The sequence below is a fragment of the Hyaloscypha bicolor genome (genome assembly GCF_002865645.1).
Source record: "Hyaloscypha bicolor E unplaced genomic scaffold K444scaffold_86, whole genome shotgun sequence".
Taxonomy (NCBI): Eukaryota; Fungi; Ascomycota; class Leotiomycetes; order Helotiales; family Hyaloscyphaceae; genus Hyaloscypha; species Hyaloscypha bicolor.
The window spans coordinates 1,094,653-1,160,528 of NW_020194588.1; the positions used below are offsets into that span (position 1 = coordinate 1,094,653).

Below are 65,876 nucleotides of genomic sequence, written 5' to 3' on the forward strand. Positions count from 1 at the left end.
ATAACTTAAGATAATATAGAAGTTTTCTAGAAATAACTTAATTTACTTTTTTTTAAGATTTAAGAAGTTTATAATTTAGTCTAGTTTTATTCTAATTTCTTTTCTATTTAGTAAAGCTTTCTAATAGGCTACTAGATAAAATTATATACTATAGTATTCTTATAATAGCCTATAATATTATAAATAGTAAATATTATAATTTCCTTATTAGTACTTTAGTTATAAGCTTAATATTTATATATACTAGAATTAAGCTATATCCTATAATACTAATATAATTTCTAAGATATTATAGCTATTAGTAAATAGAATATTAGCTTATAGTTTAGTAATAGTAATTAGAAATTAGAAACTTATTAATAATAAATAATATTTCAGAACTAGATTTAAACTTATAAATATAAAATAGAAAACTAGTAAAGCTTAAGTAAATAAAAGCAGAACTAAAAAGACTTAAGGAAACTTAAAGATTAGAATTCTGAATTTTAAATCTTTGAAATAAACTTTATTATCTTTATATTAGTTTTTATTTCTTTTATAAAACTATAAGTAATTCCTTAATTAGTTTTCTAGTATTTTCTTTCTTATTAAATTCTATTATCTGAGCTATTTCGACTTTATAGTATTCCTTAATAAATTATAATATAAGCCATTTATTTACTTGCCTATTAGATTAATTAGTTTTAAATATTTTTAAAAAATATTTAATATAAGCAAACTAATATCCCATATATATATTATATAATATTCGGCTATAATTAGCCTAATAAAATATAGCTTATTATTATTCCGTATTATAGAAATATATATTAGGAAATTAGATTATTATATTTATAATAAAACTTTTATATTTATTTTTAAATTTTATATAATATTTCTAATATATATTAGAGTTATATAGTTATATAGATTTAATTAATAGTTCTTTCCTTTTCTATTAGAGTTAGTAAGATAATTTAAACTAGTAGAATTAATAGATTATCTTTTAGTATAAATATTAATAAATTAAATAAGTATTATATATTATTATATTCGGAAGTTAATATTAGTAACTTATATTATATTTACTATATCTAAAAGAAGCTATAGTAAAAATAGGGTTTTAATAGTATAAAAAAGGCTTAAGAAATTAATTAGACTTTCTTTTTAGCCTTTTAAATAAGTCTACTTATAATACTATTTTTATAGCCAAACTTATTTCTATAATTAATTCTGTTTTATAGCTAATCTCTTATAATAATATAGTAATACGAACTTGGTCTAATAAAGATCTATTAATAACTAATATAAAAAGTTATCTTTTCTAAAGAATTCTATATTAGAACTTATTTATTTCCAGATAATCTCTATATATATTCCTATATATTATTATTATAATTTTCTTATTATTAATAGCTCTTTCTTACTAGCTTATATATTATTTATATAATTAAGGCTATAATAAATATATATTTATTTATAGTAAAAGAATAAGCTCTATTTAGTATATTATCTAGTTTCTTTACTATTACTTTAGAAAATATTCTAGTAAGAAATATCCTTAAATAGTACCTTATAACTAGTATAATTCTATAGGCTATTTCCTTTTCTTTGGCTTTTTAAATACTCTCTATTTAATATTTTAAGATAAGGAAATATCTGGAATAATATTTTATAAGGAAATATAATTTAATTAATTTAATTAATTAGAGAAATAATAGCTTTCTAGCTTTTATAAAAGTCCGGATTTCCCTAGTTTAGAAACTTTAAAGTTAATATTAGGAAGTAATTTATTAATTACTAAATAGATTCTTTTAAAATAAATTAGTATTTATATATTATAAATATTCTTAATAAACTTATATATTGTCTATTTCTTTTTATTATCTAATACTATAAAGCTAAACTTATAAATTAGGTAATAATAGAAAGTAGTTTTAATTCTATTAATTATAGAATAATAATTATAGATTCTTATTATTTAGTAGTTATATAAGACTAAAAAGGCAAGAATTTCCTAATAGAGCTCTTTTTTATACTTTACTAGCCTAAAGAGTTTTATAATACTTCTTATAATAAGAGTTATACTATAAGTATTCTATTAGTTTATAATATTAAATACTATAATATTATATTTTGCTTTATAGATTAAGAATAGAAAGTATATAAAGTATATAGCTATAAAAAAGGAAGTATTTATAAGCTTGTCTATAAAAGATTTAATTCTTTTAAGCTAATTTTTTATAAATGCCTTTTACCTAAATATAATAGAATAATTGAATTATAAATAGGTTTTAGTAATAGAAATAGAATTATTCTAGCTTTTATTAATACTTTTAATTAGAATCTTAAGATATTTAGTATTATATATAACTAGAATTTCTATAAAAGAAACTATTAATAATAAAATATTATAGATAATTCTAGCTTTATTTTTATTCTATATTATTTTATAAGTTTCTTTAAATAAATTATTATAAAATAAGGAATTATTAGAAGATATTTACTCGGTTTCTAGAAAAGTTTAGTATAAGCTCTTACTCGAAACTATAATATCTAATTCGGATTTGCCTATAAAGCTACCTTTAGTTATAAGTAAAGTTTTATAATATATATTTTAATATAAGGCACTTTTAATATCTCTTGGCTTCTAATTACTAGAGCTAGTAAAACTAACTTCTAATTATTTACTATAATTAGAGAATAATAATTTCTTTCTTATAAGAAAGTAATTTATATTACTTTCTAGCTTCTAATATTTCTTAAGCTAGCTATTCTTTTTCAAATTTCTTTTAGTCTAAATATCTTATTTAAAGTATTTTATAGGCTATTTTTTGTTTTAAATCTAATATATAATTGGATTAATACTATTATTAGTAATACTATTTATTACTAGCTAGCTAAATATATTTTTAAAAGCCGAGTATATAATAAATATTTATAGTTACTTTTAATAGTACTTGACTAGTATATAAACGAATAGTTCTTTAGATTCTTATATTTGTTTTCGTTTTTAATTCTTATCTTATAAAGAGGCTAATAGATTTTATAGAAACTTGACTTAAATTAGATTTATAGTATAGTAAAATAAAAGTAATATATCTCTTTACTAGAAGTATTACTAGTTAAAGAAAAAAGTAAATATTTGGGTTTAGTATTTGAATTCTTAGATAGAATTCGTTTTTTATAGTATTATAAATATATGCTTTTATAAAAAGAAGATTATAGTTACTTTTTCTTAATATCTTATAGCTATATTTCTATTAATAATTAGTTAAAGTAAATAATAGTATAAATAGCTTCTTTATTTTTGTTTTTTTAATATAAAGTATTATTATCTAACTTTTTAAATATTTTAGTTTACTTAATATAGAGCTATATTAACTAGAAAAAAAAGAAATAATAAATAAACTTACATTATTACTAGAATTAATAAATAGAAATAGACGGAAGAATTAGAGAGTATAAGTAAAGAATAATAGGTAATAAATATACTAGAGTTTTAGGATATAATAATAATTATTACTATTTTTATTATTTTATAAACTAGTATTTCCTTTCCCGGAATTACTTATACCTAAAACTAGTTTATTAAGAATATAGGAATTAAGCTAAATTAGCTCAATATTAGTACTAGAAATACTAATTATAAATAGAAGAAAAAGTTGGAATTATAATAAAGACTAACTAGCTTTAAATATTATTTAGTAACTATTTTTAATAAAGATTAGTTAGAGAATTAGTAATATCTTTACTTGCTTTATTTCCTGAATTAAAACTTAAAGTAAGCTTGGGAAATCTTTTAGTACTATATTATATAAAGATTTATACTAATCTAAAAGTATTTTATTTATTAGTATATAGAATAGCCTATTTTATAGCCTAATTTATAAGGCTTAGTAAGGCTAGTAATAATTTGAGTTACTAATTTTAATATAGAATTATATCTATATTATATTTCTTTATCTAGTAAAATATAGTTTATATTAGTAGAGAAATCTAGCTTAATATAAAAAAGTAATAGATAACTAATAAGTTTTTAAGTAAAGATATAACTTTCTAGTTTAGGCCAGGCCTTCTTACTAGTATAAACTATATTTTACTAGATAAAGAAATAATATTTCCTAGTTCTAGCTCTTTATATATTAGCTACTTTTCTTTACTAAATTAAAGTAGCTATTATTATATTAATATAAATAGAAGTATTCTTATTACTTTTTAATAATAGAATATAAAATATAAAGATCTTTTATTACTTTTATAAAGTAGTAATTTTAACTATAATCTAGCTTTTAGCTTTATTAGTAATAAAATCGAATTTTAAGCCTATCTATTTTCTAATAAGTTCTTAAATAATCTCAATTCTCTATTTACTAAACTAGTTCTAAATATAGCCTAATCTAATATTACTAAACTAAAGAATAAGAAGTATTATACTAATAAAGATTATATATATAATAATAATATAAGTATATTTAAATATAAGAACTATAAAATACTAATAAAATAAATTTTACTTTAATTATTACTAGTATTAACTCTTTTATTACTATTTCTAATTAAAAAACTAAAGTTTTAAAGAATATAGCTCGGAGTAAAAGTAATAGTAATACTAAATATCTAATATTTAATTAATTTCATTTAAATTAAGCCTTATTATTTATATTTATTTTATAGAAAAGATAAATAAAGCTTTCTATTTTAATAATTAATTCTAAATAGTTTTATTACTTAAATAAGAGATTTATATATAGTTATATTTCTATAAGGAAATATATTAAAGTTTTTCTTAGCTATAAATTACTATTATTAAAGAATATAACTATTAGAGTCTTCTAATATTATTTTAATTATAGTATATAGTATCTAGCTATTTATAATTCATTATTTCAAATATTTAGTCTAAGAATTCGTTCTATAATTTCGGCTTAATAATAATATATTTAAACTAAAATATAGAAGTAATAATAGGCTTAATAATTATCCAGAATTATAAGTAATATATTATAAACTTCTAGTCTATAATTCCAGTTATAATATTACTATTCTTTAATATTATAATATTAGTTAGCCCAAAATTAGTATAATATAAAATAAAGAAAGTATTAATATTAGAAGAAAATTTAGCTAATATATTTGTTTTATAGATTATAATATTCTCTAATAAAAATAAATTAAATATTCTGGGTAATTATATTAAATAGAATTATTATATATTTTCTATTAGTTATAGTTTAAAAATACTATATTTAATAATAGTTCCAAAGTAAAATAATATTTTTATAATAAATATAATATAGTATTATATAATATTTTCTATAATTTATATATATTAGCTTAAAAATAATTAAGGCTATATCTTTTCTAATATTTGTCTAGTTACTTGTTTTATTATAAGAAAGATTTAATTAAGGTCTTAATTAATCCAGAAATAAATAACTTCTAGTATAGATATATCTAAGGTATTTTCTATAATAAATCGAATTATATTAGATATATATTTTATAGAATATATTATTTCTAATATATTAAATAATAGCTAAGATTTCTTTTTTTTATATTTAGTTAATTTATATCTTCTCTTCTAATACTAAAAGATTATTTCTATTTTATTTCCTAAAATAGAAAGTATTATCTTTATCTTACTAGCTATTAATAGTATCTAATAGTTTTAATTCTAGATTTATAACTCTTTTATAAATAATTAAGAAGTCTATAGTCTAATAATAGAAATTAATTCGAGTTATAAAGATATTTATTAGAGAGTTTATTTTATTATTCTATATAAGTTATATAAATAGAAATATATATAATACTAGATATATTAGAATATAGCTTTTGAGATATTCTCTAAACTTAATATTAATAATAGATTAGGTTTCTTGAAATAAATTTCTTTATTAATAAATACTTTATAATAATTAATATTACCGGAAATAGTAATTAAAATAAGAAAGGAAATTCTTAATATATTTAATAAATATTACTTAAAAAGAATTATTATATATTATTAGATAAAGAAGAATTAAAGATTTATAAGCTAGATAATATAAATTAAGCTATACTAGTAATATTAGTTAGTACTAGAATAAATAAAGACTAGTTAGTATTTATTAGATAACTTTATTAGCTAATATTACTAGTTTATTTATCTAATATTCTCTCAATTATATTACTAAGTAAATTATATAATATCGAGTTCTATTACTTTATAATATTCCTATATAATAATTTTCTAACTTTTTAAAGTTATAGAATATTAAAATTAAGAATAAGTATTTGCTTTTTAAGAAGTTCTCTATTTATATTAGGCTTCAAATTTTATAATTATATAAAGATTAGAGCCTAAATATATTAGGTCTTTTAATTAGTAATAAATTATTAACCAAATTATATAATACTTAAACTAATACTATTAAATCTAATAAAGTTCTTAAGTAATTCTCTTATTCTATTTTTACTATTAATAATTACTTTTCTTAATTACTATAAGATATCTTTTATTAAGATATTAGATATTCTAGAATATATAAATATTATTAAGGAAATATTAATTATCTCAAGAAAACTATAAGTATATACTTTTATTTATAAACTTCTTACTAATCTAAAATAATTATAATTAATTTCTTTCTAATACTATATTTCCTTAGATAAATATATTATCTAATAGATTTAATAAACTCTATATAATAATTATAAAATATAATATCTAGAGCTATTTCTAGCTATAACTTCTTTATTATTATATAATAATTCCTAAAGAATATATATTATTAGATATAAATATAACGGAACTATTTAAATACTAAATTAAAACTATAGATATTTCTAATATTAATAAATAAATAATTTATTTCTATATTATCTTATTAGATATAGCTAGCTATATAACTAAAAATAATAAAAGAAATGCCCCTCTATCTATTTTTAAGTTTTATAAAGATTTACTAGTTAATATTAGAAATATTAATAGTAACTTCTTTATAAAGTTTACTAATTGCCTCTAGATAAAGAGCTAGAAAAATACTTTAGGGCTTGAAATAATATAAGGTTAGGCTAGGAAAATAATTGAATTTTCTTTTAATATTAGTAGTTTTTTATTTAAAAAAAAAGAAATAAAAATAGAAATAAGAAAAAAGAGAAAAAAGTAATTTAAGCTTTAAGAAATAAAATAGGCTATTATAATTAAAAATAGAACTATTTATAAAATAAGAGAAATATAGTACTAGATCTATTTACCTTTTACTAGCTATATTAAAATTATTAATAATAAAACTAAAGGTATATTAGATATTATAAAAATCTTAAGAAATAAAGATATATTAGTTATATAAGCTATAGTAAATAGTATTCTAGAATAGTAAGTTTCTTACTTTATTATTATATATATATATTTTATTTTAGTAAAGTAATAATATAAATAATATTTAATATTTTTAAATCTAATTCGGAATTATATTTTAAATAAAATCTGCTACTAATTTTTTATCTAGTATTTATATTATTATAAAGACTTCTTTTCTATATTAGTTCCAGAATAATTAATTAAATCTATTTCTTTAAATTATTTATCTAAAATAGCCTATTTTAATTAAGAATATTCTGGTTATTATATTACTAGTATCTAGAAAAGATTTATCTATATAGATCTCCTAACTAGATATCTTAATAAAAGTACCTAATACTTTTAATAGCCTTAGTATAATAAATAGTAATAAATCTTCCGGATAACTAAATTAAATCCCGCCTAGAATATCTATAGTCTACTCGAGAACTATTTATTAAAGAATATATTTCTTAAACTAAATTACTTCTTTAAAATATTAGTTAGTTATAAGTTTTCTATTATAACTATATACTTACTAATAGTAGAAGTATTATTATTATAATTTAAAAAAGTACTAATATAACTAAAACCTGTTTTCTTAGGTCTTAAAATATTAGAAATTAATTCTTCTATTCTCTATTACTAATTCATATTATAGTTTATTATATTTAATAAAATATTACTAAGTAAATTCCTTTCTTAATTATTAATAAATATCTGAAATAATAGCTAATACCTAGAATTATTAGAAGCAGATATCTAATATTATATTAGGGCTTAAAAAAACTAGCTCTAAGAATTTCTTCTATAAGTTTTATACTATATTTCAGACCTATAAGTTTTTAATATATAGTAACTCTAGTAAACTACTAATAAAATACTCTTCTCGAAATAAGATATCTAGTAAGCTATAAGATCTCTAATAAAGCTTTATAGCTATTACCTCCCGAATATAATATTTTTTTTTCGTTTCGTTTTAGTTACCTAATTTATAACTTGCCTTAGTAAAGCTCTGAAATCAAATATTCTACTTAATAACGGATTATTTATATTTATATTTTGAATTTCTTTTATATATTTATAACCGAATATTAATTATTTAGATTTATATATATTAGTATTACTAGCTACTAGTATAAGTAAGGAATTTATAATTCCTCTAATTTGAGATTACTAGCTAGATTAAAATTAAAAAGTAATAAGATATTAAAAAGATTTATAAAGTATTTATAGAATTTTATTATTTAGATTATTTTAGCCTTCTTTTTTATATTTATTAATTATACTAAGGTCTTAAAGAAACTGAATTACCTTACTAAATATATTTCCTTTAATTAGTATATATTTTTTCTAGCTTTTAAAGATTTAGAGACCTTTCTAATAATAGGTAATAGTATTTATATAAGATTACTAGATTTCTTAGGAAATAGAATTAAGTATCTAGTATAAAAAGTATTTATAAATCTATAATATCTTTAATTAACCTTTATTTAGCCTATTACTTTTTTCCGAATAATTTTAGAGCTATATTTCTCTAATTAATAAATTATAGTAATTATAAAATTAAAGCTATTATTTTTAATTATAGAAAATTACTACTTTATAATATTAAATTATAAGATAAAGTTATAGTAGAAAGTTATTAGAAATCTCTATAAAATTCTATTAAGTATATAGCCTATTTCTATAATATATATATATTTATAATAATTTATAGAAAACTAAAAATCTGTATTATTTTTAGATAACTAATATAAAAGATTATAGTAGTTTTATTTAAGTATTTCTATAATATTCTAAAGAATATTAAGGTCTTCGAATTTAATTAACTATAATAGAATAAGTTAGTATATTCGGGAATTTCTTTCCTTATATAGTAAATTAAACTAGAATTCTAAATTACTATTTTTAGATAATATATTTTCCTATAATACTAAAATTTTTATAAGCTTATTTTATAATATCTTAAATAGTTCTGGGAAATACTATTAAAGCTCTACTATAAACTATATATAATTAGCTAATAAAGTTCTTTAAATAAGCTTAAGAAATTACTTTATTATTAGTAAGTAATTCCTCTAAAATATAGTATTCTAACTAAAAGTATATATTTTTAGTAACTTATTAGTCTATTATAAATATAAAGAAATAGATTAGACTAGAGTTTACTTTAGATTTATAGAATAATATTACTAGAAATAATAAATTTACTTTTATTTTTTATATAAGTTATTATAAAGCTATATAGTTTAACTCGAATTAGAAATAAAAAAGGCAAGTATTTTTTCTAAACTTTAGTTTAAACTAGTATAAATACTATACTATATTATATATCCAATTTTAATAAGTTATAGATTAGAACTATATAGGGTTAGCTAGTAAGAAATCTATCTAGAGATTCTTAATAAATTATATATATATTAGTAATAAGTTAGTAATATATTTCTATATATTAATTATAGCTCTAATTATAGCCTATTAGCTAGTTCTATAATCCGTAATTATATTTATATAAGGTATTAGTATCCTGCTTTCTAGGCTATATTTTACTTTCTTATTTCTTAATTTATTAGAAGTTCTTCCTATAGTAGCTTAGAAATAATTCTATATATATAAGAGTAAAGCTATTAATAAGAATTATTATAAATAATACTTCTAGTAATTTTAATTATTTTTTAAAATCTGAATATATTTCTTTATTTTAGTAATTTATTTTATCTTTTATATTATAGCCTATATAACTATCTATAATTATTTAAGATACTAGTATATTATATATTAATTATAGCTTACTAGCTATTATTTAGAGTAATAATATTATATATATATTAGTAATTATAAATATCTAATATTATATTTTTCTAAAGTAATATATATTTTTTATTTAATATTAATAATAAGAATAAAAGCCGGCTTATTATTTAATTATCTTATTTAATTACAGATATTTATCTGGCCTATATTCTAATTAGAATAATTAAAATTACTTTCTTTAAAATAGAAAAACTAAATATTTTTATTATAGTTACTAGCTACTTTCGAGATATAAGCTTTAATATTTTATAATATTATAGTATTATCTTAACTAATTAGAGGTACTAATAATAGAAAAAGTATTATATAGAAATATTTTATTTTAAGAATTATAGAATTAATATATTATAAACTTTTCCTATTTAAGTTTAAATATTATACTTTATATTAATATCTTATTTTTCTTATATTATTATATAAAGAATTAGTAAAGCTATCTTAATTATCCAGATATTAATATATTATATTATAATTATAGGCTATAAGTATATATAAAGGCAGTTCGGTTTCCTTTTATTAAAAGTCTAATTAATATTAGTATTTATAAATATATAAAAATATAATTTCTCTAAAGTTTTTATTATTATTATTTTCTATATTTCTTAATATTTAGTTCTTTAATTATTTTTCTAAACTTTCTATCTAGTATATATCTTATCTATTATATATATAAAGTAATCTATTTTCTATCTAAAAATATCTTATTATTATTTTATAGAAATAAATAATAATAAGATATATTAAGAATAGTTTTCTACTAATTTAGCTATTCTCAAATATTTAAGCCTTAATTCTAGATTTCTTATTTCTAGGCTTTACCTATATATCTATTACTATTTAATAATATTTTAGTATTAACTTAAATATTTATATTTCTCGGTTTTATTTCTTTAGGTTATTTATATTTATTTATAAATATATTTATATATATTTATAGAAGCTACTAGAGATTTATTATAGTAAAAATCTCCTTTTATCTAAATAATAAAAGAATTATTTTCTAATAATTAGTAGCTTTAACTATTTATTTATAATATTATAATAATATATATAATATATTTATTTAGAGTTTTACCTAAAATACTTTCTTTTTTCTTATTATTACTAACTTAGCTATATTATTAAACTATTTGAGAAATTATTATTTAAATAATAGAAATATAAATAAAAAAAACTTTATATTATATACCCTAAAATAAATGCTTTTTTATATAATATAAGGGCTATTAGCTTATATTTCGGTATTAATATTAAGCTAAAAAATTCAGAAATTAAGAAAAAGTTTTTATTTCTTATTTTAGTAACTTTCTATAAATTCTTAAAAAGCTATTTAATAAGTATTATACCGAGTATATTAAGCTAGTTTAGGATAAAACCTATATCTATAAGCCGTATTTTAAAGGCGCCTAAATAAAGTCTATAATATCTAAATTAAGATATATTTTAATTATTATTTTTAATAAAAAAAAATAAAAAAACTACTAGATAATATTAAGAACTTCCTTAATTTAGTATTCTAATAATAGTATTCTAATTATAATACTTTCTATTAATAGGGTTACTTATTATATAAACTTCCTAAAACTAGAAAATCGAGCTTAAGCTTGGCTATTACTAGTTATTTTAACTTAAATATCTATATTCTTAATTTTTTTACTATTAGTAAAGCTATTCTAAAATATCTATTTAATAGCCTTTTAAGTTACTATATTATTCTTTTAGAAGATATTAATACTATTAGCTCGAATTAAGATACTAAAACTAAGGGCTCTTACTAAATTATAACTAGCTTTCTTTTCTAAATAAGTAAATCTATTAGTAGAAAGGTGTTTTTATTTTCTATCTTAAATATTATTAATAATATTAGGTTATAAGAAGGCCAAATCCTAATTATAACTACTAATTATATTATATACCTTAATAAAGTACTTATATAATCTAGCTATATAAATAAAAAGATTAAGCTTAAGCTTATTAATAATATAATAATAGCTAATCTTTTCTATTTTATTTTTAAGCTAATATAAAAGAATATTACTTTTCCTAAAAATATTTAATTAAAAGATAATATAAAGATTTATAAAGCTACTATTATTTAGAAAAAAAAAAGAAAGTTAAATAGTTAATAAAAGAGTTTACTAGTAATATATTAGAACTAAAATTCAGTCTAATAGAAATTTTCTTATTTCTTATAGAATATAGGAAATTACTAGAAGAAGCTATTAATAATATAAAGAAACTTATTTCGAAGTCTATTAAAGTAAAATTAAAGCCGCTAAGAATATCTAAAGATATTAAGCCTAAAAATACTTGGCCTAAAATAGCCCGAGATTTCAAGTTAATATATTTCTAATAAAGTATAAATTAAACTCTACTAATAATTCATTAGATAAGATAAGAAATCTTTAGTAATAGAAGTTCTAATTAAAATAATTTAAAGTTACTTAGTATTAGTATAACTAACTACTTTACTAATTAGCCTAGATCTCTTATAAGCTATTATAGATATATAAATACCTTCTAGTTATATCTCGAAATATATATACTTTTATATATTTCTTAATAATTCTTCTAAGGCTACTTTAACTAATTTCTATTTACTAATTCTATATTATATACTATTATAAATTATAATTACTAAATATATCTAATAGTTCTTAGGTATTCTCAAGTTATTTAGTACTAATTAAAGGCCTTTTCTTTTTCTTATAAAGCTATCTAGTAAATCTAGAGAACTAAAAGCCCGAGCTTTAAGACTAGAGTTTAAAACTATTAATAAAGTATATGTCTTAAATCTAATATAAGTTTATATATACTAATATAATTCTATTATATAGCTAAAATAAAAAAGTATATAAGTATATAATTAAGGAATTACTAAAATTAGTAAATAAAGTAAATAAACTTAATTAATATATATTTATTATTTATATTCGAATTAGTTAATATATTTGCTTGAAACGGGTTTTATATATTTATAAAAATATTCTAGATAAGAAGATATTAACTAATATTATTTATATTAATATTAAATTAGAATAGTTATAAGATATTTTAAAAGTAATTCTAAAAGGCATTTATAAAATTAGTATAAAAGAAAACAAATCTTCTATAAGCTCTTCCTCTTTAATTATATAAAACTAATTACTAATTTAAGCTTAGATTAAATAAAATCTCTTATATTACTATTTCTATAAACTTAAGTTATATTAAAATAGTACTAATTCTTTTAATTTAATATATATAAAGTATTTTAATATTCTTATCTAGTATATTATAATAACTTATATAAATAGAACTTGTATTTTACTACTTTTTATAAATAGTAAGATTATATATAATCTATTCTAGATTCTTTTTAAGTTAAATATATTTATTTATATTATATATTCCGGGATATAAAAACCAAGATATATTAAATATAACTTTAGTAAAAAGAGAACTATATCTAATAGAATAGTATATTTCTATATTAAGGGCCGCTATATTAACTTTAATAAAAAAGTATTTAGTAAAGTTCTAATTAATACAAGTATTTTGAAATTCTATAAATTAAAGCCTATTAATTCTCTTAATATTTTTCTCTTATAATACTATAAAAATTTGGGCTATATTAAAGTAAAGCTAATTAAATATAATTAGAAGTTTAATTCTTTAAAAAGTATTAGATATCTTTAATATAATAGTATAATATTTCAGGTAATAAAAAGAGAAATAGTTATAATATTTATTTCTAGTAGAATTATAATTAATATAATCTATTTCTAAAAGCTTAATTCTAATTATATTAGGCTAAATATAATTAGGGTAGCTAATAGCTAATAGTATAATTCTAATCTTATTAATCTCTAGTTTAATAATAGTAGTTTATTATTATCTTTACTATTATAGACTAATTAAGTTAAAATTAATAATATAGATATTAATATATAAAATAAAGATAATTTAATTATTTATAGTCTAACTATTCTAGATTATAGTCTAAATAATAAATTATAATATAAGAATTTTATCTAGTAATAAGAGGTTTATAAAGCTAATTAAATCTTATATAATAAAGTTTATAATTAATAATATTATTAAGATTAGCTAGAATAATTTACTTTGGAATTATTTTATAATAAAGCCTAAGTAAAAGAAACTTATTTTAACTTATATAATATTTTATTTATAATAAATATCTAATTATTTATTTAATAATATTATTATAGAAAAGAGTTATAATCTAATTATACTTTTCTAGTATAATATCTAGCTTCTATTATATTTTTTTAAGTCTACTAATATATATACTAGTAAATTACCTAAAGTTAGTAAGATACTAATTACTAAAATACTATTAGAATACTTCTAGAAACTACTTTATACTATAGGTATTTTTCTTAGAAATACTACTCTTTATACTAATATTTATAGATATTTACTAGAGATCTGAGTTCTTTTTTATATTATTCTATAATTAAACTATTCTAAATAATTGGCTCTAAAGACTTCCTAAAAAAAAGCTAGTTATATAAGAAATACCAGAATTACTTTATTCTAGGGAATTATATATTAGAATATAATTATATTTAAATCTTTAGTATTAAGTTTAGAATTATAGAAAAGAAACTCAAGTATTTTTCTTTATATTTAAATAATTCTGAAATATAAGAGGCTTTTATTATAATTTTTTAAAGCTTAGGGAAAAATCTAAAGCTAGCGGTTCTATAGAAAGTACTAAGAAAAAAAAACCTAGCTTTATATTACTTTTTTTTCTTTTTCTTTATTTCTATAAACTCTTTTTACTTTTATATTATCTATAAGTAAAACTAGCCTGCTTCTGACTTTATTATAGAGCGAGGCAAGTAATATAAGACCTGTAATTACTATTAAGTTTATATTTCCTTTCTTTTCTAACTTAACTAATTTATTAATAGGCCCGAAATACTATTAATTATATCTAATAGTATTTTATTTTATAAGAACTTAATTCAAATATTCTTTTTATTTTCCGGTAATAATAATAGTTAATTATAGATATTATTATAAATAAGCTAGTTCTATAGTACTAGTAACAGATTTATTAACTATCTATTATAGCCCTAGTTAATATTTTAGAGAACTCTTCTATAGATCTATCTATTATATAGCTTTCTGGCTTTCTTTTATACTTTTGGCTAGCTCTTATATATATAACTAATTTACTTATAAGTTATTATATAACTTATAAAGTCCTCTATTTTAGCTATATAAATAATTACTTTAAGGCCTATTATAAAAAAAGTAATATAGTACTTTCTCTAATTTATAAGTCTTTTTTATATTTCTTTTATTTCTTTATAGGTAATAACTTACTTTACTAGGCCTTTTAAATAAATATCCGGATATATAATTATACTTTTATTTTTATATTAGTTAAATATAAAAAAAATATATAAATTAACTTCTTCTATAGAATTTAGTACTTTTAGATTTATAGCAAGCTCTTCTATTTCTAAAGCCTACTATAGCCTATTTTATATACTAAATCCTTCTTTATATAGCTTTTCTTTTATAACTCGCTTTTTATAACTAATATATAGACTACTAATTTCTTTTACTTAGATTATATAGTTCTTTTATAGCTTATAGATATACTTATAGATTATAACTCGTTTATTATAATTTATAAGATAGTCTATAAGTATTTTATAAGCTAGTAAACCGATTTCCGGATTTTACTTAATTTATAAATATATTTAATTTTCGAGTTAGATATAAATTATTATTATAAGAATTTCCCTATAAGTAACGAGATTATAGCTCTTATTCCGGATAAGTATATAAATATAAGCCGCTATAATCTAGTATTTATAGTTTATAAGGCAGGCTATAAGTATCTATAAATATATATAATTAATATTATATATATAGTATATATATTACTTTATTATATCTTGCTTTTCCTATATAATAATCTGAGCTAGTATTACAAGTTATAGTTATAGAATTATACCGGAACTTATTAATAAATATAACTCGAATAGTAGGTTTTTTACTAGTATTATTTCTATATTTATCTAGACTTCTTTCTATTTTTTTATACTAGCTATCTTTTCTAGTAATATATTACTTATAAGACTACTTTATTTAACTAGCTTTATTTTTACTAGTAGAATATTTATATAAATATTTATATAGAACTTATAGATACTTTAATTTATAAGAATATTTATATAAATAATATTAGTTATTACTTTATTTTCTTATTAAGCTTTATAGGTAGTAATTACTTTATATAGTAGCTCTTTTAAGACTTAATAGCTATTATATAATACTTTAGTAAGCTAAGCTTCTTTATTACCTTTATAGCTAATCTGTATTAGCCTGAGATTATAGATTACCTCTTAAATAAATAATAAGTAATTAATTATTCGAATTTCCTTTATTATATCTTTATACTAAAAATAAAAGAGCTTTTTATAGATTTAAAGAACTATTTTTTCGAATAATATACGGGCTATATTTATATAATTAAGTACTAGAAGTATAGTTTTCTATATATATATCTGCTTTTATTTTTTAGAAAAGATATTATTTTTTTAATTTCTAATTTAATTAATAAAGTTATTTATACCGAGCTTTTAAATCTATTATAGAATTCTATAAGCAAACTTATAGCTATAATAACTAGCCAGATATCTTACGGGTTATATAGTATAAGAGGGAAACTATAATAAGACAAAAACCCATATAAAATATATTAGAGTATAAAATATAACTTAATAGTAAAATAATAAATTAAAAGTATAAATAGTAAAATATAAATAGTATATAGTATATAAAAGCTTAATTAATTAAATACTTATAAGGAATTATTCTCTAAAACTATAGAAAAACCAGTTTTCTTATATAATTTCCGCAAGTTATATATAAAAGGCCGTGGCCTTTATTATATAATCTAAATCTTAAAACCACTAAAATAATATAATTTTTAGAGAATATAGCCTTAATAATAATTCAAAAGCTTTATATATAGTCTATAAGATACCTATAATTCTACTTATATATTAGAAGAGATTTTCTAAAGTATTTATAGCTATAATAATTATTTATAAGAATAAATATCCCGAATACTAGTACCGAAATAATAGCTATATATTTATAGTCTATAAACCAGGCTTTCTAGACTAGAAAGTTATTTATAATAACTACTAAGTTATTTTATATAATTTATATTTTTTTTAGAAGTTTTATTTATATATTTATATAAGTAATTAAATATATTTATAAGTATATTTATAAGAAAATAGATTATATAACTATTACTATTTTAAAAATAGATAATAAAATTATCTAGTATCTCTAGGCTCGGTATATAGATCTTATAGAGGCTTTCTGGTATTTATTTAAGTATCTAATATACTAGAAGTTTCTTTTAATTTAATATCTTATAATCTATTTCCCTAAATAGTATATAGTCTGTTTTATAACTAATTTCTTATTTAAGCAAATTATAAATAGAGCCGCAAATACTTATTTAATCTTAATAGTTTTCTTTAAATATAATATAAGTTACTAAGATCCGGATATAAAAGTACTATAAGTAAAGATATAATATTAGTTATATTTATTATTATAGTTTAGTTTCGGGTAAGCGGTTTTATTTATAGCTCTTACTAATAGTTATATATAATTTATAGTTCTTTAATAAGCTTTATTTAGTTAAGGGTATTTATTATCTCATATATTATACTACCTGTATTATCTATAGCTTAGTAGAAAATAATTAGAAATAGTTCTAGTATTTTAATAAGGTAATTCTATTAATAACTAATTATAATTTATAAATATTCTTTCTTATAAGTATTTACTAGTAACTAATTATAGATATATAAATAATCTAGAACTAATATAAGAAACATTTTTATAATAACTTGGCTTATAAGCTAGCCTATAACTCATTAATTAACTTTCTGCTATCTTTAGTTAATTCTTACTATAATTATAGCTTCTTTTTATTTAGTTTTAGCCTTATAAATCTCTAGTAAATACTTATAGATATTACTTTATCTGAGAATACCTTTAACTAAATTATAAGCTATTATATAGCTAATTTATAAGTTAATTATACTTATAAAATATTACTAGTAATTATAATATAAGTCTAGCTAAATATAAACTAGTATTCTTACTTTTAGATAATTATAATAATTATTATAAATAATATATAGACTATTTACTTCTATTTATAAGGCCCTAATAATACTGGTAAAACATTTCTTTATAAAATTCTCTACTATTATTACTATAGCCAAAATAAGATAGTCTTATATATAATATTAATAGATATTATAGCTTTTCTTTTTCCGGATAAATATATATCTTATTTCTAGTTCCGGATCTTACTTGAACTTAATAAGTTATTTATAAGTATAATTACTAAAATAAATCGGCTTAGGGCTTTCTTATAATCTATAGATCTAATTATCTGAGATAAGATATCTATATAGTACAAGTATTACTTTAAGGTAATATACTAGCTAATAGGTAATTTATAGTCGGTTATAAATAATATTTTCTTTAGAGAAATATCTATAATTCTCGGAAGGAACTTTATTTAAATCTTACTAATAGTTTTATATAGTTTATAAGCTAATATAGTACGGGCCTACTTATAGCAGATATAGATCTAATTATAGCTCTATTAATTATTATTATAAATTAATATATAGGTCTATAATAATTTATCTAAATAGAATTTTATAGACTAGATTAGTAGTTTACTATATAATCTGTTTTTAAATAGCCAGATTATACTTCTGCCTTTTATTCTATATATCTAGTTAGTTATAGATCTAATTAATTATATTTATTTATAAGAATAACTCTTACGAGCCCTATATAATTACTAGGCCTTTAGTAAATAAGTAATTCTATTAATCCTAAATAATATAGTCTATAAGCTTAACTAAATAATTCTAGATATACTTTCTGGCCAGAAATAGATATATTTTATAATAGATTTGGCTAATATAAATAAGGCAGATTCTAAGATTATAGAATTATTTCTAGAGATCTTATAAAGTATCTATTTACTAGATTTATCTCTCTCTAAGCTATAACTTAAGATTAGTATATCCGTAATACTCTTACAAAATCTCTATTTATAGAAAGGGCTTTATAACGGATTGCGGATATTAATTTATAATTTTGGGAGGTTCTTAATTCAGGTATAGCTATTAGATAATAACTTTAATAGCTAGTTATAGATAATTCTACGGATTAAGCTCTAGTCTATAGATTAGTAACTATCTTTTATATTTTCCTATAAGTAATTTCTACTTGCTTTATTCTTTATAATAATTATTAATAAGTTATAAGGCCAGTTATTTAAAATAGTAAAAGTGAATTTACGATTACTAGTTTTTTCTTATAGCTAGTTCTATATAGCGGCCTTATAAGTAACCTTATAGATAGAGCTTTATATTCTTTTATTCCCTAATATAAACTATATAAGTAATATAGTATATCCAGAAATATTATAGGGTCTTACTTAGCTTTTAACTTACTTATAGGTAACTTTATATATTTATAGGTTATTTTTCTCCTTATATTATTTATAAAAAGTTCATATCTAATATATATACTTAACTAAAAGCCAAACCCACTCGGGATAAGTTTAGGGCAAAATTATTAATTAGCGGCCCTATATAAGCTTCGGGGCTAATTAATAATTTTAGTAAAGCGGCCCTAAACTTATAGTAATATAGTAAAGCTCGAAAAGCAGCTTTCGCTTTATTTTAAGCTTATAGATTACTAGAAGGCTCTACTTCTTCTTAATAAGGCTAATGTATTTTTATATAAATATAATACGAATTATATCTATAACTTACTTGTCTTAATATTTCTATATAAGTTAGAATATTATTAAGAAATTATTCTTCTTATTACTAACCGAGTCAGGAATTTTAATAATATAATTTAGAGTAGAATTTACCTTATATTTTAGTATAGTTCTTTAAATATTAATATAAGAAAGAGGATCTGAAATACCTTTCTTTAAAATATAATTATAGCCGGTAGAAAAGCAGACTATAGTAACTAGAACCTTAATAATCTTATAAAGTATAATCTTAATAATTGCCAGATAAATATTTATTTTATTAAAGTTATAAGTTTATATACTAATAGGTTCCTTCTTTAGATTAGAAATACTATCCGGATAATATATACTTTAGTATTTTAGGAAGAGGCTATAATATCCTATTCTTATTTAGAAATTATTATTAACTCGGGCAAGGAATTCGAAACAGATATATAGAGAGATTCTTCTAAAAATATATAATCTTATTTATAGCCATCTGGTATTTGGGCTATATATTTGCTTTTACTCTCGTTTTTAGTAAATTGAGTTAGAGCTATATTGAGATAGGAAGAATATCTATAGATTCGAGAGTTTACTAGTTTGCAAATATAGGTCCTCCTTTATTTCTCTGGATTTCAATTATTTTTGAATAATAGAATATAAGAAATTATAGTATATAATTAATCTAATAATATATTTCTTCTCTTTATACCTATATTATAGTTTTAGTAATTTTCTGAAATCTTTTATATAATAAAATTAGGGAATAAACCTGTCTTATTATTACTAAGTAAGTTAAGGATATAATATAATAATACTATATAATTGAAATAAAATAATATATTTAATAATATATATTAAATAAGGAAAGGATATAAAATATGGCTCTAGCTCTAATAGAGAACCAGAAACGCATATAGAGAAAGAGAAATAATAGATAGGGAATGGTTCCAAGTCTTAATAAAAGTCTCTCCTAAACTAGAGCAGAATTATATAATTATTATATATATAAAAATCCGGCTCTTTACTATTAAAAGCCTTAATTATATAGTCTGAACCTTTAGCCAAATTATATGCTATATATCTATTATTATCCTTTATTATTACTACTAACCCTCTATTAACCAAAAGTTTAGTTACTATTCCGTATCTTAAATAGGCAGAATAGTATAATAGTATCCGGCTAAGCTTATCCGCAAATCTTATTTTAGCTCTATAGTTAATTAGCAAGTTAATTATCTCTTAATAGCCTTAATTAGCCGCCAGATATAATGCCGTTTCTTCTTCTAAGTTCTAAGCAGATACTATAGCTTCTTTATCTAAAAGTACTACTACTATCTTAGTAGACCTGCTTAGTACTATTAAGTATAGAAATATTTATTTCTTTTTATTAATAGGAAATATATCCGTCCTATATAAGAGAAGCTTATTTACTATTTCTATATACTTATCTACTAATATAAAATATAATACCGTTTATTATAACTCGTTTTATTCTAATATAGAGGTACTATATTCTAGTAGTAGATATATAGTCTTCTGCTAGCTATTCTATATAGCTTATAATAGGGGTATTAAATCGAGAAAGCCTTATAGAGAATACTAGATCCTATTATCTAATAGCTATCTAAGCTTCTCTATATCTCTATCTGCTATAGATTATATAAGAACTATCTTATTATTAATTAAGAAGATTAACTTCCTATATATAAGGTAATTACTAGTCTTAAAAACGAACTTGGTCAAATAGGCCTTATATATTCAGAAAAGATACTTATAGTAAAGTATTATTACTTCTACTCTAATCTCCTAACTTTATAGGCAAATATAATATAATTTAGCAAATATATTATTATTAATATTCTTATAATATAGGGCGGTATTAGATAATTAGGTAATACTATTATAATAGTCTTTATATAATATACTAATATTAAAGATAATTTCTTCTATTCTTATAAATTCAATATTAAAGTAAACTAATTAATAAGAATCGGGAAGAAAAGAAAGAAAGCAAAGAATAAAGTTTAAGGTTTCTAGATATTTAATATATAAATATATAATACTTATACTTTATTAATTCGAGTATAAGAGAACTTTTACTATATAGTATTATATTAAGGGTTAAAGTTATACTAAGGGCTCTTATATTAAGGCGAGGCAATTATAATTAGAGGTATTAGATATATAGGCTATAGTAGTTACTATTATTATAGTATTTCATTTATATATAATAGAAATTGCGGCTACTTCTAGCTTATCTACTTTTAAGAAGCCATTTCTTACTCAAGCCGGTTCTGGCTATATCCTTTTAAAAGAAGCTGAGGCACTTTCTAGTATCTAGTTATTAAGCCTATTATAGAAGTTAATTAAGAAGCTATTTCTGGACGTCTAGTAAAGACTTTATATAGTTAGTATATACTTCTAGAAGTAGTAATTCCAGGTATTAAACTAGCTAAAATAATATAGCTAGAATTATATACTTATAATATAAACCAAGTAAAATATATTGAATTAACTACTATTCTATAGTAATAAGTAGCCCGTATATATAGCCCTGAACCCCCCTAAATTACATACTCTAAACCCCTATACTAGCTGAACTAATTCTAGCTATATAGGGTATTCTAGCTATATAGAGTATTCTAGCTAGATAGGGTATTCTAGCTAGATAAGGTATTCTAGCTAGATAGGGTATTAAGTTAGTATATAGCCCTATAGCATTCGGTTCCAGGGCTTACTAAGCCTATTAGGGGCCTCAGGCCCCTAATTTCAATACCAGATAGCTAGTTAACTATATAAACTTCAAACCTGCAAATGTCTATAGAATTAATAATTCCAAATCCCTTAAGTTTAAGAACTCTCTAGAGTAAATACTGCATCTTTTAGATATAAGGTAATCTTCCTCTATATAGTAATATCCCTTGGCGAATAGCTTAGTCCCGTATAAATCCATAATAGCCAATATAGTAGGCTTGGGTTATATAATATCTAGAAAGCCTATATTATATAACTATTACTATTAACTTAATAATAGTTAATTCTAGCTTAATACTATCTATATATATTATAATAAGAGATAGTCGGTTTAATTCTATTTAAAATAAAATATTATCTTATAATATAATTATTAAGAACTCTAGATATATAATAATTTCTTATATCTTGCTTAGCCTAGAATAGAGATAGCTATCTCCGGCTTACCTCTCAAAAACAATTATTTGCGGCAGTTTATATATATATTATATTAATGCTTTAAAGAAAGCAAATATTGAAATGAAGCTTTATTATTGTGTTTTTCTATAAAAGCTCAGCTTCCTTAAAACTCTAGAAATTATAACTCCACTTAAAAGTGGGCTATATAGTATACGGCCCCTGATTTTCAATAGTAAATATAGCCATTCTGCTTATCTTTATATATCCGCAAATGATTCTTTTATACAAGTAATTCTGCTTTACCCTAATAACGTATTATAATATCTTCCGTACAGTTTTCTATTAACCCCGACTCGAGCTCTTATATAACTATTAATGCTATTACTGCTCCTTCGATTGGGCAGGCTGCGACCGGCTTATGTCTTATACGTATAATCCTCGAGTCTTATAACAAAGAGATACTCGAGTCTATAAGCGAGCAGTTTCTTAATCTCGCCGTCGAGGTGCGACTCCAAATAATTAGTATAAGAGAACTAGTAAAGCTACTTGCCAAGGCGAACCGGCTTGGGTATTAAGAGACGGACATCGTCGACGATGAAAATGGTGCCCGTCTTGTCTAAGGAGGCAATGAAAATTCACGATTAAAGCCCGATATAATCGGAACCCCAAAGCCACCGGGTGCGATTACTAGCCAGTATCGCCCTTACTCCACAGCTTCGTCTCAACCGCTTTCCCTCGAAAAATCCCGGACCCCAAGTCGTACGAATGCAGCCCAAGTCCTACGAGACGAGCCTCTCTCGGCAAGTACGCATCTCAATGCCCAAAGGGCTACTCCTTCCGGGAAGGAAGGTGGCAGTATTCAGAGTATATATGGTATTGCGGGTATATAAGATGAGGTATTAATAGCTACTGGGACTACTAGGAAGCAAGGATAAAGGGAGTGCTTAAGGACCGGATCCGGACCGCGGGTCGCAGCTCATGTTACGAGGTCTCGCAATGTCTTAAAGAGAATGCGGGCACAAGATACGGGGGGTAGGGTGCAGAGCCAACGTCCTAGAAAGCTTATTCGAGCCTCGGCTAGAAAGCCATCTCTATTAATTTCTATCCAGCCTCTCGAGCTTATAGTTATCTCTAACTCAGAACCAGAACCTGAAGATAATAACGATTATTAAACCAAGGCGCTTTCTGGTCCCCTATCCAGTGCCCAGGAGATATTATTACCGGTGGTAATAGCTTATTATAATAGTTATTAATTGAGGCTAGAGGAATTCCGCAAAGTGGAAGGGATAAGACGGGGAGAAGAGGGAGGTGGCGGGACGGGAACCACTCAGGATCTGGTTATAGATACGCAGATAAATGGAATTTTAGGATAGGGCTTTTATTTGAGGTACTGAGGCTGCGAACCCTCCTTTAAACCCTCCTTTGAAACCCCCCTCCGAACCCTCCTGCGAAGCATTGAAATTGTAAGCAATTTGAATACACTCGAGGCATTCTTTCTGCGAGATGAATTCCTCTAAGCAAGGATCTCTCCCGTTCAAGTCGGCAAGCAGGATTAATATTGCAGTGAAAATGAAGTGCTTTTGGCAGGCTCAGCTTTTGCTGCCTGCAAGGCTGAGTGAGGGGTTATACTCAAAGGCATAATGCACTTCAAAGAATTATATAGCGACAGGTCTACAAGATCGAGTTTTCCCTTACTAATATTTTCGTCCTTGCGACTTCCTTCCTATTAGGACTTATTAAGGCCTTAATCTAGCTGAAGTTATACTTGTGGCTTTCGGTTTGGCAGTATTTATTCTCTTAGTAGTATCTATTCCCTTCGAAGCCATCTATCCTCAAGTATTATTCTCCTTGAGTAGAATCCGTAAGCCCTGCAGCTACGAGCCGCGGAGGCCGAGAAGCAAGCGCTGAGTACCGCTCTATTATTGGTACTTATAGAGGGCAGAACCACCTGCTTCCTTCCTGCTAACATATAATCTCGAGTCCAGTTGCTATATCTCTCCCGTCCTTCCAAGTACTATTAATCAGGACTGTAGCTGCGGGTCTTTCCCTTCCTCTTTTATTTCTTGCTTTCTCCTCGACTATTTCCGCTGCTTCCGGAATGACTTGCTAGGTTTTTGACTTTTCTCTCTTTCTTAATATATTATATTAGTAGGCTTTATATATATAATACCTAATTTATTATATTATATAGAATTAATATCTTATAGTTAAGTAAGAACTCTATCCAGAAATACAGGAGTATCCTGAGATAATATTATTAATTACTCTCTTAAAGAAAGTAAATAGGGAAAGTAGGTATTAAGGAGTTTATATACTATTAGATATTATTTAGAATTACTAGCAAGTATTAATATAATAGAACGACTAGCTATACGGGTTTGGAAATAGTTATACTATTTCTGCTTTATAAAGTAATCTTCTTTCTTTAGAAATTCTTCTAGATATTTAATAGCTATTATATTAAGCTTATATATATTACTTTTTGGGCTTAGCTAATACTTTAGCTATATATAAAAGTCCGTTCTGCCTATACTATAAGAGCTAGTAATAACTATAGTAATACTAAAGCTACTAAGAATAAAGTTACTATTTTACTATAATATCTTTAAAGGCTTTATATTTTAATAAATAATATTCTATATATATAGGAATTCTAGTATAAGGGTTATATTAAGAACTATTTTCATAGTTGTATTTCGCCTCTATTCTTGAGATTTAAAGTTTTTAATTATTAATTCAAGACTTGATTTATAAATATTATAAAGGGCTATAAAAGTCTATTTATTAGGAGATTTTTAGAGAAACCAGAAAATAAGAATATTTTTCTAATAACTTTATAAATATAGCCTGTAATTAGGGCTAGAAAAGAAATCTTATATAGTTTATTTCTATTTCTAAAGATAGCTAATATTTAATTATTTATTTGAATTATTTCTCTAGTATTAGTTTTTCGAAAACTCTAGTAATAAAATAGTTACTATTATATATATTAATAATCTTATAAACGGTATATTAAGACCCGTTACTATATATCTCTTACTAAGCTTCCTTAACTTTATATATTTAATATTATTACCTGGTTCTGGTTTAAAAGAAGTATTTATTCTTATATTATAGATACTTAATATAATAGATTATATATTAAAACCACGGAACTAGTTAAAAGTCTCTTTATATAGTTCGTATCCCTTAGCAAAAAGAAATAACTATTTCTTTTATATATAAACTTCTGGATTTTATACTTTTTATAGCTTTAAAAGAAATTTAGTATTTTTTCTTTCTTTTATTTAGAAAATCGACTTATAGTCTAATAATATAATATATTACTAAGGTATTTTATTTTATATTTATTTAATTCCGTTATTATAATAAAGTAATATATTATTATATCTAGATATATTATAAAGAAGAACTTTATTAGTTCTTGGCTATAGATTAAAATAGTATTAATTCTACTTTAATTACTTTTTAAATAATAATATATTATTACTAGAATACTAACTAATACTCAGAAAAATATCTTTTATTTATTTTCTTAAAGAGAGATTATAAGTAGCCCTTAAGGCTTATTTCAAGAAATTATTCGGGTTTTATATTATTTACTTCTTATTAAAATTATACTAGATAATCTAGTTAGTATACTAATTATAAAAATAAAAGATAAAGATAGTTCTAGATTTGTCTTAGCTTATAGAGATATTTATATTAAACTTATTAAGTAATTAGTAATACTAAATTTAGAGATATATTTAGTATATTTATTTTTATTATAAAAGAATAGCTTTTCTTATCTAGAGATCTTAATATAGAGCTATTTAAATACTTCCTTCTTTCCTTTATTATAAAGAAGTAATATATAAATGCCGACTATATTTATAAGAGAATATATTTTATTTTCTTTATATTTAGTTTATTATTTCTTTGCCTATAAAATCCGTATAATAATAAAAAAAGAAAATAAGGGTTTTTCTTAGAAAGTATTAGTAGAAATCCCTGTTATTTTACTAACTTATTAATAAAGGAAATTCTTATTACTAAATTATTTATTCTCTCTTTTAAAGAATTTAATCGAGCTTAAAGCAAGAAGTTCTTAAAGAATCTAGCCTTAAGTAAACTATTTATTATTATAAAAAGTAACTTGCCCGATATTATACTCTGAAATATCTATTAAATATATATAGTACTAATTTGCTTTAGAGTACTAGTAAAATATAGAATTAAGGGCCTCCGAGAGTTTAGTAGAATTTAATTTATTAATATAATAAGTATTTATCTAAATATACTAAAAACTATATCTAGTAGCTTATTTCTTATAAAATAAGATCTTTTTATAACTAGCCTTATTCTTACTAATACCTTATATTAAGTCTTTAAAAATAACTTTTTTATTATTTACTTTCTAAATATATAAAAGTATTATATAAAAAGAAGTATTATTAATAAAAATTTTAGTTAGACTAATTTTACTATAATTATAAAGTTATAAAAGTTATATAATTTATATATATATTAGAATCTCGAGTTAAAAAAGAATTATTTAAGAGAATAAAAATATTATAGAAACTATACTTTTCTAATAAGATATAATAGATTTAAGAATTAAAAATAGAAAAGTTATAGTAATAGAATTATAAAGGCCTAGTAATAATAAATCCGAATTATAAGAATTATAAATAGAATTTAAATATATATCTTTATCTAGTATATTAGATATATAAATAAAAAACTAATAGTATTAGTTATTTACTTTTCTATTATTTAGTAAAATGCTAGAATATATATTATAAATATTTAGGGCCTTTAAATATAACTATAAGCCAGGGCCAGAACTATATAATTATTACTAGATTAAAATATAAGGTAAATAAAAGTAATATATTAAGCTATATTATAAGACGAGATATTAGACGAGTAAAAAATAAGACTAAAATAAGAGATTTTATTATAATATCTAAAATCCTACTTAGAAATATATAGCTCTAAATATAGGGCCCGTTATCTTTCCTATACCTATATCTCATTTAAATATAAGTAGAAATCGGGTAAAGAAACTTAAAAAGAAAACTTACTAGGCTATAACTATATAATAATTTCAAGTTAATCTTATTTATATAGGCTTTACTACCTGAAGCTTAAGTTATATTATAGATAATAAATATAGTAAAGAGTAAATTTAAGTAATATACTATACTAGTATAGTTATATATTCCGGTAATTTAGATAATATATATCTAGTATAGCTAAAATATATAATATTAAGCTAATTAAAATAAAAAAGAAAACTAAGTATTAAAACTATTCTTATATCTAAATACTAGAAGAAATACAAGAATAAATAACTAATAAAGAACCGAAATTATATAAGTATAAATAAAAATTAATACCTGTATTTCCTATATTATTTTGGTTTAGGCTATTATACTTTTTCTAGTAATAAGAAAGAAATATCGGGGTTAGGCTTTTCGGTTTTCGGAAGTACTATAATTTCCCTACTAGCCAAATATCTAGATCTTTTAACTACTTATCTATAATATATATCTTTATTAGAATACTAAAATTTTATAATTTTTTTTAAAGTATTTAGAGAATTCTAAAACTTTCTCAGATTAGTATATTAAGGCTACTAATTATAAATCTAAATTTATTTTTATAATTATATATTACTATTATAATAAAATTGTAATTTGAGTAATTATTTTTCTAGTTTACTAATTAGGGCCTCTATTAATTCTTAATACTTATATATATAATATTATTTCTTAATTTTACTTTATATCTTTTATATCTAGCTCTAAAGCTCTATAATTAAAATATCTTCTATTATAATATTAATTAAGACTAATAATAATTCTTTATTTATAAATAATAGTAAATTTAGTAATAACTATAATAAAGAAAAAATATATTATAATAGAGTAATATTATAGTAATAGTAAAGAGCTTAAATTAAGCTAAAAGCTATATACCGGGCTAAAAGCACTAGCTATATACTAAGTTATATATAGTATTACTATATAACTAGTATTATATAATAAAATACTAGTATTAAATAATATAAATAAGTAATAAGAATAGAGCCAGAACTTTATAAAAAAGAATTAGTATAAAGATATAATAGCTTACTATAAGGCTATATAAATTATATAAGATAAAGAGAAGAAATATAAAAGAATTAATAAAGAAAAAGTAAATATAATAAAGAAGCTTATTAATATAAATCCTCAGAAATATAATTATTAAATAAAGATATATAAACTCGCTATATAAGTTAATAATAAGTCAAACCTAGTTAAAGTAGCTATTTAAAGTAATTAGAAGGCATTTCTTAAAGCTATAACTATAGATAAATAAACTAATATTTATATAAAAAACACGAAATTATTATAATTATATTTCTATTCTTAGAAGCCTTACTATACAAGAATTATAAAGAGAACTACCCGAGACTAAAAAGTTAATAGTAGTAACTAATCTAAATAATTTATATTAATACTTATAGAAGCTCTAGTAAATAAGAAGAAAGAATAATAAAAAGTATTTATAATAAAGTAAATAAGTTAAAGAATTACTTATAAACTAGTCTAATATAATATATTTATAAAGCCAAGTTATTTAATATATAAGTAAAACTTTATAGCTTCTTATAATTATATATTATTTAAGAAATTAATATTAGTTAAGGCTATAAAGCCTTAAGAATAAATATATTATTTAAAACCTAAAATATAATCTAAAGGCTAAATATATATATTTAGTAAATAAAATAAGAAAATAGAATTTCTAGCTATTCTGGTTATAATAACTATATTAATATAATATAGAAAAGAAGTTTTAATTTCTTAGTTATTTTTCTATATTTCTTTTATATTTCTTTTATTACTTTTATATTTTACAATATTTCTCTTTTCTATTTTCTCTTTAACTACTTCAAATATTAAATCTAATATAGTTTCTATTAATATAGTTTTAGATATCCAAAATATATATCTTCTAATTCTAGTAAGTCTATTTCTTATAATTAGTAAAATACTTTTAATTTACTAGAAAGTCTTTATATTTCTCGAATTCTATTACTATTATAGTATTATTTATAAAATAATAAATAATCTAATTACGTAATTTCTTAAACTGTTTTCCTAGATCTTTTATAAGAATATAGTTAATACTTATCTAATAGCTAGTTTTAGAACTTTTTATATTTTATATTTTATATATTTTATAATATCTAATTCTATTATAACTATTTTCTTTTTAATCTATAAAAGACTAGTATTAATATATATTTCCTATTATATAAGTTCTCTAGAATTCTAGCTATTTAAGGCTTTTACCTTAACTACTATAGCTTGAATTTCCTTTTACTTAGTCTCGAGTTTTTTTTTCTTTTTTTCTAGCTATATTAGATAATTTATCTCAAATAGTTATATTTTTAATAATCTTATATATTTATTATTATTATTAATATTAAGCTTTAAGCTTACTAATTCTATTTCTTTCTTTTTAATAAATTACTATACTACTTCCAGATCTTTTTCTAGGCCTATTACTTGACTCTTAAAAGCTTCTAGCCTCTTTTTAGTATTAGCTTTTACTAATTTTAGCTCCTTAATATATAAGTCTAATAATTACTTCAAGTTTTCTAGATTCTATTTCGTTTTCTCTAGTTTCTCTTATATTTTATTTATATAATTTATATATATTTATTTAGTTCGGGTAATTAATATTTATAAGATAATAATAGCCAGGAACTAAGTTAAAGGTTAGGTTAGCTAGGAAGTTAGATAATATAATATTACTATTACTATTAATATATATTTTATAGCTAAGAAAAAGAATTCTAAAAAGAATTTTCTAGAATAAAGCTATTAGATTATTATTATTAAGGCAAGTAATAATTCTTTCTTACTAAATTATCTTCTATTTTAGTATTTGTATTCTCGCCTATTATAAATATAATTATATATATATATTTCCTACTTTTCTATATATTATCTTATTAAAACTAATTATTTTAAAAATAAAATAATTCTATTATAGACCCGACTATTTAGTTACTTACTACTTATATCTAATATAATAATCCGGAGCTTATTTATATTCTAATTAAAGTTAGTTAGTATATAGGCTTAGCTTTATTATATATAATATAGGAAGTATCTTAAATTAAAGATATTATTATAAGAACTAATAATATCTTTAGTTTATTATTATATAATATTCCCTAGATTCTATAAATATAGCTAGTTAGAGCAAGTTATATATAAAAGAAGAATCTTTATTATAAAATAATATAAAGAAAATATTTAAAGAAATTAATTTATAAATTTCTATTCTAGTAATTATTAAATATTTTAGGGCAAATTATATTAGTATTATTTGGCTTATTATTATTATTATTATTATTATTATTATTATTATAATAGCCTATTTTATTATTATTCTCAAAAATATCTTATATAAGATTATTCTTTCTCTATTATTTCTATTTATTAAGTATTTCGTTTAATATTATAACCCGCCTCTTAGAACTAATTCTATCCCGTATTATAATATATTTCTTATATTTCTGCTTCTTTATATATAGCGAGGTACTATTTAGATAAGGGTAGTAAAGCTTTAGATACTTAATTATAATAGGTTTTATATCTTATTTATAGCTAATTATAAAGTAACTCGTAAATTATTTAAGTAACTAAAAATATAATTCTAAGCTTTTTATAAGCTTTTAATTCAGGCAAGAGTTTAGTTAGCCTAATACTTTTTATATTATATATTAAAATAAAAACTTTATATAAGTATTTATTAATTTAAAAGTAAGGCTTTCTTATAGATTTATTATAACTAGATATATAACTATATTCTAGTTAAGAAACTCTAATATATCTAGCTAATACTTCTTTTTTTTTATTAAATATTTACTTTTATAATACTATTCTATTCTAGAAATCCAGAATCCTATATTTTTGCTTCTTTATATTATAATAGAGCGAAGTTTCTTAGCTCTAAATAGCCCGGTAAATCTAATATAGCTTTAGTATATAATATTATAATATAGAGTATTTCTAATATATTTACCTATAATATATAGAATTAATTAAAGCTATATTTTAAGTTATATTCCGATTTCTCTAGCTATTTACTAACTTGTTTCCTATATTAAATATCTTTTAATACTTCTCTTTCTATAATATAGTAATTAGGTAATAAAACTTACTTATTAGTAAGGCTTTATAAAGAAAAGTAGGTTATATAGTTAAGGTAGTAATTACTATTAATTATTATTATATAAAGTTTATTAATCTAGATAGAATAATATAAATTTCTTATTTATATTAAGTATATTACTTTATACTAAATATTAAAAAAAAACTAATTAATTCTCAGATATAATTATATATATTATCTAGATAATATATTATATCTATAATAATAATAAAGTATTTAAGGTACTAAGTAATAGCTATAATAAAAAGTATATAAAAACTAATATTATATATAATAATAGTTTAAATACTAGCTTATAAGAAAACTATTCTATTTATATAGCTACTTATTAATTTCAAACTCTATTAATAAGTAGTAATTCTAGTATTTTAGAGACTTTAGAAAAGTAATTATAATAAATATAATTCTAAAATACTTTTTCCTAATTTCTAATATAAATTTTCAGATCTTATACTATTTTAAAAAAGGTTCTAAATATTTTAATTAGCTAAAACCCCTTACTAGTATTACTCTATAATACTAGAAAGTAGGAAATAGTAGTATAGAGCTATAATTTATAATTTGCTAGCTAAATATATTTTATAATATGGCTTTAAATAATATAACTTTTATATAAGTTTCTTTAAGACTTCTTATCTCTTAATTTTACTCTAATATAATACCAGATTCTCTAGTAATATTATACGGGCTAACTAGATATATTATTTATTATTTAAAGCCCAAATTTAATTAAGACTCGGAAAATAATTATAGTATTATTTTTATATAATAAGTTATCTAGTATTTCTCTAGTAATTATATAAAAGCATTTCTTTTAGAAAGTATTATAGGAAAATATATATTTATTATTTTTAATTATAATAATCCAGATTATTTAAATACTTATAATATACTTAGATTCTATATTAGTAAGTTAATTTATACTATTTTAGTATTTAGTAAAATAATTTATTTAAAAGTTCGAAGTTAGAAATAAAAAAATAAGCTTTATAAACTTTTATTTCCTTATCTTAAATAAATATATTCGAAATTCATATTATCCTAAACTATATCTCTAGAATTCAGTTACTAATTTATCTTAATCTAAAGTTAATAATATTAATAAAATACTATTTTACTTCTTATTCTCTTAATATACTAATAGCTATAAATAGTATTAAAAAAAATTAGTATAAAAATTCAAAAATTCCTTAAATATTACAGAAATTTGGGCTAGATATATAGGCTAGAAGAAATAGAATAGATATAATTTTATATTTCTTAGAAGTATTATATATAATTATAATAATAGAATTAGTTAGTAAAAATAGCTAAATTTAATAAATATCTATAATAGAAATTAATAATAGCTAAAAGAAAATTACTACTATTAAGAATATAAATAGAAAGAAAAGATTAGAATATAATTCTTTTATAGGCTTGAGTATTATTAATATTTTTAAGGAATTAATAAAATAATATATATTTTAGAGAAAAATATAAAGTTAGATATTAAATATATAATTTTTCCTATTATTTCTAAAGCGGGATATACTTTAAACTAGTAATACTATATTAGTAGGGCAGTTCCCTCTATAGCTAGTAGCTTTATATAGTATATAAGTAATAGTATTATAGTTCAAATAAGAAACTTACTCTTTTATAATATTCTCTAAGTAAATAAAAATCAAGTAAAGGAAATTCGAGTAATATATTTAATCTAATATATTAAGTTTAATTTTCTTCTACTCGTATTATATTATAAGCTCTATAATTAAGGGTACTTATATACTACTAGTAATAATAGGCTAATATATTCTTCTAATCTTTACTTTTGCCTTTATATATTTTAGAAAATTATTAGCTATCTTGGATCTAGAATTAAATAATTAGAGCTATATAATATATTAAAAAAAAATTAAGGCTAGTTAATTATAATTAACTATAGTTAATTATAGTTAATTATAATTTGATTTAGTAGATTTTAATTATAATTAATTATAATTAACTATAATTATTATATAATACTAAGAAAACTCGAATTTCTTAAGTAATTTAAAAGATTATTAAATAACTAATAGCTATATTAATAAAATATAAATAAAACATATGAAATATATATAAGAGTATAAAACTAGTCTAAATCTGAAATAAAAAACTAGTTATCTTCTTTAGAAACCTCCTCTTTATCTTTTTTATCCTTATTTTCTTTCCTTTTTATTTCTTCTTCCTCGTTTATAAATACCCCCTAGCTCTTAAGACATATAATCTTTTTAAAGGTACTCTTATTAAGTCAATTATATAGTTTAGTATTAATAAGAGTCCCTTATAAAAAGAAACGCTTGCTAGTAGTAAATAAAGCAGGTATTTCTAAGTATTTCCTTACTATAAGAGATAAAATAGGAAATCTAGCTTTATTAGCTTTCTAATATTTTAAGGGCCGAATCTATAGCTAAATTAGTACTTATATATAAAGAAATTATAATAAAGGAATTAGTAGTTCCTAAGAAAATTTGAAGTAAAATAAGTGAATTTTATATATTTTTTTATTTACTCTCTTTTCTTCTAAATATGTTATTAATTCGTCTTCTATTATATTCTTTTAATTATTTATATAAATATTAAGTTCGTTTTTATTGAAATCTTTTATAGACATATTAGAACTAGAGTCTTAAGAATTAGCTATTAAATAGTCTTATTTATATTTATATAAAAATTAGTAATTTAAAAATTAAATAAAAACATATACTTATATATTATAGTTCGTTTCAAGCCTATTATATATATTAGATATCATTTCAGGAGCTAATATAATTCCGGCTAGTTTTACTCTTTTAATTCGAGAATTAAGAATAAAAGCTAAATATAAAGCTTTACTTTTATTATCCAAAATACCGGTTTTAGAATAATAATTTCGAAGCTTAGCTATTCCCTTATTAATAGCGTTTTCGAAGGTTTTATTTTATTTAAAATTAGTATATTTATTAATATAATAAGAAATAAAAAAAGAAGACTTACTTTAAACTCTCTTTTAAAATCTTTAAATTTATTATATATTTTATATACTTCAGGTATAATATAATATATAGTAGGGTAGTTTTCGGCTTGTAACTTAGTTATAGCCTTAATAAATATTGAAATTATATTTAAAATATTATTTAAATAAGTAATTTTAATATTAGTTAAAACTAGACTTTTATTTTTAAAAGCCTTTAATTTCGAGCTATTAATTACTACTTTAATAGCTTTATATATATATATATAAAGTCTTTTAATATATAATAAGTTAAAGACTACCGTGTTTTTTAATCTATAAATAATTAGTATTAATTAATAAATAATTAAATAATTAAATAATTACTTACTAAGTTAAGGAAACCGAGCATTTTCTATATTAAAAGCTTTAATTTAAGCTTCTAATAGCCGTCGATTTTCCTAATTATATTTAAGACCTATAATAGTCTTTCTAACCTTTCTCTAAATTAATAAATCTATAATTTATTAATAAATCTCTTATAAATTATATAATAAACTTATTTATTACTTATTCTATTTCTTTTTCTTCTTTTCTTTCTTTAAGTTCGTCTTTTTCTTACTTATATAAATCTATAGAATAAGAAGTATTATAATTATTCTTAATAAAAGCTTTTAAGATATCTTGAATTACTAAGTTTAATATATAAGCTATATAAGAAATATCTCCTTGAAATTTAATGCCTTCCTTATTATAATACTTTATAAAAGCCTGTAATAAGGTATTATTTAAGCTAGTATTATCTCGAGTAATACTAAATAAAATATATTAGTAATTATTTTAATAAAAAAACAAGATTTATATTATTTATTTAGTAATATTATATTCGATATTATAAGCTTTTAAAGCTTCTAATAAAACCGAATTCATATATTTACTACTATAAATATCTTTTAAATCTTTTATAGCTAATAAATAAGATTTTAATTTAAAATCTTTATTTATAAAATGTCTAAAAATTAAATTAGTAAATTTTTTATTAATTATTATTAATAAGAATAACTTATATAATAATTCCTAAATAAGCCTTCTAATTTATAGCTATTCAAGTATCTAAAGTAATAGAAAAAGCACTATTTAATAAGATATTATTTAATAATTCTTCTTTTATAAGATTACTATTATTATTATATCTTAAAGTAAGCTCATTTATAAGTACTTTAGAATATAAAGGCAGTACTCTATTATATAAAGGTTAGTTATATATAAATATAAGTAATTTTTAAATAAAACTTACTAGTTTAAATATTAAAGTAGCTTTTTAAAGCTCGAAGTAATAATGGCTCTAAAAGAAATATTATTATTAACTATAAAGTCTAATAATAATCTTTTAAAGTGAACTATAGTAAAGCCTTTACTAGTTTGACTAGTAGCTTTACTAAACGATTCGGTAATAGATATTTGATTTAAGTCTTAAAAAGTAGCTATAAAAATTATTAGTTATTATTTTATAAATTAATATTAATTACTTACGAAGCTTATTGCCCTTTAATATAGTATCTATATTAACTGACTTATAATTATTAAAATAATGGCTCTTATAATTACTTGTCGATTTTCTAATTCTTTGCTTTATAAATTTTTTACTTAAAATATATTAGTTATTTTATAATTAAATTAAATTAAAAATATATACTACTTACTTATAGCCCTTAAATAAGCATAATATAGTAATTATTCGATAATTATTAAGGTCCTCTGGATTAGCTTTAGGGGGGTCTAAAGTCTTTCTTATATAGCTAAGCTTAAAGATAGAAGCTTATCTTAAAAGTGGTTCTAGCTCAAAATCCTCCTTATTTTAAAGGATATTAAGGTTAATCGAGGATTATTGAGACATTTTCGAATATATCGAGTAAATATAAGTAGGTTTATAGTCGAAAGCTTCTTAATTAGAGCTATAGTTATTGAGATATTTATATATGAAGTAAGGAGAAAAGAAAGTAACTTGAGAGAAATTACTTATTTATATATAAATCCTCTAGAATCTAGAAGACTCTTTAATACGTATCTGATTAGTAATAGCCCCCTAATTTCAAAGCATTTATTTATAAGAGAGTTTATTTTTAGCTATTTTATTTATAATAATAAGATTTATAAGGTAGCAAGGAATTACTAGAAAATCGAGTAGGTTCTAGTACCTTCGGCTCGTCCCGCTTTGCTTATTAAGCGGCGCAATACCCGATTTAGTAAGGGGCGCCTGAAGCGATACCCGATATGGGCTAGCCTAAACCTTATTTTAGCCTCATTACGCTTTCTAACCTCCGAGCGCACGTATACAGTCACGTGACTAAATAATTAACTATAATTAACTATAGTTGATTATAGTTGATTATGATTTGATTTAGTAGATTTTGACTTGATTTGATTTGATTTAGAGGCGATAATCAAATCAAGCTAAATCATTTGACACACTAGAGCCATACTAGGTTCGTCTATAATATTAAATACGTTAACTATAATATTAGTAGTTATCTTGGGAATAACTAAAAGAAAGGAGTTACTAATATTAAGATATTCCTTCTTACTGCTTTATGGCTAAAGGGGCGCCCTGTAATCATCCGCCAATATCGTCTTTAATTATAATAAAGGCACTATAGCTATATTATTATAGCCAATAACCCAATTAATACAGGCTAATATCCCTGCTAGGTGTTTATATGATCTCTTTTGTCTGATTTGTTTTCTTCTTTGACCTTGAGAAGGGAGCGGATGTATTAAAACGCAGATAGTCACATATGCGTACAGGGCAGCATGAGGAGTTACGGCCTGGGAGTGGCGGCCTGGGACTGATGAGTAAGTGAGAGTGACGGCTTAGGACTGATGAATGAGAGCTCCGGCCTGGGACTGACGGCCTAGGACTGATGAATGAGAGCTCCGTCTCGTCATCCTTCTCCCCGGGCCAAAAGGTGGTCCAATTGAATACTAATTAATAACTTCATCTCTGGCACTAGAAGAGCTGTAATACGAAGCACTTTCATACGAATGGGGAGGTGCGCAAGGTCCGAGATATGAGATGCGATTTGAAGGAGAGAGATTTCTAGTTCGAGAGAATCTGTGGGCTGCTTTGGACTGTTTCAGATCGGAGAAGGAAAGGCAGCCTGGGCCGACCAAGCCTGGGCCACACTGCTTTGTAATAACCCTACACCAGCATCTGACTTAGCCTGGGCCAAAATGCTTTGTAATTAAACCCATTTGACTTAGCCTGGGCCAACCTGCCTAGGCCGTCAGTCCCAGGCCGGCGTTTCCGGAAGCGTGGGGGTTCGTGGGGGCTCGAAGTGATAACGTGCCCGGGCAAGCCACCACCAGCTCCACGGCCCACGGCTTGGCATGTTGGCAGATGATTGGATGTGTGGGATCAGACTCTGGAGATGACCAGGGTGCAGAACTGCCGGACTCTGCGCCGCTCAAGGGGTGAACGTGGTGAAGGCAGAGATGTCGCCTAAGAGCCACGCTGCGTGGCGATTTCCTGCAGCCTCACCGACTTTGCCTGTGCCGTTGAGAGCTTCGCACTGGCTGCATGTCTGCACCTTGCGTCTCAGTTTGCAGCCATCGGCGCAAGCATCGTATCGCTCTCATTCGGGAGTGACGAACGTGGCGGCACTGGCCTCCGCTGCCCAGTGTGGGCTCCGATAAGCTCGATAAGCGACGATTAGATAATCGCGCTAATTTTTCGATAATCAATAATTATCGGTCCAGGGCCTTGGCAATACTACAGGGCCACTATAGGGCCAATGCGCTGTATTTATAGGCCTTATACCGCCTTTACTAAATCGGAATTCTGCCGATTAAAAGAAAAGGCGGTGTAAGGCCTATAAATACAGCGCATTGGCCCTATAGCTATCGCTAAGCCTGGACCCACTTTTATCAATAATATTATCGATATTTATCGACTATCGATCGATTAGCCGATAACGATTACTAATCGATAATTCCGATCGATAATTTATCGGAGCCCACACTGCCGCTGCCACGCCGTGCTCTGAATTGCTTCTTCTGCGTGGCCGTGGCGCTGGAAGCCCAATAACGACTTCTCCCTTTACAATTTCCTGTCGGTTTTATCGCTTGCTTCTCAAACTGCCTCCAATCCTCTCTAGTTCTCTAAGTTGCCGCCATACTTTTATATTGTCTCTCCCCTCCAAATATCCTCTCGAGGAGGGCCCGACGGGAATGTGCTTGTCGCGCTACTTCTTTTCAGTCTACAATCTCTTCATAGCAGTTGTATTGTCCTCAAGCCACTCTCAAAGGACGGGCGTGAAGCACCGCCAATGAAAATCTAAGTAGGTGCAGGGCCCCATGCTGTGCGACCCATCTGCAGCATGCTCACAGTTACTTTGCGACGGAAAGACCAATCAGGGTTAACGCCCAGTGACAACACATTGTCCCAAACGGCTCACGTGCATTCAGCTCTCCGGGTCAACTTTGATTTTCATGCTCTGCTGTTGTGCCCATATTAGTCGAGGCTGACTTTTAAGGAACGGAAGTTCACTCAACCATCTCGTCGCTTACTGTAGAAACGTCTCCTCGCTCGAAAATTCACACATTTTGCATCGATAATATCCCGCATCATTCTACAGAGTTTCATTGAGCGGCGATCATGGGCGAGCACCTCTTCCCAGGGACTTGTCTCTCAACTGTACCCCATGGCCTATGGATTGGTTACGATGGGCGAATGTCCGTCGGCGGAAATGTCCGTGACATTCTTCTTCACTATTTTGGATGCCTCCGAGGGGATGGAAAGCTAGATGCGAATAGACTCTTACTGCAAGAAAGAGAATTGTCCGAGTCTGAAGAAAAAAACCTTCGTAGATATTATCAGCGACAGAAATTTTTCGATTCTCTGCCCGAGCACGAGAAACACCGCATTATGGATGAAAGACAGCGCATTGACGACTTGAGGAAGTTGCTTGAGCTCGACGACGAGACGAGAGGCCTTGTGTTAAGATTTGAGAAGAGTCTGCAAGAATGGCGTCCTGGACCGGCAAGGGTGTCAAGAGAGAGCCTCCCAGAAGGCGATGTTTTGCACAAGGAAAATGCGTTCGGTTTGAGTGCACACATGATGCTCTTTAAGGATAGAAGAGAGGCCGGAGTTGGTGGTTACACGGGAGTGGCAGATCAGGCATTTCCAGAAAACTTCCCCAATCAGAAGATACCCCTCAAGGATCTGCTGTACAACAGGGACGGGAACTCAAATCCCCTTACGAGACCCTGTTCGGATGGGATGATCCGGTATTTCCATCTCCCGGAAAATAACATGGAATGGATAGAGGTAAATCGTGAACGGCCAACATCATTAGTTCTAAGTTTAGTGTTTTCAGGAAGCAATTGCGCGTTATTATGCAGAGGAACGACCCTACTATGATGACCTATATCGACAGCCTGAGAACCCCACAAAGTCTTACATGATTCTTCAACCTGCTCTCTGGAGAGGCCAGCAGCAGGGTGGTAGGGGTGATGCTGTATATGCAAGGCAAATGAGACCTCGGTGTGAGAGGATGTCTACAAGTCAGTTGCGCATCCCTGTCAACCAACAGCAGGCCTGTACTAATATCGAGCAGACCCTCGACACCTTGAGGAGTCTCCAAATAATCTGGCACTGTTTGTATGCTTCTCATCCTACTTGAGAGGATTGGACTAATGCCCAGGATTGATGCCATACCTGCATTGGGAGACTGACAGATCACGCTACAAATTGGAAGAATCCATGCGCCGCATAACGGAATGGCATAGAACTAAAGAAGAGCTGAAAACGAGGGAATTCAAAAGATTTGAGGAAATTGAGTTTCTGGACCCGGAGAGGCCATTGCTTCGCCTCAGCACCGCCACTGAGACGGTACAAGCCAGACTCCACCACGAGTTGAGAATTCATCCGATGTCTAAGGTTTCAAGGACAGGCGTTGCGCGAGAATTAACGGGGAGAATTTTGGTGCCCGCAACATTGCTTGGGAGGGTTCTTTATCGAGCCGCGAAGCTCTGGGAAGCTATGAACTATTACAAAGAAGAACATGTTCTAAAGGAGTTTCTTCATAATTCTCCTCCTTTACATCCGCGCCGTACGCTCGACCAATCTTATTACTGGACGCTTCGATCGACGCAAAAGAAAGCTCGAGATCAGGTAGTTTACCGAGGCACCGCACCCAAGAAGCAATTCATGCATAAAATGCACTGTAAGACTTTCACAAAGGAACCGCCGTGTAGACAGTGCTTGGACGATATTCGGAAAAGATCCAGGGTAATTATGGTTGACCAACTGTGGCTCTGGATTCTAGATGGAAGTAAGTCACGAAAGTTTTCTATATTCTCTTTACTCCTCCAGTCGTGGTCGTTGTAAGGTATCGGGTTTGCCTAGGGCCACGGGGCAACGAGCGAAATAGACGTGACTTTACCACACATGGAGAATTTTTGGTAAGACAAGTGACCTGAGTCTATATGTGCTTTGATTTCTTCTAATTCTATCCACCACTCTCAATAGCTTGAATCGAGGAGCTGATATTGAATCCATAGACACTATCATCACAAGTTTTCCGAAACGCTATGGCCGGGATAATGAAGACACATCGGACGTCCACAAGTGCATCCGTTTACGTCTGAAGGTTGCTCGACAAAACGAGATCAGGTCAATCTATGACTTAGCTCTGATTATAATAGACGAATGCTCTAAAGGGATGTTCGACCATGCTAAAACAGGAGGCCAGCAACCTCAGATGATGACTCTGTTTGCGGACGCTATAAGCAACGTGGTAGCTTCCCCTTAAGTAGATAGCAGCGTTGCTCGGGACTAATCTTGTCTCACAGAAAGATAGGACTGCACTCTACTACGAAAACTTCTGGGACATTACAAGTCGACTGTCCATGGCGTATAAAGATCAGATACCCATGGTTGACGCGGCAAAGGACGCCAGATCTCTACTCGATATCAATCCGGAGGGATATTTATCCACAACGATCAAAAATGTTGTGGATGAACTGAATATTATCCTTGACATCAAAAGCAATCAGCAAAAGGCACTGAAAGATTTTCAGAAACATGTCGATTACATCTTGGCTCCTTATATGACCATCGCGAGAGATATTGGGATTGATAAGCAGCGGGGTGATGAGAGGAGGGTTTCAACAGATTCTGAAGAGAGAACGAAAATGGATACTCAGATCTCCAGAGCAGCCGAGAAAGATGCAAAGTGGACGATGGAATCTTCAATTCGTGTTTCAGCAGATCTCGAAAACAGAATCATTGATCTCAGTCACCTTAAAGAATCCGCCGAAAATATCGAGAAAGCAGTAAGTTGTCTCTACATTGTACAATTGGAACGTCTCTGACTCGCTTGTATAGGTCGACGGACTACTTGGATTGAAGCAGCAACAGGCCGGAGTTGTCCAGGCTCGCGAAGCTGTGAGGCAAGCAGAAGAAACGTTAAGACAAGGCCGATCTATCATGTTGTTTACAGTCATTACGATAATATTCGTAAGTATTTCCTTCGCAATCTATTCAATCAAATACTGACCAGCCCACTGCTTCCATTGACATTCGGCACGGGCATATTCGGAATGAATTTGGAAACATTCGGTTCAACCTGGACTCTACGCAAAGAAATCACTTACATCAGTCTGTATTTTCCACTCCTTATTTTGAAGAGAAACTGAAGTGACTGCTAGCCTTCGTGTCGGCAATCGTAATTGCCACTTCAATTGTTCTCGCATTCAGCTCTTTCGTTCGATCACTCCTATCATTGGTGTTCGGCGTTGTATGGATGTGGTTTGTGACAACTACGCGCATCTACGACCTTTGGTACTCGTTCAGACAGGACAGTGGCTTTCTAGCCAGAAAACAATTGGATATTACGAGAAAATGGAAAGAAGTGGCAAGGGAAAGGTATTTCCTGAGACAGGCACGAAAGCGGGAGAGACAGGAAGAAAAGCTAAAGAAACTCGAGGCGAAGCTATTGAAGAAGGAAAAGGAGTACCTGCAAGGAGGCCGCGGACGCCAAGCAGCCCAAGCACGTGACTCAACTTTAACAGTTCTGGCGGTATAAAGTGCCTTCCTCCACTGTAGCTAGGCAATCAATCTACGCATCTCGATCTCAACACGTACCGACAAGCAATTGTTCTTTTTCCTGCCTTGATTCCCTGGTTCTACCCGAGGCGTTGCGTTCTTACTGAATATGCTTCTTGTCCGCCACCAAAGTTAGCATCATGGGAGGTGTTCTTATTGCAGGAAAATCAAGAAATATTCACTTGGTCCAAGTTGGAGTGTTAACTTCTCATGGTTCTGCTTATCGTGAAGGTAGAACATTTTCTTGATTTAATTTGACTTCACCTCACCCCCTGTACAGTGGTAATTCGAAACGAATCTTGAGTTATAGAGTCTTGAGTTTGTCTTTCGGCAACTGAGCAAATAAGTCAAATTTGGACGTTGGATAGTTTCATTAAGCCACTAGTTCAGCAATATGAGCATACCTACCTTACCTGATGTACCTACGCGATTAGGTTGCTATTGTAAGCGGTCCCTGAAACGGGATCCGAAAACGCCTGAGCTTCAACCCACGAATGATACCAAAACTATTCCTCTGCCATCACCGTTGAGATAATGCTCCTATGGCGTCGAGTAGTGTTGAGATAACAAGCGGCCTGTATTTTGTGAACCGCCAAAGCTGTCTCTTGCGATTCTCCCACTGCCTCTACGGTTCCAATCCCAGAGAGTACTGCATTTGCTCACGTGAGCGTGGCCGCACAGGGCAAGACCTTGCGTCCCGGGCGAGGGCTGCCTGTTTTTCGGTAAATAGAGGCCGCACACTGTGGCTTCCAAATAGCGTGACGCTGTTTGGACCCACATGCATGCCCATCATTGTGGCTGCATTGCTCGACCGTCACTGGAGAGCGAAATGCACCCATGGGAGGCCGTCCATGAAATCCCTGAAGAGGCCGGCCATGAGAATACATAAGTACCTCTCTGGTAGAGCCTGATTCCATTTCTCTTTCCTCCCTTCCCATCGACATTTTCTGGCATAGCCAGTGTAAGTAGCCACCTCTCAACCAGATTCTGGGCCGAAACATGCTAACTTCCTCACAGCCTCGTCTTAGCATTCTTACCTGGCTCCTGAGCGGAGACCAACTCCGCTCGCAACCTCATTCAACGCGAATGTCATAGTGATCCAGTTCAGTCAAGTCCTCTCGAAGCGGCTCCATACTATGCTAGTCTCGACGATTTTCGTGGCCCGGGAGCGACGGAATGTCCTAGCTGGGATGGACAGTCTTTGGGATGGCCTGATAACTTCGACCACTGCGGGCTGGGCCAATGGGGCCCCGGTGCCGAGGAATTTGTGGAGAATGGAGGATTTGAATACTTTGGGGTGGGTTTTGAGGCTCCGGGTATTGGGGAGAGAAAAGCAGATGGTGGAATATGGGATGGAAGCTTCCAAGGCATTAGCTTGCTGGTTGAACGCTTCGAAACTGATCCGGGAGGTCAAGATGAAGATGCCTTTCTTCATGCGTGGGAATGGGGCGGCGATCCAATGGAACTGGAAATATCGGAGGAAGGAGCTCAGGTGCCGATAGGAGCACCATCCACCTCCACGATACCATCGCCGAGTTCGACAAGCTATGATATGAATCCTTCAAAGAGTCATGACACAGAGAGCAGCCAAGAGCTAGCAAGTCCTGCTTTGAAAGCAACTCCCTCAGGCGACAAGTGGCTTTGCGAGTTTACCAACTGCGGTAAATGTTTCTCGCATCGTCACAAACTCAAGTATGTTTCGTCCATTCTGCACACTCTATGCATCTTCTAGCTAACTATATGGACCAAGCCGCCATCGGAAGTATCACCTAAAGCCTTATCGCTGCCTTGATCCATCATGTTCCACTCGGGGCATAGCATTCTCACTGAACAAGGACCTTGCCCGCCATCACAGCCAGCATAGCGGGCAGCGTTTGTATTGCCCACATAGGGGCTGCAGTTATGCTTTCGGCGGCGGAGAGAACGGCTTCTCCAGGAAGGACAACCTGAAGAGGCATATCAAGACTCGGCATTGATGAACCCGTCGCAGAAGACTGGTTATGAACAGGAGGAAGAGGAGGGTTGCTCTCAAGATCCTTTGACAGTGAATCAGCGATCCGGTGCCCTTCACACGTCACACTTGTTTTTATGTACAACATTTCACGCCATCCGGCGCTATGAGTCCAATCCAAGTCGAGGTTCCCTGGGACCCTTTGACTCAATACGTTACTCGCTTCGCACGAGATACCTGGCAACGACCCGGCGTTGTTAATAGCTTTTAGCTATACGTACCTTCTGACCTGAGACTGGTACACTCTATCCATCAACTTATGGAAGGATCAGATGGGCCTTGACACAGGCTTGGTGTCGTCTTTAGGTGGATTTAGGTTTCTTTTCGGGGAGCATCTAAACTTCGGAAATTTCTTTACTCGAATGCCGCAACGACTGGTCTCAATCGACAATTTCAATTGTTGTTCATGTTTTGTTCAAATCGTTTCTCATTCTCGAATGAATTCAGAGTACTGTTTAGGAGGCATTAGAAATATGAATTGATCCAACTTGGTGTTCTACATTCTGATTATTTTCATTTTGCGAAAATAAACCATTTTCGCACCGCGCCATTTTTGAACGCGCCATTCCCTTTATATACGTGATATCTCTACTGGGTTTTGGCTAGGACGAGCAACATTCTAGGACGAGCAACATTCTAGGACGAGCAACATTCTAGGCTGGGGTGATAAAACACAGCTGGCTGAGTATGCCTATAACCGCCACTGGGTTCAGTAATTGGCACTTCCTAGTTGGTGAGTCAGCTATCCAACCAGCTCGACTAAAGTTGCTGCCGAGAATATTGATGATCAAGTTACCCAAGGTCGATGTGCTCAATGTTTATTGGTGGGCAGAGGTGAGTGTATGGAACATCCTTTCCACCTCCCTCCATCACATAAGCAGTGCGGTTTTGAAAACGATAAGATGACTTGGTCAAATTAATTTGTAACCATTCAGGCTTTTCAAGAATGTTTTCAAGAAGTTCTCTTGGCATCAATCCCTAATATTCGCCTATTTTAGCGAACCCCTTACTTGACATTATATGCAAGTTGAAGGTGGGCTGAATTGTGAAGATGTGTGGAAGGGTCACCCAATTCTAACAAATCTTGGATAGTTTAAAGATTAATGTTCTATATCTCACAACTTAGGATCATCGAAAATACCAGATGAGAACGGTAGCGGTAGGATTGCGGGAAACTACGCGGGATTTCAAATTGGATGCGCTGAATTTTGCATTGAGGGAATGTAAATTACAAAACATAAGCCGAGACAGAAACAATGGTCATTAGAGGGAAAGAATCGGAAGTAGGGAAACTTGGTTTTCCAACATAAGTGACAGAATACTAAGGGCCGTACAAGCATCAGATACGAATTTCGTCGAGTGACCCATCACCAAATGCAACTGATTTGCATTCTGCACCGATCCTGGACATGTGGAATTTGTAAAAAAAAAAAATATTCAAAATTATGCCAAATAACACTGCATATGAGGTGAATGAAAGCCCTGCTGATAGTTCTCGTAAATTGTTAGAGGGGTTTATCGCTCGCTTAGCAGGAGGATGTCTGGAGTCCCGTGAGTATCTTTGAAATTCAATGATGGATCTAATACTCACACTGTGGTACTTGTTGTGCCCGCCATAATCCGATCTCCCCGAGCAATAAGAGGTGCAAAAAGTGGCGGTGGTGAGTATACCATCGCCGCTAAAGGCCCACGAGGCTTCAATGGCATTATCATCCTCCGCTGCGTCAGAATCGTAGTCGAACGTGACATTACTTCGGCCATTCGTTATCTCCATCTCCGGCTTATTGCCAAAACCGGGCTTGAGGGAGCGAATGCCAAGGACGCCTTGCAAGTCATGAGCTTTGAGTGCTTCGTTGAATTCGGCGAGGAATGGCTCTGGAACGACGGGCTCATGGAGCTCTTGAGTGGGAGGGACAAATTTGAACTCGTAGGGGTGGTAGGCTTCGCCTTCAAACGCCCACGACACTGGGAGAATGCGCGAATCCAGTGCCTCAGATCCTTCGTTGGACCAAGGTACAGATGCGCCACCAGCATCGACGAGACGTTCGTCGTTTTCGAGGCGGAAATGGCGGTGGAGGAGCTGAACGCCGAGGAATCCTTCGACTTTGTACTTAGTGAATATGCCGGCGAGGGCAGTTTTCATGATTGCGGCAGCATTGCGTTCTTTGAATTCGGCGTCGGCATCATGGAGGGAAGGGAGGGTGTTGAACACCAAGGACGAGTAGGGCTGAAGAGCTGGAGTAGCCATTGGGTGTGCAGGTGCTATACTTTCAGAATTGAGTGATGGGGTATGAGAGGCGGGCGATGGTATTGACGATCGTTGTTTTGGAAAAGCTTCTCGGAGCAATAATAAATAAGTCTTGGCCTTTGATGAATCCAGTTACGCGGCTCCTATTTTATAGGCATTTCTTGAGGCTCAATCTTGGAAGTGCCAAATATACCCCACACATCATGATAGGGATATCTGGAGTGAGGCTTAAAGGAGCGTTGCCCTCAACGAACGAAAGCAGGAAGATAAGAAATCCGGAACAGAGGCTGAAACTGGCTCCTCTTAATGGAGCCTACGTTGAATGGTGGTATACTCGGGGATAGGTGGGGTGGGAGGCGGTGGAACTTCCCGAATACTCCCACATTCAAAGGTGTGGTGGGTGGAGCTGAAAATTGCCGATTACTGGCAGATTGCACCATGTGGTTGACTGCGGTGGAAGTTACCGAGTGCTGGCACACCTCGAACGACGTGGGAAAGTCGAAACCTCAAACCAATAGTGAAGCCATGAGTGTGCGCGTGCCAAGAACAAATCTTCAGAGCCTCATGGCTAGTTGCTCAAACGTTACTCGGGCGAGCTGGCTTCATGGAGTACAGCCCGCGGCACGGTTACACAAACGATAAGGAGATTTCTCCAATCTCTTCCTCCATGCGAAAGACTGCGAGATATCCAATGACTAATTATTACTCAATATTATTACTTGATTTTAAGCTGAGAACATTTTCAGTGTGGTGTAAATGAAGTAGTGTAAGGCATTACTCACAGCGTGTGACTACTGCGTCCTTCAACCCGAGTCCGTTAGTACTCTTAGAGTCGACACTTAACTCAAGAGAACGAGCTTACCAAGAGAGAATGAACACATCGAGAAGCTCAGCATCCTCTCAGAGCCACATATGGATAGATTTATCTACCCGTCAACGATGGTAAGACGGCTGGTCACCATTTAACAGACGGCCTTGTTTTAGAACCTAAGAATAGGCAATTTAGACTGATTGCGCCGTTTTTTTGCTTCCCAATATTTCGCTGAATATCTCTGGAATTACAGTAAGGCACCCTGTGGGGGGTTGCTTTGTGGGACATCATCCGCGCCGATTGCCTTGGTCTAAAGCTTCCCACAGGTGCCTGGGAACTAAAACCTCTTACATTACATATAGATAAATGTTTGAACGTTAAATAGAAGATATCACGAAGATATTTCAGATGATTAACAAGCATATTACTCTGTATCCTGAACCGCTAAGCGAGCCCCTGAGACGGGATCTGAGAACCCCTAAGCATCGACCCACCAATGACATCAACCCCACTTCTCTACTACTACCACCTATCAAGTGAACACCCTCGCCAATCGAAAATCTTACGTCCGCTGCAGAATCAGCCTTGCGATTCCGCCCCGAGTTCAACCAATCAGAACCTCTGATTCGCTGCGGCCGAGAGAGTCGGGGTAATGCATCACTCCCAATTGCGCCTGATTGGTGCATGCTAGGCAGAACTCAGACTTGCGAATGCATCGCCCCTACTGACACGCGTCCGAAAGCTTGGTATGCGTGGATCAGCACTCGGGGGAATCGACATTGTGGGGTGAGGTGGGCTGTGCGGCCGTATGCATGCTGTGACATGGCCCGCTTCATGTTGCGAACGAACTGCCGATTGAGGACAGAGATATAAGATTCTTGCGATTCCCTTACCCAGAACGGTCATTCACATCAGCTGAAATCTTTACTTGGATTTTAACTACGCAACTCAACTCGTGAGCTTTCGAAAAATCACTCCGAGGCGTCCTCACTTCGTCATCCTATACAACACCTTGAAACGAATCAACATGTGCGGCTCCAGAAGAAGAGGTGGATTCGGTGGCTGCTCCCGCCGCGGACCGCCTAGGTATTCTCCTGTCGGCATGCTCATACGCCACATATCCGAGAAGCGCGATGCCAAGAACGGCTTTCAACAGCAGCCATATGGCTATGGATACGAACCCGAGAAGCAGTCATATGCATATGATGATATGAGGGCCAATCAACAATCGTTCGGAAATGAGAAGATGTATGGACAAGGCCAGAGAGGGGTGCCTATCCTGTGGGTCGATGAGAATCAGGGACAGAGGATGGCGAATACACAGTCGCTTGAAGAGAAGGAGGCAGCGGATTTAGCGGAGGCTATACGTCAAAGCTTGGGAGGAGGGTTAAGCACGGAACAACTGCCGAGTTATGGACAGGTTATGAAGCAGTAGATGGTACACCTAGCCTTGAGCGTTTGAGGCAGGCAATACTTTTCTTGTGGAAAGGGAAAGGTCGAACTTATTATTATTATTGCTATTGGAATACCTGTCGTCGCTATTTGTTCTATATCATGTATACGTGGCATACTCCTAGTACTTCGGTAGTATACTTTAACCTAACATTATTCAGTGCTCCATTACATAGTAATGGAGTTTTTTTGTATGGGCTGATATAAGCGAAGTGGTCTGTGCCACTGCTATCTCCATTATATCCCTTCGTCCGGTGAGACATGTCCAGCGCTAACAAGGGGGGTGTGGCTGCACCTAAGCCTCACCTCGCTTTATTACGCTTTAAGAGGCTTGCGTGCAGCCACACCCCCCTTGTTAGCGCTGGACATGTCTCACCGGACGAAGGGATAGTAATGGAGAACTTTTAAATTTTTGCAGGGGTTAAAAAGTACCTGATTTCGGTGCTATAAACATGTCAGAATATAGCAAACCACTGCTACTGCTACTGCCACTAGTACGTATACTATATATTGCATTTAATATTATATTTAGTGGGTGCTATACTCTAGCTATAGGTGTAATTATATAGTGCCAGCCGAGTCTGTATTAAGAGATATATACCTGAAATATAAGGGTAAAATTATGTAAGCATATAAATAATTAATATATAATAGTGCTACTGGCACTAATTCAATTACTGCCAGTGCTTGTTTATATTACTAGCAGTGGCAGAAGAAGTATAGAGAAGTCTTCAAATTTCATTTTTACTACTTCTAAAGCAAGGCTTGCCAGTGGCAATAACCAGGGTATCTCCTAATACTACTAACGCCTCCCAAAACCCGAAAACCCAACTCACAAGTGCTCTCTAAACTGCCCAAATTGCCCAAACCACTGCCCAAACCACTCCCCAGAAAATGCTAATCCGAAAAAAACCAAGCCTCTAAAGAAAACCCACTAATACCAGTACTAGTGCCACTCGCTTATGGGCGCTAATATATAGGCAAGCGCAAGTCCCGGTCGACTGCCAAGCGAAGTTATACTATATCTATATTCCGGTATAGGCTACGGAAATCGATATCTTAGAAGTTAGTGGCAGTGGCATTAGGTATAGTAATACTATTTCTAGCAAGGTTATGGTTAGTAATATAATAAAAGATATGGCCGCGGCAATCGAAACCGGTAGTAATAGTATTAGGAGAATTACTAGTAGTATTGTGCCATGTACTAATAATAATCCTGTTATTAGTAATAGGGTTAGGAATAGGTATATAGCATATTCTGCTACTATATTAAGTGCTACCACTACTACCGCAAGAACTACGAGAGCCACTGCCGCGAGTACTATAAGAGCCACTACTACCGCAAGTACTACGAGAGCTACTAGACAAGGTACTACTATATAAATAAGGTTCTCGAGATAGTATTAGCAGTGGATTATTCTCCTCCTTATTATTATTATTGCCATAACTCTTGCTATTAGAGTTAAAACTTATGGGTTCGTTACTATTATTACTACTGGAATTAGAGCTTAATTCAATCGGTTCTTTATAAGTGCTACTGGCAGGGGAAAATCCAGATCCGGTAGTGGCAGAGGTAGTAGGATAACGGAGAGGGGGGCCGGAGGGACTAGCAGAATAGTTACCGTATTAGTAGTACTAGTAGCAGAAGGAATAAGGACTACTAGTAGTAGGTTTGCTATTAGTAATACGGGATATAGAGCAAGTATAGTATCTGCAGCCGGCGGGGTGAGTAGTCTAGCCGGCAGAGGCAGAGGCAGGGCGAGAAGATCCAGTAGTGGCAGATAGGCCAGATCCAGCGGTGGCAGATAGGCCAGATCCGGGAGTAGCAGAGAGGCCAGATCCGGGAGTAGCAGAGGGAGTAGCAGGGGCTAGCTAGAAGACTCGCGGATTGCCAGGAGCATACTCCGGGAAGAAGATATTATAATATTAGTTTTGCCAAGTACAAGTAGTAGAGCAAATATTAGTAATACTATTAAGGAGGTAATTATAAGCTATATTAACTTGACCTATACTGGGAAAGATAGTAGTAGTAGCAGGGAAGCAGATAAGTATAGCTTTATATTAATACTTGGTAGTATACTTCTTTGCCTTTTTAATATTATTAGTAGTAATTATATTACTACTAGTAGGATTAAGGCCAAGGGTAGTAAGGTAGTTAAAATCTGGTAGTAGTAGAACAGGCTCAGGAGCGAAATCTATTAGTATAGGTAGTTAAATAAAGCTACTGAGATTATTAGGATTCGATATAATAAAGGAGTAATAGTAGCTACTTGATTTAATATACTAGTAAGTAGTAGTATTAGTAGCAAATGCTTAATTAAAAGTAAGTAGTAATAAGAAGGAAATATAATAAGTAATCCGAATAAAATATACTAATATAAATACGAGTAGTAGTAAGAAGGAAATATGAAATATAATAAATAATTTAGCTAAAATATAATAATACAAATACAAGTAATAGTATAATAGAGATATAATAACTTAAAAGCAAGTAATAAAGTAGTAATAAGAAGAAAATATAATAATCTAAAAAAAAGATAATAATATAAAAGTAAGAGATACTATAAAAGAGATATAATAATTCTAAAATAATATAATAATTTAAATATAAGTAGTAGTAAGAAGGAAATAAGAAATAAAGGAAATAATTTATATATATATAAGAAATATAAAAGTAGTAATAATAATAGAGATAAAAGAAGTTATAATTATAAAAATTAAAGAAGTAGTAATAGTAAAAATAAAAGAAAAAGTCGAGGTTGTTTTATAGAAAGAAATATTAGTAATAGAAATAGAATATATAAGAAAGTAATAGAGGCTTTAGTAAATATATAAGAAATCTAGAAAGTAAATTAAATTCAAGAAATAAATTAGGTAAGAAAGATAAAATAGTAATAGTAAGAATAGTAAATATATTATTATTAGATATTAACTAATTATAATAATAGTAAAAGTAGTAAATATATTATTAAAGTATATTACTATTACTAATTAAATCTATTTTATAACTAGTTCTTTTAGTTATTAATAGATATTAGTATTAAGACTATAACTTTTTAACTCGAAATTAAAAGGCTATATATAAATATATAAATAAGAAATATAATAAGAAATATATAAAAAATATAAAGATTTTTAATTTTATATAACTTTAAATATAAATAGAAAAGAAAAAAATATAATATTAGATTATAAATAAAAGTAAAGAAAGTAAATATATATTCCCTAATCTTATAATATAGTAAGTAATAGAAATAAAAGTAATAGTAGTAATAGTAGTAATAATAATAATATAAATAAAAATAAGGAAATTAAAAAATAATAACTAGTTTTAAATTAAAAACTAATAGTAATAGAACTCGACTTATAATTATAATATATAAATTAAAATATTAGTTTTTTATAATTTAAATATAGTTTTTATTACTAAATTTATAAAACTATTTAACTTAAAAAAATAATAATTAGTTTAGATATTAGAATTATAGAACTAGATTCTCTTAGGCCTAGATTAAATACCTGAAAAGCAGGCATATAAGTGAGGCGGTTTTGAAAAACATATATTAGTAAGAAGCTCTCTTACTAAAATTATATAATTAATAACTCGATATTAAATAATAGGCAAATAGCTATAAGTTAGGTACTAAAATAATTATATATTACTAGGTTTTTAAAAGATTATAGCTATATATTATATATTAGTTATATAGTAAATTAATTATAATTTTATAGTAAGAGTATATATATTAAGAGCTAAAAAAGTATAATATATATAATATTAGTAATAATTTAATAAATAATAGGCGAATAGCTATAAGTTAGGTACTAAAATAATTATATATTACTAGGTTTTTAAAAGATTATAGCTATATATTATATATTAGTTATATAATAGATTAATTATAATTTTATAGTAAGAGTATATATATTAAAAGCCAAAAAAGTATAATATATATAATATTAGTAATAACTTAATAAATAATAGACAAATAGCTATAAGTTAGGTACTACCCCTTATGCGGGGCCCCTTTTTCGGTAAAAGGTGAGAATGCCCGTATACTAATTAGTGCGTATACCGCTAACTAATGCACTTTCCGGTAAAAGGGATTTCGGTAAAGGGGCACCTCCCCTACTACCTTTTAATAAGTATTCCCTTGTCTCAAAGTATATTCTCGTTATATTATTATATAATCTAGCTTATAGAGTTACTATCTATTATGCCTGCAAGTCCTGTATTATCCTAGAGGCATATAGTCAAGAGCAGCACCTGTAAGCACAGCTATACTAACTCTTGGGAGACAAGCTCAAGGTAACTACAAAGCTTCTTAATAGCTATAACTTGAGGGGTGTGGCCGAGCTAAGAAAGTATAAGCCCCGGCCTAAAGACAAGTGCCAGATAACTGAGTACCTAGTTAGCTATAATAGCATTTACTATCTATAGCCGTAGTATAGCTATAATACCTGCTTATAGGGCTAGGTCTTATATATTAAAACAAGGAATTACTTTGCAAAACTCTATTGCCTAGTATAGGCTAAGCAAGAACTAACTATAATTGAATAGCAGTTACTAAAAGGCCCGATAGTATAATAGTAGTATATAGAGTTAGTAAACTCTATAGCCTAGGTTCGATTCCTAGTTAGGCTCCTGATTTGCTTCTCGATAAATGCTCCTGTAGCATTTAGCAATAAGTAGATCTATTTTTTTTGGTCTTGTTTTTTGAGCAAGAGATATTACGTGGGGACGCTAGTCTAGCTTCAAGAAGTATATAAAGCCCTCCTCGCCCGCCCTTCGCCTCTCCTTCTCTCCTTCCCTTCTTTTCTCCTGCTCTCTTCTCCTCTGGCCGCTTCTCCTTCTCTTTTCCTTGCTCCCTCCTAATTAAATAAGCAAGGAGTAGAGGTAGTACAAGAACCAGAATAGCAAAAGAATTAGTGGCCAGTTATACTCTAGGGTTTTACCCCCTAAGCTTTCCTATACAGGTCGTTTTATCGGGTACCTACCCCGGGGGGAAACTACTTATATTACCTGCCGGGGCTTTAAATCTATAGTTAGCTTACTAGTATAGTATACTCGAGACTATTTATAGACCGACCGCCCTGCTCCCTCCTTCCGGAAGGCCATTAATACCCGAAATAGTAATAAGGAGGCCGGAGCTTCTATTATGTTATAGCTAAGGGGTCGCCATAATAGTAAGGATATATATAGTTAGTTCTAACTATACTATAAAGGCTTAGTATTAGGCTTTTAGTAAATCAAAAAAGCTTATTTTAATATATATAACCTAGAGCCAAAGTGAATACAGTCACGTGCTCGCTTAAGTCACGTGACTGCATTTACTCGAGGCGTCCTAGTAAAATCCACTAGCTAATTTAATTATAAGTACTATAAGCTAGTAGGATATATAGCCTAGCTTAAATTAACCTAGCCTCTTTAAAGAAAGAAATTATATAATTATATATTACTTGAGCCCTTTCTTACTTAAAAGTAAGAAATTAGTTTCTAGATTCTATTATATAATATAAACTAAATAAATATATTATATACTTTTCTATAATATCTTGAATTTATTTCTTTATAAAACTCTTATCCTTTTTATTTCTTTTACTCTTTTTTATTATTTAAATTTTTGAAGTAATTTATAAGACTTTATATATTTATTTTTCTAATAGCCTAATCTAATTAAATATTAAAAGAAGATATAAAATTAGAGTTTAGATTCTAAGTTTATTAGAAATAAATAAAAGAAATTAATCTAGTATTATTATAAATATAAATTATATAAATATAATAAATTATTATAAATAATTTATATAATAATAATAAGAAAGAAAGAAGACTTAAAGTATAAAAGGAATTCTGAAATTAAAATATATTTTATTTATAATATTTAAATTATAAATAAAATAAAAAATAAGAAAAAGAAAAAAAGAAATAGAAAAGAAAAAGAAATAAGATTTTATTTAGAAGAAATAAAAGAAATTTTCTATATATTAAAGGAAAAAATATAAGAATTAAAATTAAAGAAATTTAGTACTATATATAAAGAGAGAATATTTAAATTATAAATTAAATTTTAAGTATATTTTTAAAATTTAAAATATTAAAAAAATAAGAGAAAAAGAGAAATAGAATATAAGAAGAATTATAAAAGGAGGTAAGAAGAAAGATAGAAAAGAAATTAAAGAAATATAATAAAAGAAAAAGTAATAATAATTAAAATAAAAAAGAAAAAAGAAAAAGCGAAAATTAAAAGTTAATAAAATAAAATAAAGAAAAGAAGAAAATAAAATAAAAAAGAAAAGAATAAGTTAAATAATATTATAGTTATATTTTTTTAATAATAGAACGAAATATGAATTGATTATATCATAAAAATATGAATATAATATATTTGAAGAATAATAATAGAAATTATAATAAATGGAATAACTTCAGAATAGATCTTGAAGAATTAGGCTTATATATATTCGATTGAAGATAAAAAAAAAAAAAAAAAAAAAAAAAATACTATATTAGTTAAGTATAAGCTTAAATATTAATAGAGTATTTTATTTATATAGACTTTTATATTATTAATTCTATAAAAATAATAGAATCCCTAGGATTCTTTAAATTAATACCTGATAATTTCTACTTAAGGTTCTATAAATATAGTAAGTACTATATTAATATATAATAAAATACCTAAAGAAAAAGAAAATAAAAACGAATATAAAAGAATAAAATTAATAAAAGAAAAAGAGTTAAATAGAATTTTCGAAAAATATAAGCTAATAATAAAATAATTTAAGAAAAGTAAGTTAGATATAATAAATATATTAAAAGAAAGAGAAGGTTAGAATTAAATAGAGGTAATAAGTAAAAAGCAATATAAGAATAAATAAGAAAATAATTTAGAGAAAAAATAGTTTAATAGAGAGGAATAAATAAAGAAGGAGTTTTATGTTTTATAAGCTAAAGGGAATTATAATAAGAGAAGTAATATAAGAAAAAAGTTATAGTTAAAAAGAAAAAGATAAGGAAAAAGAAGAAGTTGGAATGAGAGAGTAATAGAGAGAGGAGGGTAGCAGGAAAGGGAAAGTAGCAGGAAAGGGAAAGTAGCAGGAAAGGGAAAGTAGCAGGAAAGGGAAAGTAGTAGGAAAGGTTAAATGCCTGAAAAGCGGGCACGTAAGCGAGGCGGTTTTAAAAAACACACGTTAGCGAGAAGCTCCCTCACCAAAATCATATAGTTAATAACTCGATATTAAATAATGGGCAAATAGCTACAAGTTAGGTACCGAAATAATTACGTATTACCAGGTTTTTAAAAGGTTATAGCTATATATTACGCATTAGTTATATAGCAGATTAATCGCGATTTCATAGCGAGAGTATATATATTAAGAGCCGAAAAAGCGTGACACACGTGACGTCGGTAATAACTTAATAAATAACAGGCAAATAGCTATAAGTTAGGTACCGAAATAATCGCGTATTACTAGGTTTTTAAAAGGTTATAGCTATATATTGTGTATTAGTTACATAGCAGATTAATCGCGATTTCATAGCGAGAGTATACGTATTAAGAGCTGAAAAAGCGTGACACACGTGACGTCGGTAATAACTTGACAAATAACGGGCAAATAGCTATAAGTTAGGTACCGAAATAATCGCGTATTACCAGGTTTTTAAAAGGTTATAGCTATATATTACGTATTAGTTACATAGCAAATTAATCGCGATTTTATAGCGAGAGTATACGTATTAAGAGCCAAAAAAGCGTAATATACGTAATATATATATCTTAATAAAACTAATATTATATTATTAATAACTTTCTTTATATTGATTTAAGGCCCTAAAAGGCTACGAATTAAGTACTAAATTAATTATATATATTATAATAGAAAGTATATATTTTAGGATTTAATATATTATAATATACGTAATAAATTTATTACCGAGAGTTTGGAACTTGCTTAGAGATTAAGGCTAGAGGCGCTTCCTAAATCTAAATCCCTTTTACTCTTAGCGTAATTAATAATAATTTTTTTAGATATTGCTCCTAAATAAGCTAATTCTTTAATAGCCTTTTACTCCCGAACCCTTAGCAAATTATTACCGGATTTTAATCTTTTATTTCTGAATCTAATTCTTTAAGAATATCTCGCCTAAAGAAAAGCAAAGAAGAAAAGAAAGAAATAAGGCGCAAAAGCAATATAACTAGATAAGTACGCTAGCGGGAAAAGTATTAATAAGTTCCAGATCCTAATTTAATAGGTTATTATTTACTTACTTATATTTCCTTAAGCTCTTTCTATTTATTATAGATTTAATAACTAATATATGCCTTTTCCTAGTTTCTTTAAATACTATTTAGTAATCTTCTCCTTAATAACCTCCTCCTTAATAACCTCCTCCTTAATAACTTCCTCTTTCTTTATAACCTTCTTCCTTAGATATACCGACCTCTTTAACTCTAATTATATAGTAGCCTGACTTTTCATATATATTACCTTCTTGCCATATCTAAGAATATTCAAATACTACAAGTACTTTAAGTATAGAGCTACTCGGCTTCTAAACGCTATTAATTTAATCTCGAAATATATAAGAATTATTAACTAGATATTAAAGATCTATACCCGATTCTGCAGGACTTTTATTATAGAGTATAGGCCTGCCTTATATAATATAAGAGCCTGCTATTCGCAAATCTACTAGAATTCGAGGGCAAAGTACCGAGTTATTACCGACTAAATAAGAAATTACTACCCGCTTATCTGCGAGAATCCGAGAACGAAATATTAAATAATAATTACCTAATAGTAAATATTATAAAGAGACCCAAGAGATCCCTAGTAAGACCTAAAAGACTCCCTACTTAAGCCTAAGTATTATAAGTACTATCCCACCTCATAATTCTTCCGAAAATATAGCGGCTTTCTAGCTAATTACTACCGAATTAATAATTATATTCTCGCAAATCCACCATAAATACGAATTTCCTAGATACTTATAACCGAGAAATAAGGGGCAGACACATATACGTTCTATAGAGCCTGCTATATAAATAAGCTACGAATTCGGCGAGGCCTATAAGATTAGGCATTTATAATATATAAGTAATAAGGAATTAGAACCTATTAGTTAATCTTAAGGGAGTTAATAATCTATTCTCTAAATACTAACTATTTACTAGGGCACTAATCTGGAACCTCCAAATTTACGAGACCGGAATAGGGATCCCTTGCCAAGTCGCAATTTCTTACTATATAGTATAATCCCAGATAATAGTAATTATGGTATTAATAATTTTAATAATAGTTCCCCAGAATATAATAGTAAAACGGAGCCTAATAGCCAGGAGCTATATGGCAAATTACAGGCGAATATTTCCTTTTTCGCGAACGGTAACTAGCCTAGTCTCGGGTATTTCCTAGACTAACTATTCCTGGATAGTAATAATAATAATAGTAATAATCCCGACTTTATTCCCAAAAAGACCCCTAATATGCCTTATCCAGATAATAATAACGGTATTAATAAGAATAATAATAATACCGAGAATAACCAAATTATTAATAATAAGGACACTAAGACTAAGGACGAGAGTAAGGGCAATAGCGAGAACGAGGCGGAATTAGAAGCTTAATTATAAGCCGAGATTACTAGACCTAATAGGCCGCTAATTAACTATATTTCGGAGCTAGCTCGTTATTTATTTAATTTCCAAGAATATATAAATAAGTAGTATACCGAGTCTAATAATAGATAAGATCCCTTTTATTTTGCCAAATAATATATTACATTTCTATAATACCGTGATTTTCTTTTGAATTATGGTCTTAGTAAATAAAATAGTAAACTATTATATCTAGAGCAAATAATAAACTAGTAAGAATGCGTAGTAATTAGGGATATTAACTAGCGAGTCATATTTACTAGTCTTACTATAAATAATAATAATAACTATTTACCTAATAGCCAGGTTACGGATAATAATAATAATAATTTAGATAATAGTACTCTTTATAAGCTTAACTTTAATATATTACGAGTGAATTATAATGAAAATAATACCGAACTAGTAGCTAATATTCCAGACTATTACTCGTATTTATATATACTTTGCTCTTAGATAAACCGCCATAAAGATTCAAGATAATATAATATTAATAGCTTTTATGGGCATGCTAATTGCCTTTCTTTTACCTAATAAGGAATTTAAGTTAACTTATACCCTCGTTTTTAATAAAATATCTCTATTTCCACGTATTTATATATAAATATTACTGACTCTATAACGAATCCTGACTGGCCTAAGGTCCAGAAGGTAGCCTTTTATAAGGTGCCTCACTATTACTTTGGTCATATAATTAGTTATAAGGATATTTGTATTTATATTTTCTTTCTTTCTATATAGGACCCTATAAAGAAGACTATATTTCCTAAATATAGTAGCGGCGCCCCATTTTCTATTCTCTAATATTAGTTTAATAAGATCCTTTTACTAGCCATATTCCGTAATGTTTCGCTAATAAGTTACTAGTATATCTCTTTTAATTAGGAGCATGCCAAACTCAAAGCCGAGGCATACTAATAAGAGAATATTAGTTCTATATATAATAATAATATTTAAGCTAAGGTAATACTTCTTTATTATGCGGTTTAAGGTCATGCGCTATAAGTAATTTGGCATAATATTATTTAGTAACTTCCCCTTTATAGTAATGAGCTATATTATAATGCTTGTATTTACTTTTTAAATAAGAATACCAAACTCAATTTTAAGGCTAATACCTTATTAGAGATATAGGATACTTTTATTTCTATATTATTCCTAGTTCTTGACTTTTTGAAACTAGATCGGTCCCGAATCTATACTAATTTGGCAAAAGAAACTGTCTTAACCCAATTTATACTACTTAAGTAGCTACTTGACGCCAATAGATATGTCCCGACCACGTACCTTCTTTATACCTGCTATCTCAAGGCCTTTACTAAATAGGCTAATTTAGGCAAGCGTGAAAAGTCTATAAAGCCTACCTTTTATATAACTACTATGCTCCGAGATATTACTAATATAATACTAGTAATCTCCCGATATTACTATAAGTATTACTAAGGCTAGGTATACTTGCAGGTATATAATAGCTTTAAGGAAGTATATAATATAGCGAATTACAAGCCTTTAACTAGTAAGTTCTTAAAGGAACTAGCCCGGGATCTAAATATTAATAAGATAATTCAGGCACATGGCAAGGGCACTATAAAAACTCTTAAAAGAATATGAAATATCTACTTTATAGGGCGTTTTTGCCTATTTCATACGCTTGTATTTACTACACGTTATTCCTTTGGCGTCTATAAAGAGCATTGTCTTTCTTTTACTTTTATTAATAAGTTAAAAGCTTACTTGAAAGAAGCTAGTAATTAGGGCTCGAATCGCTAGCTAACCGCTACTAATTACCGACCTTTTTAGAAGTTGCTAACCGAATATTAGATTAACTTTACTTCTCTAAATATTCTCAAATATTTAGTAGCCTTTAAGTAGATATCTATTACAAATCCAGTACTTGGTATATCTTACGAGTAATATAAAGTTTTAATTATGCTTCTTATAGCACTGCCTTTTACTTTTAATATAGGACTAGTCTTTATAAGTCCAAAATCATTTTAATATCTCTAGAAGATAATATTTCAATATTCGGGAAAGGCTTTTCTCGGGATAAGTATCTAAGAGAGTATTTCTACTTATAGATATAGTTAGTACCTTAACTAAATTAATTAGGATTACTTAGCTTTTCATAACCGATTCTCTAACGAAATTACATATACTAGTAATATAATCCGGGACAAATATTACAAGAATTAGAAAGAAGTCATTATATCTAAGGAAGGCCTAGTATGTATTAAGGCAATAGATTACTAGCTAGAGCTTTATAAGAATAACTCTCAATACTTATAATATATCTAGTTATATCTTCTTATTATAATTATGCAAACTTATTAGATAAACGTATTCTTTATTATTAAGGATATAGTTAAACCAGAGTTTAAGAAAAAGGCAAATAGAGGGGAAATCACGTTTTATTAGGTATCTTTTCGGGAGTATTTTATTAATAATTAGAAATAGTCTATCTTAATAATAAATATGTAATAGACTAAAACCAAATATATTTAAGATTTCCTAGAGCATATATGGGGCTTTAGGGAAATAGACCGCAAAGGCTAGGAAAATCAGGCATTTTGTACCCTAAGCTTTTATGCCTATCAAATTATAGAATATTATATTAGTAGGGTTAAATAGCAAAAGTTTCATATACTAATTAGTAAATACTTTATAGCGACTTACTAGCTATTTCCTCGCCTAACCATAATTAAGTTCATTTAGTATAATAGTAATTATATACCTCTTTAGACACGGGTTTACTACTATTACCTGGCCTAATTACAAATAAGACAAGACATAGTTCTTAGTATTAATTTCTTATTACCGACTATAATTAACTTCCCCTTATAATATTGGCCTGCCTATAATTAGCTATTAAAGCATTTTATATCCCAAACTAATACTTTTATAATAGAGTAATATTATGAGTAGTAATAATTTAAGGCAGACTTTAGAAGAGAGAATAGTTACGAGTATAACGAGAAACGGGATATTTTTAATTATGAGCCTCCTAATAGTAATAATGAGGCCCTTCCCGAATTATTAAGGAAATACTAGCGTATACTAGACTAGGAGTTCATAATACCAGGAGATATAGAGCACTATATACTATCTCAGATACCTATAGAATATATAGCTACCCTTGCCCTATTTAATACTAATTTAGTGGCGATTTCGGTAGCTCTAGATCTCTTATACTAGGCATAATAGCAGGTTAAGTATCCAGATAAAATCTAATAACTCGGTAAAGAAATATTAGTAATTTACTAGTATTTCAAGGCCGTTTTACTTGCCAAACACTTTATAGAATCCAATATTTAGTATTATATTTTATATTAATTTATTCTATTTATTATAGTAATAAAGTATAAACTTAATATAATTTATTAACTTTTTATTTAATTATTAGAGTAGCTTTAAAAGAGCCTGCTCACGTGTTTATAGTAATACGTATAGACCAGTTATTCTTTTAGTAAACCCCGCTCGGTAGTATGTCACTAGTCCTTAGTAGCCTATTTACTAGTAAACGCATATCTTTTATTTTATATGAAGTTCCCTAATAAAAATAAAGCTTCTGGTTTATATCTTTATAATAAACTAAGGACGTAATATAAGCCAGTATCCGACTACAAACTATAACTAACAAAACCTTATAATACTAATATATATATATATATATATCCTAATTTATTAATACTACTGCTTTTTCCTTTTTCCTTAAATATTTTTCGGAGTAAGTTCCTCCGGTCCCGATTTCTTATCTAATATACTCTCGCTATTAATTCGCTATTAATTATTTAGGGAGTTCCGGCGGCTTATAGGCATATTTCTCGTACCCTGGCATATTCTTCCAAACCTTTTCTCTTATAATATTATTACTATATATTATATAATTCATTAACTAATAATTAATTACTTCTAGGCCTTTTTAATACCGAATTATTATATTATTATTATTAAATAAACCATTTTTAATTACTATATATTTTCTAATACTATAAGTTTATAATACAAGTTCGCTAGTATATTAGTAGCTAATAGTAAACATGTTATAGGATCCCTCAAGATATCTTTCTCTCTCTTTTATACCTTATTATTACCATGCCATGCGGTCTTGCCTCGTCTATATAGGATACTAGTATTAGGGATCCCGAGGAGATAATACGCGTGATATGCAGGGCTCGCAGGGTAGCGCATACCTAATTAGAAGTTACTTGCTCTCTTCCTCCTTCTTTGTCGCCACCGGCTAGTCCCCTTTCTGTTCCTTCGTCGCCACCTGCTAGTCCGCTTTCTGCTCCTGGGTCGCCGCCTGCTAGTCCCCTTTCTGCTCCTGGTTCGCCGCCTGCTAGTCCGCTTTCTGCTCCTAGTTTGCCGCCTACTAGTTCACGATCTATTCCCGGTTCGCCGCATTATATTCCATAATCCCCGGCTACTTATAGATTATCACAATGGCATAAATTATCGCGAGGCACCAAAACATTAGTGCTATTAACCTAGCTCCTACTACCTGCTACAGGCGCGGCACTTATTCGGCTAGTCCCCCATATGCCTATTAAAGACAAGGTATGCGCTTATGATTTAGTAGTAATTCGTAAGCGATTTGCTAATACGCCCGCAGCCCCTTAGCCAGGGCCAAATTAATAGTAACCTTATTAATAATAGCGGCTTGCCAAAGAAATATTCGTATATACCATACCTAATATCCATATAAATATTTAAGAAGAATTTCACGGTCGGCCAGGAAAGCCATACCCATAACGAGCTATTCGCGCAAGTCTATCTTTAGTAATATTATATATTATCTCGCTAATCGCTATTAACTAGTTGTCTTGTCTTTCCTGCCCGTAATAAAGATGGTATATAGTGCGGTTATTATATTAGCCAGGGTAATAGGCAAAAGTGCATTAATATATACTATCCGCTTTCCTTATTATTTACGAGAACTAATAAATAGCATTTACTTATTATCTCCTTATTACTAAACTATTCGCTAATAGTTAGCTAGCCACTAGCCGTGCTTTAGAAGAATACCCACAAGCTACTCAAGCTTCTGCCCGACTATAACCATATCCTTAGTGCGAATTATTAGAGGCAGGCTCGAGAGCTATCTAATCTCGACCTAGTAAAGGTAATGCTTGCGGTCGAGGTATCTAATTATCTTTATTACCGCTAGCTCGGTAGTAATATATATACTAATTATCTCCATATATAAACCGAATTAGTAGCTAATTATTTACTTAGACCCTCAAAGAATAACGCACTCTAAAGCGCAAGCGCCCCTCCCAAGACACCTCTCCCCTAATAAGAGAGCTCAGGGCTCCTACGAGTTCCTCGAGTAATATACGAGAATTAATTAGTTAAGTACTAGAGGTAATTAAGTTAATTAGTCATGTTATAAAGAACGAGTTAGTATAGAAGGTTAATTGGCTAGAGGAGTATAATATTCCTATTATCTACCTATTTATTCGCGATTAACTAACCAAATATTAGATTATTAGAGGTATCTCGCGAGAAATAATATTGGATATATAAAGCCCTTACGGGCTTAATTATAGCTCATAATACGGCGGTAGAGTAGTCTGTAAAGGAAAGTGGCCTTCCTAGTTTAAATAACTTAATTATAATATTCAGGTTTTTGGCTAATGAGGCCGGAGAGAATTCCGGCTCAGTATCTAGAGGTAAGGAGTCTTCTAATATAGAGATAATTATTACTAATAAACCCTTGGACTAATTATTACCGATTTGCCTCCTTTTCGGCTACATATAGCTACTAACTTGTAATAGGCTTTTTTTTAATATTTAATTTTATTTTATAATTATTTAGTTATTAGAAATATTATATAAATATATTATATATAAGCTTTATTTAAATAAGTCCTATCTTCTTAGCAATATAGTGTTTTAATATATAATTGTAAAATTTTTTTTTTTTTTATTTAAAAAATATTTTATAAGTAAACTTAATAAAATAATAAATTGAACTTTAAATATAAATTTATGTATATTTTATCATATTTTTATTATATTTTTTCACACACACACAAACAAGCGTTTTATTAACATTTATATATTATAACAATTAAATTAATATATTATACAAAAATTAATTGATTATTCATAGGGTTTACGATTTTCATATTTAGACTTATCTAATATAATTATTTAATAATTACGTATCACAGAATATATATAAGATATTTAGAATACTCACGATTTTTTAGAAAGCTAGCTTATTATAGCAATACTATATCTGAAGCCTTTAAATTTTTATATTGTTGAATTTTTTTTTTTTAATCCCTTTTTTTAAT

The 65,876-nt window shown here is 27.6% G+C and overlaps 5 protein-coding genes across 5 annotated transcripts; 4 read left to right on the forward strand and 1 right to left on the reverse strand.

The window, feature by feature from the left end:
• The first annotated feature begins 39,593 nt into the window (after positions 1-39,593).
• On the forward strand, positions 39,594-40,944 carry K444DRAFT_412872 (uncharacterized protein). The gene is made up of 3 exons (XM_024872625.1): positions 39,594-39,623; positions 39,819-40,848; positions 40,902-40,944. Exon 2 carries the CDS (start codon positions 39,941-39,943, stop codon positions 40,703-40,705), a length of 765 nt encoding a protein of 254 aa, XP_024736395.1. The 5' UTR covers positions 39,594-39,623; positions 39,819-39,940; the 3' UTR covers positions 40,706-40,848; positions 40,902-40,944.
• Positions 40,827-43,455, forward strand: K444DRAFT_613449 (uncharacterized protein). The gene is made up of 8 exons (XM_024880350.1): positions 40,827-40,848; positions 40,902-40,945; positions 40,994-41,618; positions 41,848-42,083; positions 42,139-42,621; positions 42,674-42,805; positions 42,856-42,946; positions 42,997-43,455. The coding sequence occupies exons 1-8, from the start codon at positions 40,839-40,841 to the stop codon at positions 43,371-43,373; spliced, it is 1,998 nt and encodes a 665-aa protein (XP_024736396.1). The 5' UTR covers positions 40,827-40,838; the 3' UTR covers positions 43,374-43,455.
• Positions 43,456-44,661: 1,206 nt separating this feature from the next.
• Positions 44,662-45,523, forward strand: K444DRAFT_412886 (uncharacterized protein). The gene is made up of 2 exons (XM_024872626.1): positions 44,662-45,085; positions 45,144-45,523. The coding sequence occupies exons 1-2, from the start codon at positions 44,853-44,855 to the stop codon at positions 45,367-45,369; spliced, it is 459 nt and encodes a 152-aa protein (XP_024736397.1). The 5' UTR covers positions 44,662-44,852; the 3' UTR covers positions 45,370-45,523.
• A 986-nt stretch (positions 45,524-46,509) lies between these two features.
• On the reverse strand, positions 46,510-47,929 carry K444DRAFT_562381 (uncharacterized protein). The gene is made up of 2 exons (XM_024876981.1): positions 46,996-47,929; positions 46,510-46,945 (listed from the first exon to the last, which is right to left on the reverse strand). Exons 1-2 carry the CDS (start codon positions 47,650-47,652, stop codon positions 46,931-46,933), a joined length of 672 nt encoding a protein of 223 aa, XP_024736398.1. The 5' UTR covers positions 47,653-47,929; the 3' UTR covers positions 46,510-46,930.
• A 1,388-nt stretch (positions 47,930-49,317) lies between these two features.
• On the forward strand, positions 49,318-50,186 carry K444DRAFT_613452 (uncharacterized protein). The gene has a single exon (XM_024880351.1). The coding sequence runs from the start codon at positions 49,491-49,493 to the stop codon at positions 49,896-49,898; it is 408 nt and encodes a 135-aa protein (XP_024736399.1). The 5' UTR covers positions 49,318-49,490; the 3' UTR covers positions 49,899-50,186.
• Positions 50,187-65,876: the final 15,690 nt, after the last annotated feature.

Coding starts and splice junctions, on each gene's coding strand:
- K444DRAFT_613449 (XM_024880350.1), top strand. Junction 40,946..40,993: donor CAAATAATCTGGCACTGTTT/GTATGCTTCTCA, acceptor TGCCCAGGATTG/ATGCCATACCTGCATTGGGA. Junction 42,084..42,138: donor CGGACGCTATAAGCAACGTG/GTAGCTTCCCCT, acceptor CTTGTCTCACAG/AAAGATAGGACTGCACTCTA.
- K444DRAFT_562381 (XM_024876981.1), bottom strand. CDS start 47,652: ATGGCTACTCCAGCTCTTCAGCCCTACTCGTCCTTGGTGTTCAACACC.
- K444DRAFT_412872 (XM_024872625.1), top strand. CDS start 39,941: ATGGGCGAGCACCTCTTCCCAGGGACTTGTCTCTCAACTGTACCCCAT.
- K444DRAFT_613452 (XM_024880351.1), top strand. CDS start 49,491: ATGTGCGGCTCCAGAAGAAGAGGTGGATTCGGTGGCTGCTCCCGCCGC.
- K444DRAFT_412886 (XM_024872626.1), top strand. CDS start 44,853: ATGGAACTGGAAATATCGGAGGAAGGAGCTCAGGTGCCGATAGGAGCA. Junction 45,086..45,143: donor TCGCATCGTCACAAACTCAA/GTATGTTTCGTC, acceptor ATATGGACCAAG/CCGCCATCGGAAGTATCACC.